We start from the raw sequence: 72,089 nt of genomic DNA, 5'->3' as shown, positions 1-72,089 counted from the left end.
GGTTTTTGGGTAAAGGGGTATTTTTAGAGTTCAGGGTTAGTATTTAGTTTTTTGGTAAAGGGGTATTTTTTTGGGTTCAGGGTCAGTTTTAAGTTTTTGGGTAAAGGGGTATTTTTAGAGTTTAGGGTCAGTTTTTAGTTTTTGGGTAAAGGGGTTAATTTTAGGTTTCTGTGTCAGTTTTTAGTTCTTGGGTAAAGGGTTATTTTTAGTGTTCAGGGTCAGTTTTCTGTTTTTGGCTAAAGGGGTATTTTTAGGGTTCAGGGTCAGTTTTTAGTTTTTGGGTAAAGGGGTATTTTTAGGGTTCAGTGTCAGTTTTCAGTTTTTGGGTAAAGGGGTATTTTTAGTGTTCAGGGTCAGTTTTCTGTTTTTGGCTAAAGGGGCATTGTTAGGGTTTGTAGTGTAGCTCCTATTTTCCCAATAGGCTCTGCGCATTGGAATAGTACCTACAGCAGTAAAGGCCTAGGCCAGACGTTAACTAGGTCTACTACTGTCGATACTAGACTTAATTTTTGGGTTTGCCAGCTAAGCTCAGAGTTCGCTAGAAACTTTCTCGAATGTTCAAGGAAGGATTAACTTCCCTGATTAGACAAGAAGGGATTTAGTTTCTGACAACCATAGAACATGACAACTTTGCTCTCCTCTAATCAAGAGTCAATCTCAAGAGTCGTGTGAGCACAAGGCAATTATTTTACTCAGTCAGTACGTGCATTCTTAGTCTCATCAGAATGTAGAGAAAAGGAAGAGACGGGCGTGTTCAATAAAAGATGTTATTTATTGATCAGTCTCTTTTCTCGTACAAGAGAAATGGATCGATATTATTGCAATACTTATAGTTAAGTAAAGTGCATACATTAGAAGCAATAGTATAAAATAATACTGTAAAAACATTGATATGGTTTCTGAGCCATATGATGTTTAAAATGATTAAAATATATTTACATACACATATACATTTGACTAAACGTACTCAACTGGTGTTTCTAAATACGCCTACCCCGTGTACCTGACCTAAGTCTAATGCGTGGGCGGGAATAGAAAGTTACAGTTTAAGTTAAGTTTGTTTTTGCCAAGTGAATAACTAAAGAATTCTCTGTGAGGGGTTATTCAGTTCTGTACCTGGAATTTAGGATGAATGAGGAATGGTATCTCTTTCTCTGCTCTCGATATTCCAGGCTGCCTGCGAGGGCTACCCGGAAGCGCCGGTGCTGGGTCTCTCGGCTTGAGATAGCAGCGCGTCTCTCAGCGCGTCAGGAAGGCGGGGCTGCTGCCAGCGGGGTCTGCTTCTGCTCTCGGCTTCGGCAAGTATGGCTGCTCCGTCTTGTCACCACGCGTGTGTTTGCATAGGGCAAGGTCGGCAATATTTATACCTTAAAGGTGCCGGGATTGACGTAAGGATGGACATAGGTACGTCAATAAAGATGTCATACGACTTGCTCGTTAGCACATTCTTTTGCAAAAGTTCTCTGTGAAATCAAAACAATGGCCGCACGGATTATCCAGGTTGTCATAGGTTTGATTTGTTATGAGAACGTCGTATGCCTTATCAGGGGCTGGAGGAATGTCGCTTGTCTAATTAGATCTCAAGCGTTATGACCTAATCAGATAACACGTTCCTGTGCCGTAGTGTGACTGCGTCAGATAACGGTATCTGCATCATGGGGGTTTTCTTGCCTCATGGGCTGACTGTTAGTTAACTAGCTAGGTAGTTTAACCAGAATAGGGTCAGGAATAGGGGGATCGATTCAGAACCTATAGAAATACACGACACCCACTCCATGCTAACTATGGTCATATCGACTAATCTATGCATAGTATAACATAGTACAACATACTATAGAGTATAGTGTATACCTTACCACCCCAAAATACATAAATGCATTTTGAAATTTTCAAATATACTGAAAAATTGCAGTCATATATATTGTATGCACTTAAGCTATGAATTAAATGCAAAATTAAACACGCATTGTTATGCATTATTGCTTTTTGGTATATGAGAAATACACATGAAATGGCTCTTAATATAGCTATACAGAAAGGAAGGTCGAGACCATTTCATCACATAATAAAATATTTGTGAACATACCAGCGGGCAGCTAAAGTCTATATAAAGTATCTAAAATAGAAATCTTAGTTCTCTAGGAATAGTTTCTTACTTTAAGCAGAAGATCAGTGTCCCGGGGAAAAAATATATAGAAAATTTTTTTAAGGGCTTGCTGAAAAAAGTTGCTGTCCGTGAACTGGATTGTAATTGTTCATGTGACTTTATTTTTAAGTTGAAGGCCGAATTCAGGGAACGCCGTGTGCGAGTTTACTCAAAAGTCTCTATTTCTGTTCCGGAGAGAACATCATATCATTCAGGCTTTCGAAAAAACTGTCAACAGCTTCATGGGAAAGTTCCACTAAGTCGGAAATAGGGGTAACCATGCATTTGTGTGCATGATTGTCTCCATTGACATTCTGATTTGCATTGCTGACAGAAGGTCGTACCTGTTCGATGCTGCTTTCATCTCGAACTTCACTACCCTTCAATCGTAGTGGTAAAGATTCCAGGAATGCCGTCATCAGAATTGGCAGCCTTTGAGGGCAGCACAGTGCGTGAACCTTGGTAGGAACCAACAGTGTATCTGCATCCACCGGCGCATCCGATTGTAGCGTCAGACAGGTGTCTAACACGCATTCTTCTCCGCATAGCAGACACCTTAGTACAGGTAAAACACACCTTTGCCACATTGGTCGAAATGATAGAAACCAAGTCATGTTTAGGTCTCTAAGCCGGGAGAGTCCCAGGATTTTTGATATCCGGTCCCGGTATCCAATGGCTAGGATCGTATCTTCCATTGTCGCGAGAGTTTGATCTGTGACATGGGTTGCCATAACGGAAAATAAGGACTAGGAATAGGATTCCTGCAATTAGTCCCAGGATCAGGGGAAGTCCGCCAAAAATCGAATGGACGAAATCTGGAAAAATACCCAGTATGGCTTTGAATGGTGTTAATGCCATCGAAAATACTGTCTTAAATACCTTTGAGACCCCAGTGGTATCAGAAATATTTAAGATTTCGCTCAGGATTTCCGCGAAATGTACGGGGGAATTAGTTGATAATAATGTATGTATCTCTGCAGTCGTCCTTGCGACTTGTAGATCATACGTTTCTTTAGATGACGTGAGCCTTGTAGGCGTCTGAAGAAGCACTGTTTTCATTCTGCTTAAAGTATCTATTCGAATAGAAGTAATTTTCAAACCGGGCCATGCCCTTGCCTCCCTGTCTGGAAAGGAGCTGGGGAACAAAGAACGTCCACAGCACTTGACCTTCGCCGTCGTAGTGACGAGATAAGGAGTCCCGGGCATAAGACTACAACATCTGCGGTCTACAATAAGAATGTAACTCCCATTATAGAGTCTTTGAAAGAATGGTTCTATTTCAGTTGCAGGTGCGCCTTGCTGGTGACATGAAAGGTTGTATGAATTCCCTTCACAGGCTCCGTGCAAACTAATACCGTTACACAGAAGCGTGCCGCTTAGTGACATAGCACAATTGTTGCCACTAAGAAACACTTTCTGTCCTTTGTTACTGACACATGCATGTGAATAGGGCAGGTTCCAAGTTGTTTTAAGGTACCCCTTTCCCAATTTCTCGTACATGCCAGCCTGTATATATTTTTGGCAGTATTGAAACCTGAAGGTTGAGATTGGAATATTTATGATTCCGTGGATTATCCATTCACTGACAGGTCGTTCTGACATTGTCATTGGTAATCTTTCTAGTTTTTCAATGCTCAAGATTGTATAATCAGCACCCTTCTGCGCCATACCGATTTGTCTATCAGTAAGGTTAAAGATTTGGAATAGTGACGTTGTGTTGATTAAACGCCAAGGCACATAGCCTGAACGCAGATTTTGTAACGTCCAGCCAAGCTGTACAATGGAACGCAATTGTGACTGTCCATGTTGTAATAACAGTAAGTCTTGCGATAATATATCGATTGCTGAAGACACAATGCTGTCCAATGAAAAAATTCTGGAGGACAGAGTCATTAACCCATTGTCCACTACAGAAAGTGATTTTTCCAAATTAATACGGTCAATTTCCCGTATTCTTTCTGCTGTTTCAATTTGAGTAACCTTCCAGGCCTCATAGTATGCTGCATATACAGAGGCTGCTATGAAACGCTTTTGACGCTGTTTGCGTGGTCCCAGTATGAAATCACGCAAGTCAGCACCATCAGTAAGTAAAGTTAGGTGTTGCTTAATTTCAGGCAGTGTGGAAGTTTGTAGCCATTGAAGGCATAATTTGCCCACACTGTAGGTTGTTATTATCCCTGGGTGATGTCTTTGGGGATATCTAGGGTCTGGCCTGGTCATTTTGAAACCCTGTGTTTTATTCAGGAATCTATCTTGACAGTGATTTGTATCTGTGGGCCAGATCAACCATTGTTTCCAATCAGGATGTGTTCTGTTTTGGTTAAGTATATGGTTTATGTCTATTTCTTCATCTGTTTCAGAGCTATTGCTAAACATTGTTGGCTTTGGAATAGACAGGTTATTTAAATCTTTGATTTTGGCTAAGCCAAGACAGGTGGTTTGTTGAACAGTGTCATTTAAAAATATCATTTGTTCTGGGATCATGCAGGCTCTAAACAAAGCTTCTAAACCCTGTACTTGCCATTCTTTTGTACCCCAAACACTTTTCAAATCAACATTTTTGTCCCAATAATCAAATCCAAAAGTATTCATTTTTTCAAAGAACGAATCAGAATAAATCAATTTTGTGTTGGTTATCATGGTTTTCATCCCTGTCTTGTTTGACAATTTATAATAAAATGTTTCAGCATTACTAGTGTTAAAACCTTGAAAGTATGAATATTTGTCATACACGGTTCTAGAGCTCCCTTTTGGAGGTGTAGCACAATGTTCCCATTGATTATAATTTAAAACATTTCTTGGTTGTGCAGATTTATGCAAAAAACTGTTACCATAATGGTTATAGCAATACATACTATCATAATTTGTAGAACCTTGCAAATAATCATGTTTTGTAAATTTAGCAGACATTACTAAGTCAGACATCATATTGTTTATACTTTCAAAGTCCCAATCATCAGCAAATGAGTTTGGTTTTGCAAAATCACTCAAGGAGATCTTGATTTGGTGTGGATATTTCAGGATCTCGACCGGACCATAAATTTCATAGTCAGTGTTGTCCCAGGCTACCCCACCAGGTATTGGAATTGCTGTGAAGTTGGCTGAAGAAAGTTCTGAAGAAAGTTCTCGTTTCTCGACGTGTGAAGATGTGTGTGGTTTGAGGACCAAGTTGATGTTCTGACTTGCTGTGTCCATTTTAGCATATTTTCCCTCAATGAAGCGTCCCAAGGTAAATACCATGATGAGCCAAAGTATGAGGATAAATGCACCAAAACCCACCCAAAATTCAATCCATGGAGTAACCAGATATGTTTCTTTCAGTTGTTTCAAAAGTTCCTTAGCTTTGTCTTTAAAGGATTTTGATGATGGCTGTGTCTTTTGTTCGCTGAAACCTTCAGAGGAATCATCGAAGTTGATGAAGTAACCAGATGCAGTTCTGTCAATTGTTCCAATTGGTTCAGGATTTTTGTTTCTTGCATTTTCACTTGGAACTTCATTGTAGATTGGTGTGTCTCTGCTAAATGTCTTTATTTGGGTTTTCAGAGGTCTGAGTTCTATTGCATTGTTGCATAGTCCTTGTTGTTCTTCTTTAGGCGTTTCGAATGTGATGAGCCTCTTTGTTAGGACCTCTGTACTGGTAGCAAACCTTGGTGTTCTGCTACTTATTGGGAGTCCACTTGGCCTACTGTTTGTTATCGGCCACATGTTGTGGTTTCACCAGGTCGATGGATACAACTCGGTTCTCCTTTTTTCCAGCAAGTGGCGGTAGTACAACTGATCTTGTCCCGTTGACAGACAAGACAGGAACTGCTTTTCTGTAAGAAGGCCCAAATTCCTTCTTTACCGCGATCTTCTCCCTGACTAGATCCCCGACTTTTGGAATCCAGACAGGTCTTGCTGGGACAGGTGGTGAATCTTCAGTGGTCGTTGGCTGTTGTTTCAACTGTATGTTGCTCAGGTCTTTTCTTGTTTTGTTTAAGTCCTGCAAAATAGCCAAACGGTCTTTGACATCAAAGGTTTTTTCTATTACCACTGAAGTCTGACTATCAAGGTCAGAGATCAACATCCTAGTTCCGAATAATAATTCGTACGGACTGAATCCCTTCAGAGAATTTCTTGGCAAGTTATTTAGACTACGTTGGACACTTATTAGATGTTTGACCCACCCAGCTCCCGAACCTAATATCCTTTCTATTATAGATTGCTTTCTGCCTTGGTTTTTTCTTTACACCGTCCCATACCCTCAGGAAGGAAGTGAGAAGATTCCCGCTGGGCTGTGCTCATTTGGCCATGTTTCCCCCCCAGGCTGGTTTGCCTGAGTGAAAGAAATGGTCGAACGTAGCATGCTCTTAGCGTATATGCCATTTAGACTCGCAAATCTTGTATAATAGTCCGGACGTCAGCCGAGTGCTGGTGATCTACATTATAAGTGGAAACTAGCCTGTATATGTTAATCGCAAGCCATTCTTTTTGCTGGTAATATTATCTGCCTTGATACGACGAGGTATTAAACTGCTTCTCTCCCCACTGCGATCTCTGTTGCAGTTTGGGCAGTTTTTTACAAACATGGTGTAGTGCAGGCTCATGCCTGGCCACCAGTACCGTGATTGTAATTCTTCCAGAGAATCTTTTAATTTAAGGTGTCTGTGACCCTCGCCCATGTGTGCGTCTGCGATTAACAAGTTTCTCCTGTCCATGTTTGGAATCACTCTATCCCCCACTCCAGGGATTCGAGCAAAAGGGACGGAGTTTGCATCGATTATGTATGTATAATTGAGTGGATAGTTGATCGGTAACGCTGAGCAGTCGCCTTTTGATGACGTTTTCACCGCCAGCAATGTTTCACCGTCAATGTATTTTAATGTACGCTTTTTTCGATCTACGGGAGCCGGTTTAGTGGCTGCCGCTGCGGCTGCTTCAGCCAATGAATTCCCTACAACGTGAACGCCATCACGTTGATGACTCAGTGAGTGAGTCACGTGAGTCTTTGGTAGTTCTTTTTTCAAAAGAGCTACTTGTTCCCAGAGCAGTCTCTGCTTTATTGGTGCATCTGTGTCATCTTTGTAACCGTTCTGAATCCATGTCTGCAAATCGCTGTTATATGATTTGACGCAGTAATATGAATCTGACACTATAAGTGTCGGGAATTCGCGATCCGCATTATCTAGCGCCATTTTCAAAGCTAATATTTCAGTTTGTTGTTCTGAATTGGTTTCTACTGAGTGTGTCTTTGTTAATAGAGGTCTTAGTTTACCTCCGCGCCACACTTCTTTTGTAATCTCACATGTGGGGTTGTATGCTTGTTCTCCCCAAACGGATGGTTGAGCATGTCCGTCTGTATAGATTACACAGGCGTAATGTCGTAGAGGCAGAATGTCGATTGGCAGAGGATACGTCTTTTCATATTTTAGATTTTTCAATTCTTCTAGTTCTGGATCAAAGTAGTAGTATACTTTGTCCGTTGTGATTGAATTCACCCATTGTATCCATTCCGGATTCAATGTTGTTGTTGGTAAATTACACGGTGTTGTTAGTGCCTCGAAGGCTGATTCAGCTGTTCTGACTGTGATATGTCTACCATCAGCTATGTCTTTTTCTCTAGCTATTGCGGTTTGAACTGCTTGAACCATTTTTCCTTTGTTGCTGAATCTCTGTTCAGCTTTTGTGTACAAATGTGATTTGAATGCAATTGGTACCTTTTCTCCCTCATTAGAGGTCAGGTATGTGAATCCGCATTTCCCTGGGATGACTCGGATCACAAGGTTGCGTGTATTATCACGGGTTTCTAATTTTGTTTTAATTAGCATGTCTGTTTGTAAGGATCTCAAAATTTCTGTGTGTGCTTGAGTCCAACTGGATCTTTTAAAGTCTGGTTTAATTAGATCATAAAGGGGTTTTACCCTTTCTGCGTAATTTGCAATATATGTTCTTCCGAAATTTAGGAAGCCTAGAATTGACTGTAGGTTTTTTAGTGTTTTAGGAGCTTGGATTACGGCACATTTCTCTAGGAAATTGTCTGCCAGGCTTTTACCTTCACTTGATAACTCATATCCTAAGAATAGGACCGTCAGATGGGCAATTCTGGACTTTTTGAAGTTGAATTTGTAACCCTCTGCAGCGAAACCAAGTATTATGGTGTTCACTCTTTTCAAGTGAGTCTCCAAGTCATCATCTGTTAAGTAAATGTCATCGACATAAGATAATGCTTCATCATCATATAGTTGTAGTAATTCTGTTACTCTCGCTGAGAATACCCCCGGGCTGTTCTTGTACCCCTGGGCTAACCGACAGAATTGTTTTTGAGTGCCATTTACTGAGAAAGCTGTTAAATATCTGCTCTCTGGTGCTATGTTTTGACAAAAGAATCCATTGGAGATGTCCAAGGTTGTTTTGTATTTTTTGCGCACTATGTTATTCATTAGTGCAGCACTGTGTGAGTTTTGCACTGCAAAGGTTTTGCAACATGTGTTAAGGTGTCGGTAATCCAAAACTAGACGATATGAGTTGTCTGGTTTGGCGACCGGAAACAAAGGATTGTTCATTTGTGAGGTGCAAGTTTCAATCACCCCCTGGTATTCTAGCTGATCTAGTATTTCATTTACTTGTTTTTTAGCTTCTTGCTTAATTGGGTACTGCCTTTGTGCAGTTGGTTGTGATTTTAACTGGACTTTGTGAGGAGGAGAATCCTCATCCCATCCTACATGATTTTTATATAAAGCAGGTGCTAAGGCCACTGCCCACTTTCTAGCAAGTGTATATTTTTTATGAATCGGTATTTGATTCGAGAAGGCAGGCATAATTACTTCTTCGCCATGAGGGCACTCCCTGACAAACTCTGGTGGCCAGTCTTTTTCAGCTAGAAGGATGTCATAGCCTTTGGAGAGGTTATCCCAAAATAGTCCCCTAATTTTCCTAGTCTTATCTCCCTCTATACGTAATGTTATCTCGTATATTTTGTGGGGCTTGCTAACTCTGGTATCTGCAGTTTCCACTTGAAGGTATTCATTCGTGTCCACTGTCTCCAGATGATTCATAAGGACTTTGCGAGCTATGCTCACCTCTGCTGCGCTGTCTAGCATTGTCTGAGCCCACTCTCCGTTTTTCAGTTGTGTCCTCAGTATTCTCGGCATTGTTAACTACCTTGATACTGGCTACCTTCTTTTTTGGAAATTGTGATTTCTTTTTCAGTTGAGCAGGTTCCTTGTCTTTGGACTTGGCGTGCTCTTCTGATCGTCCTCTTCTTTCCGATTTCTGCGAGGAATTCTGAAAAGATTGAGAGGGACGTGTATCAATGTCTTGATATCTATCAGGTTTTTTAATATTATCCCTATTTCTAAGGTTATATCTATTCCCAGAGGGGTCACTCTGGGGTGACCTTTGTCTCGGGTTTGGAGATTTCTCTCTTCGCCTAGGAGACCTTCCTCTGGACTGGAATTTCTTTTCTTTAGGATTGGATTGTTTATTTCCATCCCAGTTCTTTTTTGGTGAATTATTATTATTATTAAAAAACATTTTTTCTGGACTTGTAGTCAGTTGCGGTTTTACTGGTATTCCACCTAGACTATCTCTGCCTAGTTCTTCATAGGATTTTTCTATGATTCTGGCAATTTCAGCTGGTTGGTCTGCTATATCTGTCTCTTTTAACCTCTGGCGGATCGCCACGTTTGCTGCTTCACCTTTTATGTTGGCTAATAATATAGCTGAGACCTGCTTGAAGTCTTTCAGTAATTTCATACCAAGAGTTAAAGCAGGTTCTGGACCGTATTCATCTTGAATTTGTTTTAGCACATCTGGTATTACCGAAATGGATGGAACACCGTGCGTTTTTGTGTAGATGGAAGCAAAGACTGTACCCCAAGTGTCACAGTCCTCAATGTGTGGTGCGATTCCCATTGGGAGACATATAGTCAGAATCCTGTGTTTTTCCAGCGGGGTGGTGTCAGGAAACACCGCCTCTATTTGGGTAATTTTCTGTGCCAACCAGAATGGTATTTGTTCTCGTTTAGCTGGAACTTTACCTAGGCAGGATTGGATGTTCTGTGGTGTAATTTTATTTGTGTTCCCCTGGTGAGGGGTCAGCTGTGGAAGTTTAATCGCTGGCTGAATTGTTGAAGTCCGCATTACATACTGAACTAATTGTCTATGAATTTTTAGTAGTTGTTTTAGCTGTATTAATAGCTCTGCTGCAGGCATTCTTTCGATGTCTGGATGTGGTGTGTATCCGGCTAAGACCGGCCACGTTGCTCCTGGTCTTCCTAAAGGACCGAGCCTTGTAATGTGATTGTTATGTATTAGGGCGCCATCAAATAAGAGCAAATGCTCTTGGAATTTGAGTGGTACTTCCACCTCCTCGAAAGGAGTGTACGTTTCAGGAGGTTCCTCTACTTTGTAATAGTGGAAGTACTTTGTTACAGCATTTGCTGCTGGAAAATGTATCCATGTATAGTATACCTCTGTCTGCCGATATTCGTGTGCCTCAATTACGAATATGACTGTGCCACCTCTAGGTGTCAGTCCATTTTCTATAAGTTTTAAGGTTATAGATCTCCTTTTAATGACCGGAATGAGTATTATATCCGCGTCTGCTGCTTGCATGGTAGCATCAGCATCTGCTATTTCAGTAGCTAATCTAATTGCCTCTCTTTCTCCATCACTGTCTCCCATTTTACTGACAGGATGGTATTATTTTTATTTGCAGATCAGGTTTCTTATGGAAACAGAGATTAGATGCACAATATTCTGGAACTGTTTTATCCTTCAACGTTGACTAGACCAAAAACCATACATAGGAGTTCCCTCCTGCGAGGTTTTGGAGGATATAATAACCTTTCACCCACTCCAGACGTCTTTGGAGTATTTGGGAAAAGGGGTCTGAGTGAGAAAGCACGACTGAGTTACTCTAAATGTCTTACGTTAGTTTTATCGCCCTTTCCAAACGCGTTGGGCGCCATGTAGTGTAGCTCCTATTTTCCCAATAGGCTCTGCGCATTGGAATAGTACCTACAGCAGTAAAGGCCTAGGCCAGACGTTAACTAGGTCTACTACTGTCGATACTAGACTTAATTTTTGGGTTTGCCAGCTAAGCTCAGAGTTCGCTAGAAACTTTCTCGAATGTTCAAGGAAGGATTAACTTCCCTGATTAGACAAGAAGGGATTTAGTTTCTGACAACCATAGAACATGACAACTTTGCTCTCCCCTAATCAAGAGTCAATCTCAAGAGTCGTGTGAGCACAAGGCAATTATTTTACTCAGTCAGTACGTGCATTCTTAGTCTCATCAGAATGTAAAGAAAAGGAAGAGACGGGCGTGTTCAATAAAAGATGTTATTTATTGATCAGTCTCTTTTCTCGTACAAGAGAAATGGATCGATATTATTGCAATACTTATAGTTAAGTAAAGTGCATACATTAGAAGCAATAGTATAACATAATACTGTAAAAACATTGATATGGTTTCTGAGCCATATGATGTTTAAAATGATTAAAATATATTTACATACACATATACATTTGACTAAACGTACTCAACTGGTGTTTCTAAATACGCCTACCCCGTGTACCTGACCTAAGTCTAATGCGTGGGCGGGAATAGAAAGTTACAGTTTAAGTTAAGTTTGTTTTTGCCAAGTGAATAACTAAAGAATTCTCTGTGAGGGGTTATTCAGTTCTGTACCTGGAATTTAGGATGAATGAGGAATGGTATCTCTTTCTCTGCTCTCGATATTCCAGGCTGCCTGCGAGGGCTACCCGGAAGCGCCGGTGCTGGGTCTCTCGGCTTGAGATAGCAGCGCGTCTCTCAGCGCGTCAGGAAGGCGGGGCTGCTGCCAGCGGGGTCTGCTTCTGCTCTCGGCTTCGGCAAGTATGGCTGCTCCGTCTTGTCACCACGCGTGTGTTTGCATAGGGCAAGGTCGGCAATATTTATACCTTAAAGGTGCCGGGATTGACGTAAGGATGGACATAGGTACGTCAATAAAGATGTCATACGACTTGCTCGTTAGCACATTCTTTTGCAAAAGTTCTCTGTGAAATCAAAACAATGGCCGCACGGATTATCCAGGTTGTCATACGTTTGATTTGTTATGAGAACGTCGTATGCCTTATCAGGGGCTGGAGGAATGTCGCTTGTCTAATTAGATCTCAAGCGTTATGACCTAATCAGATAACACGTTCCTGTGCCGTAGTGTGACTGCGTCAGATAACGGTATCTGCATCATGGGGGTTTTCTTGCCTCATGGGCTGACTGTTAGTTAACTAGCTAGGTAGTTTAACCAGAATAGGGTCAGGAATAGGGGGATCGATTCAGAACCTATAGAAATACACGACAGGTTCAGGGTCAGTTTTCAGTTTTTGGGTAAAGGGATTTTTTTAGAGTTCAGGGTCAGTTTTCAGTTTTTGGGTAAAGGGGTATTTTTAGGGTTCAGGGTCAGTTTTTAGTTTTTGGGTAAAGGGGCATTGTTAGCGTTCAGGGTCAGTTTTCAGTTTTTGGGTTAAGGGATATTTTAAGGGTTCAGGGTCAGTTTTTAGTTTTTGGGTAAAGGGGTATATTGAGGGGTCAGGGTCAGTTTTCAGTTTTTGGGTAAAGGGATTTTTTTAGGGTTCAGTGTCAGTTTTCAGTTTTTGGGTTAAGGGGTATTTTTAGGGTTCAGGGTCAGTTTTTAGTTTTTGGGTAAAGGGGCATTGTTAGGGTTCAGGGTCAGTTTTCAGTTTTTGGGTAAAGGGATCTTTTAAGGGTTCAGGGTCAGTTTTTAGTTTTTGGCTAAAGGGGTATATTGAGGGGTCTGGGTGAGTTTTCAGTTTTTGGGTAAAGTGATATTTTTAGGGTTCTGGGTCAGTTTTCAGTTTTTGGATAAAGGGGTATATTGAGGGGTCAGGGTCAGTTTTCAGTTTTTGGGTAAAGTGATATTTTTAGGGTTCTGGGTCAGTTTTCAGTTTTTGGGTAAAGGGGTATTTATAGGGTTCAGGGTCAGTTTTTAGTTTTTGGGTTAAGGGGTATTTTAAGGGTTCAGGGTCAGTTTTGTGTTTTTGGCTAAAGTGGTATTTTTAGGGTTCAGGCCAGGTTAGTTTTGGGTTTTTGGGTTACGGGTACAGGGTAAAAATGACATTAAATTACATCTAAATTATATTAAATAATTTCTATTATATTTAATTACATTAAATTACATTAAATTATATTAATTTCAATTACATGCGTTGTAATGGTTTTTGCCTTTGAAATATTTTGTTGTAAAGGTATGCGTTGTAATAGTATGTGTTGTAACGTAATACATTGATTATAATTGGTCAGTGTCCAGCACCTTCCCTGATATTTGTCTGACTGGAGTTGGAATAGTAAATTATAATTGGTCAGTGTTCAACACCTTCCCTGATATTTGTCTGACTGGACTAGGAATAGTAAAATATAATTGGTCAGTGTTCAGCACCCTCACAGGAAAATGTACATGACTGGGTTAGAATCTTAGGAAAATAAGTACACATTGATGTTTTTAAAAGTTTTATTGTCAATGTGTTTTTATAACATGTACAGTACAATAGTCAAAACAATTAATATTCTATATAAGTATTTAGGTAAAAAGGATGTGTTCATTTACATTTATTGGCATTTATAAATTTACATTTTTTATACATATCTTTTGTACTGTATTTATACAAAACATAATAATTTGCAACATATTTACATTTGGGTGACAAATTTTAATATTGAAAACAAATTATAATCATTTTAATTCACAGACTGTTTATTATTTATTTAATAATGTTAATATATTATATATTAATATTATTAAATATACATTTTTGATATAGACATTATTATTAAAAAAAACATTTGTAATTATATGTTTTAAAGATATTATACAAAAACATTGAAAAATACTTTGATAGATATTACATAGAATGTTTTTAATAAAAAATAAACATTTTTTAATTCTTGTTATATATATACAAATATTTAGGAGAAAAACATTATTCCAAATACTACATGAAATATTAAAACAATGACTTAGTTGGATATAATGTTTAAAAATATATGTTTTTAATTTACATACATTGTTGGGATAATTAATAATAATAATTAATATATTATATTAATTATTAAAATTAATTTACAATTTAACAATAATTATAACATTTGTTACAAAAAAAATATATACATTCTGAAAATAGTACATCAATTTTAGAGTTGTCATAGTATTTATTTCCAATGATGTATTTAAATTATATTATTAATATAAATAAATAACAATAATTATTTATTTATACTATTAATTTACTAATGACATAAATAGCTACATTTACTTAAATATAGGAAAAAAAAAATTATTATAATTTTCATTTAACATTAAACATTTCAAAGATATGTATTATAAAGTTTCTATTTTTTAAGTAATATTAATATTAAATAATATTCTATAAATATTATTTTATATTAATTATAAACGGATATCTAAACTAAATAAATGGTCATTAGTGTTACACATTTTTATTAGAAATTATAAGTTGGTGTATGTATTTTATTTCTTATTAGAACATTGTATTTATTATTTTTACCTTTCTAATATACTTTAAGGGGACTACTTTTTGACCGCGTAAGGTTATTTTGCTTCATTCAGGACTGGAGAAGAGCGCGGTTGGAAGCTGCTTCGCGTTGAGAAAGGTAAGGGGAATTTTAACTAATATTTCATAGAGAGTAGTAGTGTGTGAGACTATATTCGAAGTTTTTAGAGTTATTGTATGTATGTAGTTGTCGTTTTGGTATGTTTTAGGTGAAACTTCGTATTTACCGAGGCGTCGTGTATGTTAGAGGCCTAGGGCCCCATTAGGATAGCGGGCGGAAAACCACCCCGCCCGCCATGGAGGCGGAAAACAACCGCCCGCCATGGAGGCGGTGCAACCGGCAGACAAATTAGGATCGACCGCCACTGGAGACCGACTGCGGCGGTAGCGGTGAAAATGAAACCGCCCGACGTGTGCGGTGATGACAAAACTCCGACCGCGGCGGTCGGAAAAGCTGCGGAAAATACAAAACCGCACACAGGGAAAGCGGAGACACCGCACAGGAAATTACGATATCCCCGAGGGTGGCACGTGCTGAACCGCAGGCACCGTCCGCCGCGGTCGAAGGCAGGATTGCATGGGATAAATGGCGGACAAGCACCAGCAAAGTTACCGCAGCGGACGACCATGAAATCCATGGCGGTCGATGTCAAAGCACCGCAGTAATGCCAAATACTGCATAAACAAAGTAGCCCAGCCTCAAATACATACAACACACACACACAGATACAGAAATGGCAAAGAAATATACAATACTACATAACCACACCCACAACACACCTGACAACCACCATCCAATTGGATACACCCACACAGCTGAGTACAAAGCCAGCCCCTCCACTCACCACAATCCTTTGCATCTTTCCAGAACAGAAGGCCACACACCACATCTGAGAGGAGAGGCAAAATCGCACACCACACCCACCCACCCACCACCACCATCAACACCACCATCACACCATCACAATCAAACCCCTAGCACATAACACACCTCATCACCACACCCCTGCACCCACACACCCCTGCACCCACAAACACCTCAACACCCCCACACCATGACATCACAAAAAATGCCAAAATTCACAGAGAGTGAGTTGACAGTCATGGTCAACGAGATTGTGAGAGTAGAACCACAACTATTTGGGAACCTAGTCCAACAGACACCATTAGCCACCAGGACACAAATGTGGGAAAGGATTGTCCAAAGGGTGAATGCAGTTGGGGCCACCCCAAGATCCAAGAAGGAGATCATGAAGCGGTGGCATGATCTCAAGAGGGTTGTCAAGGAGAAGAGGAGCAAGAACTGGAATCTGGCAAACGTGACTGGCAGTGGCCCTCCCATCCCACTGAAGACATTCACACCATGGGAGGAGAAGGTGCTTGCTATCCTGCTACCTGAGAGTTACACAGGAGTAGCCGGGGGAGCGGAGGCTGGTAAGTACAGACAAATGTTTAACACCACATTGACTATTACCACCTTGCAATACCCAACCACCAATACACTGTCCATCCCTAAGCAAGATGTAGCCAGCCATTCTGCTGAGGAGGCCTGTATGGGGCCGGAATGTCAGTACAACAACTCCCACCATAGCCCCTGTCCCACAGCCCAGCAGCATGGAGGCCACCCCCACCCAGGAGCAAGTGTCAGCCATTGCACTGTTTAACAAACAAACTTACAGGTTGGTAGACATCTTCACTTGGAGCCTGTTTGTGGGTGTGAGGGAGGGAGGCCTGTCTCACTACTCCCAGCATGCCCCCCTGTCCCACAGCCCAGCAGCATGGAGACCACCCCCACCCAGGAGAAAGTGTCAGCCATTGCACTGTTTAACAAACAAACTTACAGGTTGGTAGACATCTTCACTTGGAGGAAGTGTGATGGGAGGCCTGTCTCACTACTCCCAGCATGCCCTCCTGTCCCACAGCCCAGCAGCATGGAGGCCACCCCCACCCAGGAGCAAGTGTCAGTCATTGCACTGTTTAACAAACAAACTTACAGGTTGGTAGCCATCTTCACTTGGAGCCTGTTTGTGGGTGTGAGGGAGGGAGGCCTGTCTCACTGCTCCCAGCATGCCCCCCTTTCCCACAGCCCAGCAGCATGGAGGCCTCCCCCACCCAGGAGCAAGTGTCAGCCATTGCACTGTTTAACAAACAAACGTACAGGTTGGTAGACATCTTCACTTGGAGGAAGTGTGATGGGAGGCCTGTCTCACTACTCCCAGCATGCCCCCCTGTCCCACAGCCCAGCAGCATGGAGGCCACCCCCACCCAGGAGCAAGTGTCAGCCATTGCACTGTTTAACAAACAAACTTACAGGTTGGTAGACATCTTCACTTGGAGGAAGTGTGATGGGAGGCCTGTCTCAGTACTCCCAGCATGCCCCCCTGTCCCACAGCCCAGCAGCATGGAGGCCACCCCCACCCAGGAGCAAGTGTCAGCCATTGCACTGTTTAACAAACAAACTTACAGGTTGGTAGCCATCTTCACTTGGAGCCTGTTTGTGGGTGTGAGGGAGGGAGGCCTGTCTCACTACTCCCAGCATGCCCCCCTGTCCCACAGCCCAGCAACATGGAGGCCTCCCCCACCCAGGAGCAAGTGTCAGCCATTGTACCCTGCACGCTCACCTTACAGGTATGTAACTACCGTTTATCTTCATGAAGTGTGTGTGTGTATTAATCTATTTACTATTGTACAAAATGCATAGACAATCAACCTTTAGGACACCATGATGTAACTCTCCACTATGTAATGTAACACGGTGTTGCCATGATTTGTACAACTGATGACAGCAAAATGCACTAGTGTACAGACAGCTGATGATACACAGATGACACAAACACTGACCACTCCCCATCTACTCCACAGGTGATGAAGAACTCACTGCTGGGGACAACACCAGCGACCAGCAGAGCCAGTCTCCACCTCCGGCACATGGACTCACAGATGCAGACTCCCAGGACAGTTTGGACGATGAGCTCCAGGCCGGCCCATCCGGTGTTCCACACACCCAGAGGTCCCAGGCCCCCATCCTCCCCACCACCACCTCTGCTGCAACAACAACGCAGCAGACCCCTGCTGTCATGGCCTGTGCCTCCACCGCAACCACCACCGCAGCCACTGCCACCAACACCACCACTACCACCAGTACCACCTGCAGCACCCTCCCTGTCCCTAGGGATGACCAGCCCACACCAACAACTGTGGAGGGCAGGGAGCCAGTGCGTGGCGCACCAGTGGCGAGGGAAGAGGTCCGTGGCAGCAGAGCAGGTGGGAGGGCCAGGGCCAACACCAGACCTCGGGAGGAGTGGACACCATCCCTGGACCACTTCACCAGAGTTGTGGAGGCCTACCAAGAGGTCCAGGGACAAAGTGGCCGGTCGGATGAATTTTTAAGGGAGCTCATCCTGCTGATGAGGTCCATCGATAACCGCCTGGGACAGATGGTGGACCTCATGGGCCAGCAAGTGGCGTTGCAGAGGGACAGGCCTGTGTCCCAACCATCACCACCGTCCCCTCCTGTTGTGCAGCAGGATGACAGTCCACCATCCTCCCCTGCGCCAACAGAGAGGGGCGAGTCCTCTGACGCCGCTGGCCATTCAGCAGGCCCCCCACCGCCAAAAAGATCTAGGGGGCGTCCGAAGAAGAGCCTGGGTGTCTCTGGAAGCCAAGCACCTGCCACACGCCAGTCACGGAGCCAGCCTTGAAGACAACCCTCTCCCCAACTGCATTGACTTTTTGGACTATCTTTCCCCACATTGCCTTGGCAATGGCATCTGTCTGTTGGACTGGGTCACCACATTCATGTGGTGTCTACTCTTGCATCTCAGCGACCATGACTGTCAACTCACTGCTCATTCCCCACCTTCCTGTAAATATTCACGCACAATTCACATGTCCACCCCGTAAATAAAATACCTTACAATCCAGATTTTGTGTAGTGAATTCTTTAGTGCATTATTTACAATGATGATAATGTCCATGATATGTAAACATGATGTACAGTATGCAGGGCAGGAACACTCTGGAGCACCTAGGGAGACACAACAGAACTACAGTCACTGGTCTCATCGTGGCAACACACACAGATCACTGATCCACAAATATCCTAATTATCACAGGTACCCTACACAGTGTCTATCTGATATGCTTTAATACCGTCCATAATACATCTCCGGACATAACGTCCATTCCAACAATACCATACATAGGTGACAGAACATGTGGCTATTGGGAACATCTGCGCATATCCATTCACAACATAAGCTACCACACTAGACTATGTAGACGTTGTAACTCGTCACACACCTTCAAGTGAAGTAGCGTTGGATTAGCTGCTGCCGTTGGTCAACTCCTTCCTCCTCTCCACTCTCCTCATCACTATGTGGCATGATGCAGATTTGAAAAATGCGGAAGCGGCGCGCCGCCGCCGCGGAGGCGGTCATTGGATGCTTTTGAATGATGCACCATCGCGGTAGCGCACCCCGGACACCCGCGGTGCGTCACCGCCATGGTGCATTGCATACAGCCAATGGCATGGGTGTTCTATGTGGCATGATGCAGATTTGAAAAATGCGGAAGCGGTGCGCCGCCGCCGCGGAGGCGGTCATTGGATGCTTTTGAATAAGGCTGACCCAGACAACCAATTGTAGCACCTTATCAGCTTCCTAACGACCCCATGGGCCTATAAATCTGTGGGAGTGAGCCACACATTCCCACTGCTCACAGAGCCTGCTGCCTGGGACCCTCTCCTGCTGCTGCCTGAGACCCTCTCCTGCTGCTCACAGAGCCTGCTGCCTCGGACCCTCTCCTGCTGCTGCCTGGGACCCTCTCCTGCTGCTGCCTGGGACCCTCTCCTGCTGCTGCCTGAGACCCTCTCCTGCTGCTCAGAGAGCCTGCTGCTTGGGACCCTCTCCTGCTGCTGCCTGGGACCCTCTCCTGCTGCTGCCTGGGACCCTCTCCTGCTGCTGCCTGAGACCCTCTCCTGCTGCTCACAGAGCCTGCTGCCTGGGACCCTCTCCTGCTGCTGCCTGGGACCCTCTCCTGCTGCTGCCTGGGACCCTCTCCTGCTGCTGCCTGGGACACCTCAGAACTCACTTCCGCCACAGGTCTGCCATATCCACAGGGATGTCAAGAACAGATAAGATCCGTGCCAGTCCATTCACGAGTGAGGAGCTGGATGTCCTTGTGAACGAGGTGCTGGCACAGTACCCACGGCTGTTTGGTGGCCCCATTGTCGTGGTAAGTCACCATGTAGGGAGCAGTAGGGCAGGGTGGTGTCAGACGTGTATTCATGATGCTGCAGTATGTTATTTTGGATGTGGGGTGCAGACAAACACTGACAGACAAGATGTTTCCAGGTGGTGGGAGTGTGTGTTTAGCATTATGACTCTGTCCTAGGCCTATACTTGTATGTGTGAGTGGGATGTGCTACTTTTTGGGGCAGACATAACCAACGGTTGTTTGCCTTGTAGCTGGTTGGACAGTGTCCGCTTGTGATGTAATTTCAGGGTGCCCCTGTAGTCATAGTCAGTGTGCCCCACAGAGTAGGTTCAGTGGCTGCCCTTCCAAAGTTTGTCCATCAGCCAACTTACATGCTACAGTTGCTGCACACTGATTAGTGGATATGCCACATCAATGCCCTGTACAATTTCTGATTTACACAGTGCTGTCGATGCATTTGTGTTTAATCATCATTCTTCAGTGTGATAATCATGGAGACTACCAAGCTCAATGTGTGCATTCATTCACTAATGTTTATGCCATGCAGAGTGGCCTTGTGAGGGTACCCCCAGTTCTGGAGGGAGGTCGGTCACTGTGCGTCCAGATTCAGTGTCTGGCTGCTGTACTGATAGATGCTGACATATGACAATGTGTAAATGTTCATTTGTCCTTCTTTACTCTCATACCTGCAGCTCAAAGTACACCAACGTAAGGCTGTCTGGAGGGCCATAGCAGCAAAGGTGCGAGCCCTGGGGGTATCAAACAGACGACACACACACTGTCACAAGAGGTGGGACGACATCAGCCGGCAGGCTAAGCAAGTGGCAGAGATGAACTTGGGGATGGTACCACGCACAGGGCGTGTGGCACGGCGCACCATGACTCCGCTGATGGCACGCATACTGGCAGTGACCTATCCAGACCTGGATGCACGTCTGAAGGGGCTTCAGCAGCAAGACAGAGATGGTGAGTATCCGGGGAGTGAGAGTTTGTCTGGGAGTGGATGCATGTGTAGAGTGCCTGTGTCTGCGGTGACACATGTGATGTGCGTGTGCTGCCATGCTGTGATATGTGATGTGAGTGGCAACTGTGATGTGTGTCTGTATGAGGCATTGGCCCACCATGGCCTTACTCTGCAGCTCCTGGCTGCAGTTTTCAGTCCTTGACATATATTTTGTTGTCCACATGGTCACTCTTCTTTGTGATGGTGGGTGTAGTCCCTATTATGCTGTACAGCTGTGTCCACTTAATGAGTGTTACACCATGTCAGTCTACTTTGCATGCACCTGCATGGTAGTGGCCCACACATCTGACAACAATGTGAACCCACATTGGCACATGGTGATTGTAATGGCCTATTTGACAATGTGGCATGTGTAGACAAAACAGGTGTGTGTATTCCCCTCTGGATCCCTTTAGGCCCTGTAAGTGGTGATGTTAGTTGTGGCTACATCATGTCCATGGGGCAGGTCCATGTGGGCTGGGGGAACACCATCCATGGGCAGGGTGTAGTGCTGTGTGTCATCGACATTGGTCCACTCCTGCCTGTTTGTCCGCATGACAGGCACAGTTGTGGTCTAAATGGTGTGTAGCTGCACAATGATTTGAGGGTGTGGTGGTTACCATGTAGCTCTAGGCCTCTCATGTGCTGCATTGTTCTGATATCGTGTGACCAGACAATGACACTTATACAACCATGTTTCTGTCGCTAATGCAGATTCGCAAGACACCACGGCGGAACATGATCCTGAAAGTGGTGGTGAGACCAGCACGACAGCGGCAGCAGAGCAGGGTGAGACGGAGCAAAGTGACACTGACCACACCAGCGCTGATGAGGGTGACAGGAGTATGCATGAGGAATCTGTGGCTGAGACACAGAGTACCACTTCATCTGATGGCAGGGGAGATGAGTCCCTGTTAGCAGCCACAGGGGATGGGGACTATGCTGCTGCATCTGACTACCAACGGCCACTGCCCACCCTCCCATCCACTTCCTCTGGGGCTGGCCGTATCAGTGTCACTAAGAGGGGACGTGTGACATTCACACATGGCACCGCAGCACCTGCACCTGTCCCCCCTGCTGCCCTCAGTGCAGAGTGCGTAGAGCTCCTGCGGCAACTTTGCGTGGGCCAGACCGCCCTGCTGAATGCCTTCAGTGCACACGATAACAAATTAGGCCAGGTTCTGGCATTCATGGAGGGCATACACTCTGACGTGGGTGGCCTACATCGTACACTCCTGTCATTGTCAGGTACAGTGACGTCAGCCCTCCAACAAGCACATGCCCCCTTTGCAGCTCAGGTGCCTGTGACGTCCACCCAGTCAGTGGCCACATCAGATGACAGTGAGCACTTGGGACATACATCAAGTAAACGTTACAACACTAGGAGCACAGCTCAGACCCAAAGCAAACAATCCCGTCCACAGACTCCATCCCCAAAGAAGAGCAGGGACCCCCCAATATGCACAGACAAGGTGAAGTCACAGAAGAGCAAGGCCAGAAGAGCATTGTGTCAGACATCAGGCTCACATGCTGCTGAGCCATCACCAGAAATTGACTCTGCTATGCCCACAGAGGATGTGTGGGATGTCATGACTACACCTGGGGAGAACACAGGGACACACCCACCTACCACATCAACCCCAGAACAAAGTACATCGAGGCAGGTGGAGGGAAGCCCTGTTGTGACCAGCCCAGTCATTGTGGCAGTGGAGACCCCTGTCGTGACCAACCCAGTCATTGTGGCAAAGAAGGGCAGTGTAGTGGCCATCCCTGGCAAGAAGGGACAGGAGGGCAGTGTAGACACCACCCCTGGGGTAAGTGGGAAGGTGGTCACTGTGGGGGGTACACCTTCCAGAGAGGGTAAAGTGGTCCGGAGGCATAGCCAGCCCAAGCGTACTGCAGGATCAAGCACTTCTCCAGAGGGAGTGGCAGTGTCTGCCCCTGATGTGGAACAGTTGGGGGGTGTGCAGGTGGTGTCAACGCCACTTCCCATCAACCCCATGACAGGGAAGCAAATTCATATTCCAAAGAAGTGGAAGGGCACCCCTCCTACCTCTCCCACCCACACTGTGTCAAGGGCGTGCATGACTCCACCTCCACGTGCCACGGTGCCACCTGGTCCGCACAGCCCTTCACCTTGCAGGCCCTCTGTTATAGCCACATCACATGTCCCTCTGTCACACCAGTCAAGTGGACCTGCAGTCCCTGACACACAGCCAGGTCCCACTCCACATGACAGCCAGGAGTGAGTTGTCAACACCCTCAGACGCCTGTGCCACACATAGGTGTGCTACAGTAGACCATTGTTAGCGATGTGGGTGTGTTCCTGGGCCTGTTGCTCTGATGTGCTCTCCCCTGCCCTGCCAAGGACTCTGGGCCTGTTGCTCTGATGTGCTGTACCCTGCCAAGGACTCTGGGCCTGTTGCTCTGATGTGCTCTCCCCTGCCAAGGACTCTGGGCCTGTTGCTCTGATGTGCTCTCCCCTGCCCTGCCAAGGACTCTGGGCCTGTTGCTCTGATGTGCTCTCCCCTGACCTGCCAAGGACTCTGGGCCTGTTGCTCTGATGTGCTCTCCCGTGCCCTGCCATGGACTCTGGGCCTGTTGCTCTGATGTGCTGTACCCTGCCAAGGACTCTGGGCCTGTTGCTCTGATGTGCTCTCCCCTGCCCTGCCAAGGACTCTGGGCCTGTTGCTCTGATGTGCTGTACCCTGCCAAGGACTCTAGGCCTGTTGCTCTGATGTGCTCTCCCCTGCCAAGGACTCTGGGCCTGTTGCTCTGATGTGCTCTCCCCTGCCCTGCCAAGGACTCTGGGCCTGTTGCTCTGATGTGCTCTCCCCTGCCCTGCCAAGGACTCTGGCCTGTTGCTCTGATGTGCTCTCCCCTGCCCTGCCATGGACTCTGGGCCTGTTGCTCTGATGTGCTGTACCCTGCCAAGGACTCTGGGCCTGTTGCTCTGATGTGCTCTCCCCTGCCCTGCCAAGGACTTTGCACTTCCCGATTGTGATTCACCAGTGCATAGTCTATGGCATTTGAACATGATTTTGAGACTTGCTGGTGTCTAATAATGTTGTGTAGCTACATCTGTGCAATATGTGAATAAATACAGTACATTATGGTGTGTTTTCTCTGTCTCCTTATTGATTAAAGTCATTTTCTTGTTTGACTGAGTTCCATGGTCTATTTTGTACATCACCATTGCAAGGTTCTATGTGGCCATATGATTTTTAGACAGGGGGACAGGGTCTTCAGTCCATTGTGGCCCTGCTGATGTTGTACTCTGTGATGGTTATTTGGCAGGCCATGCAGTTTTCGTGTGGGTGAATTGCTATTGCTGCATACACTGTTCACAGGTCACCTTGGGGGACACTGGCAGCACAGGGTGTGCAGCTGTGCTGTGGTGTAGTCGATGTTTATGATGTGATGAGGTGTGTGTTTTCCTTTCTGTGTGCCCAGGCGTGTATGTGTATGGTCGTCTTGTGTTGGCCCTTGGTCCTGGTGGCATGGCTTACATGGCATGTGTGGTGTTGGGTGTGGCAGAGGTGTGCAGTGTGAAGGGCGTTAGTTTGTAGTGTATGTATGTGTGCCCCTGTATGGTGTGAGACACACATGTGTCAGGCAGGAGTTGTATGCCTGTTGTATGTTTTGTCTTGCCCTGTGTGGATGTTTGTATACAATTGTGTGGGCTGTGGGGAGTGCACTGTTGTTCTGTGTCCGTTGTCAGGCAATCCTGCTGTGCCTTTGTCCCTGGTTGTGTGTCGCAGTGTGTGTGTATTGTGCTTGTTGTTACAGTGCTTGTTGATGTGCATGGGGGTGCACGGGATAGGCACCTGGCCTGTGACTACTTCGGGTGGTGTGCAGTGTTGGTCGGGGTGGTGTGTCGCTGTGATGTTTGGAAACTGTCCATGCCTTGGTGTTGCTCTGCCTTCTGCATAGTGCGCATGTGTTGACCGCGGCGGTGACGTGTCCGTGACCGTGACGTTGCTGCAGGTTGGCCGACGTTGTGTGTTCCGGATGCCGTGGGGTGCCTTGTTGTGAGGTGGGTGATGTGTGGGTGCCCATGTGGATGTGTTGTGCCCCCCAGCAGGATGCCAGTGTGGTGCTTGGGCCCTGTGTCGGCATGTGTGTTGTGTGGTGTATATGTGTAGTGACGTACCTGCGGCGGCGTCCGCGGCGGCCCATCTGGCGATAGTGTTGCAGCAGGTACATGACCGGATGCATGTGGAGGGCTGGGTCCATGGGGTTCATGTCGGGTCTCGTCGTGCGTGCTCCGCTGTAGACTTTCCGCCTGCTAGAGCTGTGCGGTGTCTCCGCTGCAGTGCGTCTGCTTGTTTGGCTCATCTAATTTGTCGAGCGGGGCAGACGTCATCGGCCGCGGCGGAGGGTCTCGATTGGCTGCAGCCGCCGCGGTGGCGGGCGCACCTTGATGGCGGAGCGCGGCACTCCGCGGCGGACGGGAAATGACCTGTGTTTACATACCCTAATGTGGCGGACGTGAATTCCACTGCTTGCGGGCGGAAAAAGCTGTTTTTCCGCCCCGCCATCGTTGCGGTGGTGCCACCGCCCGACATCCTAATGGACCCCCTAGTGTTTTTCTATGCTTAGGATATGTGTTTGAACATGTTTTACATACATTTTAATGTGTATTTTGGAATCTTTGGGTGTTTGTGTGGGTGGGTTACTTAAAGTATGTTTTTTTACAGGTACCGGAACTTCGCAGTATTATTCCATGGAAGGATGCGGTTTTTTTTTGGAGATAAGATTGTATTACAAATTAATGTGATATTTTAACATCTATCTCCTTTTTTCGTGATTTCCTGGAGTGATTTTTAAACTTTTTCACGATTTTTCGGGTTTTTATGGTTGTTGATTTGGAATGGATTACGATAAGATAGGGCTTATTTTTTTTTACTAAGTGTGTGTATGTTCATTTTTTAAATGATTTTTACACACTTTGTTTAATCTACGTTTACTGGAGCGATTTTTTTAAACCTTTTACTACTTTTCGGGATATTTGTAGGGTGTCGCATTGCATTGGGAGAAGAATATGCGTAATTTAATTTTTACAAGGTGTGTGTATATCACTTTAAATAATAAAGTGTCCACACTTGTATTATCGGGATTTCCTGGAGCGTTTTTCACCAAATTTATATTATTATCGGGTTTTTGAGGGTTTCCGAAATTGATTTTGTACTGGATTGTAAGGTATGGTATGCATTATACGTGGCTGGATGACCTCTTCTTCTGCTACATAAATTGTAAGTTTTTTACATTTATTTAATTTGGGTGGGAAATGTCGATTTTAATGTCATTGCAATGTTTAATATTATAAATATTGCATATTTGTTAAATAAATATTTCTTATAATTTAACAAATTTATTTTAACAAATGTGTATTATTTATGATTAAATGAAATTTGTTATTCATTGCACAATTTCTGTAATTATCAGATGTTTTTGTTAGTTTTGGTATGATACATTATAGTAGGCTTTTAGCTATGAGTGATAGGTACTCTAAACCTCTGGTTTTAGGATATAGAGATACTTGACTTTGCAGGAGTCTGAACATTTGTTTTGTTTGTTTTGTTAGTTTAGGGCCAATTTGTGTAACAGATTGTTCTATCCTTAGTTCTTGGTAGCTTTGTTCTTTTTTTAAAGATTGTATTAGATTTAGGAAGGTGGGTTTGGCTCTGTTAGTGGTAGCTTGGAATGCATTGTGCCATCCTTCCACACTGTTATTCGTTTTTGCCTCTTGGTTTAATGTACTTAGATATACATTCCACCAAGGTATGTGGAATTTAGGTTGGCGTCGGTGCCCAGATCTATGTAACCTTCCCACCCAAGTATCCTCAAAATAGTCCAGTAGTGGGGCCAGTTTGTCTTCATACTTTTTGTAGTATGTGCAGTTAATAAGTAAGTCATAGTGTTCTGCTACATCAGTAACTGGAATATAGGCTAGTGCTATTAATTTTCTAACTTGATATGCAAAGTTGCTATCAGTTGAGTATTGAATGCTTAGCGTTGATTTTTGGAGATGTCTCCATATACTTTGGTTAAAGTGATAGTAGCAACCTTGGATAGCTGTGTGGGGAAATGTTTTCAAAATGCTATTGATCATAGCAATTTCGAAATCAATAATTATTTTTTGTGGAAAATAATTATTGATTTCATTTTTGATAACATTTAATATTTCTATATATGTATTTTGTTGTTTGTTAGGTAACAAACAGTAAATGAAAGGGATATTGTAGTGATGATATAATCCATGAATGGTATATAGTTGATAAAATGGTTTGGGACATGGTTTAAAAGTCCCATCCATCATCCATTGGTCGCATTGTTGTATTTTTCTTAAATTTGTTGCTGTTGCAAACATGATAATTCTGTTGGTGGGGCTTTCATTGTCAAAAAGTAAAAAATTATCATTACTGTGTGTTACGCTCATTTCTGGGGAAATTATTATTTCTTCAAAAGATGTAGGGTTAGGTTGAGTAGTAGTAGTTAATCTTTTAGTGCGTGCTATTGTGCGTTTAAGGGAGTCAATTGAGGGTAGCTGCCCTGAAGCATGGGCAGGAATTTTTAACAGTTCTTCTTTTAGGATTTGTGTGGTAGGTTTGTCACTCCCTGTGCTAGCTGTTTTTATAGTTTCTAAAGCATCCCTTATCTCTATCTCTGTGACATTGGGGGGTGATTATGTTCTCTGGTAGATAATACATTTGTGTCTTCAGTAGTAGCCCTACCATAGCATTTGTTTGAATAGTATTTGGTACATTTCCAGAATAATTTTCTTCCTGTTTGTCTTTCTTGATTATAAACATACCCCATATAACATAACAACAATTTATTTTTCTGTGACATAACAAATTCTGCACCTTCAGTCATTTTGTATTAATTGTTCTAGGAAAGATTAGAAAGAAACATGTTTAAATGTAAAATATTATTGGTAGTGTTTTACACATTTATATTTCACTGTTTATACTTACAGTTAGTAAATCTGGTATTGAAAAATTCTGAAACTGTTATGTTCAATTTATTTCTAGTATGTTCTTCTTGTTTTCCTGTTGGTAGGCAAAGTAAAAAATGATAAGCCATTTGTTAAAAATGTTTCGATTTTTTTTGCAGAAAGCAGTATTACATTTAGCTTTTTAGGCAATTTTAGGACATTCTTAGAGATACTTACTTTTTAAAATTGTTCACTGTTTGTCTTTGGTGGAGTAGATGAAGGATGTAATGTGATTATCTGTAGAGAAGATATAATACACAAGAAATGATTATTAGTACATAGATTTATAAACTTTAGGGACTTAGAGGAAGTTAATAAATATACTTACTTGTTTTAATTCTGTAGTGTTAGCTTAAGGTAGAGGAGATGTAGGATGTTTTCAGAATATCTGTAGAGAAGATAGAAGAAAAAACAAATGGTGTTTAGAATATAGCGTTAACTTTTTAGGGCCTTTGAGGAATTTTACACATATACTTACTTTTTTAAATTGTGTACTCTTTGCCTTTAGTCTAGTAGATGTAGGATGTGTTTAGAATATCTGTAAGGAAGATAGAATAAACAAGAAATTGTTTTTAGAAAATAGTTTTTGTATTTTTGTGCCTTTTAGAACTGTACACATATACTTACTTGTTTAAATTGTGTAGTCTTTACATTTCGTTGAGTAGAATGCGGATGTTATCAGAAATTCTGTTTAGAAGATAGAATAAATAAAGAAAGGATATTAGAAAATAGTTAATAAGAACAGCAGTTGGTGTATTAGACAACATTTACATATACTTACAAATAGTATTTAGTGGTAAATCACTAGGGGCATATATTTTGATGTGTTTAGGAGATGTCAATAAATCAAATGTTAAAAGAGAAAAATAAATGTAATTTAAACTGTTAGGAGAAATACATACAATTTTTGCCTAGTCCTTGTGTATTATAATAATTAATTTTCACTTACTTGATAAATTTTGTTGCAATCTTGAATAGTAATCTCGATTTATCAGGAACTAGTTGATCAAAGAGTTGCCTTCTGTTTTCTATAGCTTCTGCAGCAACAAATGGTAGTAGGCATGTACTCCTTTTATAGTGTGTATTTTTTGTGTTCTCTAATCTCATTGGATGTTTTAAGAAAGAGAGCATTTTATTGGTTCACACTTAATTGGTTTGTTTGTTGAAGTGGAAATGGTCGTTTGTGAAGAGTTTTGCATTAAAGCAGGTTAGTTAATTTAATCTTTTTAAATACATGTACTAATAATGTGATGATATATGTTGAAAAAATTCGACAAATGTATATATTATTTTCTAACTAGTCATGATATGTAGGAAAAATGTTTACACATTTAAATGTGTTTTAAAAATGTATTTTAATATATAATATATAATTAGCATTGTGTAATGTATTTTACAAGAAGATTTATGTATCATTTTATATATATAATGTGTATAATCACAAGTCGATAAATTAAAAAATACGATATTTTTGTAGTCTATATATTGGTAGTCGATATTTTTGTAGTGTTAGTGTTATTTAGCTTACAAACGATATATTTTTAGTCGATATATTGTTTGTCTATATTATTGAAGTCGATATTATATAGACTCGATATTATTTACTCGATATTTTTGTAGTTACTTAAATAAGTATATAAACTCGATATTTTTGTAGTCGATAATTAGTCAACTATATTTTGGCAACTCGATATTTTGGCCGTCGATAATATTTCAGTGATCCGTACCACTGAACCTGCACTACGTAGGCCAGATAGGCCACCAACTTATTCATGTGGCTGTGGGCCCTTCTCACCACTACCTCTGGCCTACACTATGGTCAGCAGGCCTCACAATTCAGATAGAGTCCTGATTATGCATGACGCAGCTCAGTAGGCAAGACACATTGCTCCCAGTGCGACCCATCCACAGCAAGCATCATCACAGGGTCATACAGTCTCAATGCTTCTGGTCCCACTAACCCTATTTAATACAAGCCGATCCCTCATGTGTAACTGTGTCATGAGTCCTGAATGAAAGTGACCCCAACTTTGTGGCATCGACCACAGCACCAGACTCCCTTCAGTTTTATTTGCTGTTGTTAACTTTAAATATGTTTTATATGTAAATCTATACATGACTAAGATTCTTCTTTGTCCAACCGCACACAGACACTTCCGGGCCCAAGAAGGTTGTTGGGGATATGTTGGTAATGTGGGAAAACAGTGAGTTACCTGCTGATGTGGTGACAGGCAGCATCGAAGGGGTATCTCTCACAGAAAGAACTCCGGTATGTTTTCACAAATGCCTCAGACAGATGCCAGCTGACGGACTGAATCACAAAATGATTTTTCAACACTTATGTAGAGTGAGCTTTGAACAGTTCGCGCCCAGGCTCGCAGAGGGACAGCTGCGGCCCGTCCGCTCGACTCACAGACGCATTACTACGAGCCGTCCGCGTCATTATCTCTGCCCTGTTCCATCGTATGCCACGCCACCAAATCAATGAAGAAATCTCATTGTATTTATATTGATTGGGAATAGTGGGTCAGGTGCTGGATCTTGACGGGATACACTGACTAGTTTGTTTATTGTTCTGCACACGAAAAAATCACATCGCAACTTTCACAACAACTGCAATGCGAAACAAATCCCGGTGATAAGCCGCGTTAGCCTCAGGGATTTTACACCTGCTCTCTGCAGGTGTTAAGCAGGAAGACTACCTGCAGCACGAAAGGGAAGACAGCCAAGAGCCACACCGGAACACCCAGAGTGGCCATACAGTCAATGAGCATAATAAAGGGATACCCATAAAGGCCACAAGACTCATCGCAACAACCCCAGGACCGCCAATGCCCCCAAACCCGCATCTGAGCAAGTGTGTCCCTGTGGTCATTGTGTTAGCATAATAGGCACGGGCCCTGCAACATCACAGTGTGCTGTCTTCACCGGACGTTACCATGTCACCTAAGCATTGGCAGTGACCCTGGACATGTAGCTATGCACGCATCCTCCTGCATGAACAAGCGGCGTGTGCTGCTCCGGCGTACACAGGTCAGCGCAGGGGTGTGCCTATCCGGCAAGGGGAACGGGGTGTCTCGGACATGTCCATTTGCAGGAAGTGTGGTAAGTGTGTCCCTGTGATCTGGTGTGCCTGCCACAAGGGATGCAGCAGTTGATGTTGTAAAGTGACATGCACCACTTCCAAACGGCATTTTTTTGATGTGGTTGGAATGCCGCAAGACATGCAGGAATAGGCATTACAACGGTGTGCCGTAGGAGTGCACGAGATACAACAGCGCACCATACAAAAGTGAGGGGGCTCGTGGGAGGGAGGAGCAGCTGTTTGGCAACGTAACACACAGTGAACCCACATGCTTGGCATCTCATCCATGATGACCAAGGTCGGAGACATCCCACAACACCCATGGCCGGCCTTTGTACACATCCTGTATGAATGCAGCTGGAGAAGTTACTGTAGGGATGAAAGGTTCTTTGTCAGAGCTATCTTGTGCTAGCACATCTGCTGCTCCGAGAAGTAACTTGAAAGTTGCCAGCCCACCTGACAGATACAATAATATTTGTATCCGTCTCCCACACTATGCACTGCCCGATTTGAGAACGAGTACACATCCCACACTCAAAAGTCCTTTGTCTTAGTTAGCATGAATGAAATGCTCTTCACACGTACTCCCACCACACCCCTGCCCTACACCCATTGCACAAACCCCTGGCTCATTGCACCAAGCAGTGCCATTTCATCCACAACACTGGCACACGGCAATCCAGTGCAGCTACAAGCCGAGCTACTGACTCAATGGCAGGACATCCCCAACACATGGTCAACTCCATTCACATCCACCTATACCTTTCTAGTCTGCTGCATGTCCTAGGTGCACTGCCTTTGGCAGTAGTGTGTATCACTTACCGGCAGAGCTTCTGCATTGCGGACGTCACCTGCGTTCAACCTGTATTGCAATGTCGCATGTGCCGATCCGAGTGGTGCATGGACGTGTGCCTCTCCAACGAGTGGGTAGCTGACATTGATTATGACCGTTTGTGTGCCCCCTCTTGGCCCACGACCCAGAGTGTCATGGTGATGCCCCTTTATGGCATGCATGGATGTTTGGCATGCATGTTGGGAACTGAGCCTGGGAGATTGCACGTGTCGTAGTATGCAGTAACCAAATTGACCCACTTCCTGATTCTGCTTTGGTACAGGGTTGGAGTCAGCACATCTGTCCCAGTCACCTGATGTATTACTTCAACGACATGTCAAATATTGTGGCCAACCATCACTCTTTAGAGATAGTGGCTTACGCAGCTGCACTCGCATTCATAGATGAGTGACAAGGTACCTACAACCACGACTCAATGTGCCACATTGCACATGTCCCGCCGCATCATTGCACGTTGTACATCTGGTCACATGTCCCAAAACAACAGTGGACATGGCTGCATTGGCGTCAAATTATGTCCTAGGTGCGGACAACCAACGCTGCTTGACATTGACATGTGTTGGTGATGGACTACCCCGAGGTGAACATGGAATTTTTTCCTACGTTCCTTATTCAGGTAAAGGCATGCGTGGTAGAGGAATATGTCTTGTATAAAAATGCATGGTAACGGTTATGCGTGGTAATGGCATTTGCATTGTAACGTCATGTCTTACAACAGAATGCGTGGTTACCTGACCACACAGTAAGGAAGCCTAATGAACAATTGAGGGAGGCTGTGGATACCTTGTTCTAGGCTGAGGTCGAATAAATGGTTTAAGTAAGACCTAACCAAACTGAGTAGTAAGTTTCGCCAATTAGAGTGGATATGGCAGGGAGGGTGGAATGGATGATTTTTTCAGTCTGTCATTCAAACCCTGTGGCACTGATCATGAAGGATATGCCAGTGGCATATGATACCGTTGGCCAAGAGGTGCTGCTACAGTGACTAGCTGGCAGGGTTACTGCTCCAAATTAGGATAAAAGCTGACTTCTTACCAGATAATTCAGGATGAACTTGGCCCACACCTGTCTGATTGGAGAACCCCAGCAGTCGATTCTCTCACCCAGGTTATGTTATGGTACTGCTGGCCAGATGTTTCAATCTTTCATCGTAACTGTTATTATATGTGTGTATGATTTGAATATTTTATTTGCTGTTACTGGCATTCTAACATAAAATCTGATACTTTCCGGGAATGCTCGTCAAATGTGCAATGATGGATGTCACGCAACAGACTAAAATTAAATGGAGGGAAAACTGAATTCCTCTGACTGGCAGATAGACACTGGCATGGAACCATGTCTTTTCATCTCCATCGACGGGAAAAAAAACTGTCCCCATTCACCGTGTAAGGACTCTAGGAGTATAAATTGAATTATGCCTTATAATGGAGGATGAAATAAATCATGTGGTGAAGACTTATTTTCTCAATTGATTGTACTGAAGAAAAATATTTATCTTTTCAATTTCCAACAGAATGCAGAACATAAATGAATTTGTGTTGGCTTGTTTGCACTGTTGGAATGCAGTCTAGTAAAGCTTGCCTTTAAAATCTTTACACAAATTGCACTTGGTCCAGAATGCAGACGCCAGATTTATATTAAAGGACAAGAACTTTGAATCCATCCCGCCAGCGATATTGACATTCTATTGATTGCCAGTGAAGCAAAGGATAAAATGTTAATTTCTTTGCCTGGTGCATAGAGCTCTGCATAATAGAAGACATCATCCTTTGACTAAGTGATTTTCTTTGTATGCACCGAGATGCAGTTTAAGATCAGAGTCAGCATGTCGACCAAATGTGCCGAAATGATCGTGAATCACTCTGTGTGGCAGAGCTCTTTTCGTAGCGCCATCGAAGCTTCGGGTTGACCTTCCGCCTCAGCTGCACACTGAGCTATCACCTCTAAAGTTCAAGAAGCGGTTAAAAACCTGGTTATTCTCTGTTAGCTAAATCAGAGTTGTTACTGTCGTCTATATATGATTGAACATTGCCAGATAGAATCGTGAAGTCATTTAAACACTCTAGCTCCCAGATATCTCCAGGTATTTGGTTGCGTTTAGCGAACGAAAATAAACAACAAATCATCTTTGCGGACATTTTTGCGTTAAATGAATTAGATAACGTTGACTGATTGACAGTTGTATATACGTTCTGCGTGCATACGACCTGGTTCTTTAGGCTTGTTAAGTAGGATGTGTTTCTGTATTTTGCATCTTCAAAAACTGCGAGCTGCACTTCTCACATGTTGTTACTCCAGCTGCACTTTGTTTCTGCCGATGCTGTGGCATATTTTCAAGTGGCTTGTAGTCAGTAAGGCAGGGTCTGTAAAAATCTGCTTCAGGTGTGCATATCTGCCTAACAACGTATGTGGGTCCTTAACATTCCTATTCAGAGATGCAAGCACTGGATTATGACTAACAAACAGTAAGGGGGAAACGTTGCTTCTACACTGTGATTTTTGTAAATTCACATCGTGAATACAGGACGCTGACTATTATCTATTCTATGGGATTTTTTGCTTCCTTCCATGTTTTTAGGGCTATTTGTTATCACAATTTTTTATTTTAGGTGAGATTTTGTGGGAACAGCTAATAGCTGTCAACGTTTTAAATGATTAGAAATTCCAAATTATGAAGCTCAGGCAAAAAGTACTTTTTTCACTGTGTGTTTTTCCGCCATTTGTTCAGGTTCAAGGTTCAAATAATCTTTATTCGGTCAGAAACATACCCATAAAAGCACATGTTAAATTAAATGCAAAAATATCACACAAGTGGAGTTCACAGATAAAAATTACAGATGTGCATCATCCTTGCCCTTCCATTTTGTCATAGCTATAACCATGCTGCATATTTTTTCCGTAGACTAATAAATAGCCTAAGTAATAAAAATGTGGCACTGCATAACAGATTATGGGGCACTCGAGATGTTGTAGAGTCAGTAAACCTTCTTGATGTTTTCAAAGACCTTTTCTTGATAAAATTGGACATAAAAAACACGAGTTCTAAAATCAGTCTTCAGACCAAAAAAACAGTGGCAACAAAAATCCCGTCAGTATACCTAACGAAAATCTAATAATCTCGATAGAAAATGGAGAGAGAGTGATCTGGAACAAGAATAAAGTTAAGCAGAGGTCATGGATACCAGAGACCCTAAATAGTCATAAACAGGGAAGGGAAATCCATCTCCCTTTTTAACAGAAGGCAGTTCATCCCATCCTGGAACATAGCAGGAAAAAATAAATAGAAACTGGCGCTAATACTGGAGGATTCCCCAGCGTTGGTCGCACTACAAGAAACTGGTCAATAAAGTCCTTTGATCAAAATGAGTATTTCGTATACGACAAATCAGCAGAACCAGTGAACCGGGGTCACACCAAAGGAGGACTAGCAATTTTGTTGCACAAGATTTACTTTTGGGAGCAGGAAGTCAACCCCATGCATCAAAAAAAATCCAATGTTTAAAGGGTCAAATACCGGCATCTTTCCATGGACACTTCAATTTACGTAATATTTTTCAATGCTTATATTCCACCAGGTCCCACAAACTATGTTCTTATGATTAAAGTATTTGAGGAAATAGAAAAGGTGGTGGAAGGAAGAGGATTCCCTCCTGTTTTTCTATTAGGAGACTTTAACGGGAAAGTCTCCAATGATCTCCTGGAAAAATGGAAATATGGAAAACAGGAGGAAGCTCTATCAATCCCTACCCCAATATTTCCCCAAGCGCCCAAAGCAGATAAACGAGGGAAAATCTTCCTATCCTCTCTCCCTATAATAAACGGGGTCAATCTAAATGGATGCACTGAAGGAGGCATACCTGCACCCTTCACAAGTAAAGGCAACTTCAGTTCTTCAATTTTAGACTATATGATCTACAGTCAAGATCTGTTTGGCAGAGATAAAAATTAAGTATCACATTTCAACAGGGAAGCCATAGCTGCCAAGGTTTCAGATTGCTATATGTGACATTTTATATTTCAATGAAATTATGAGTGACATTTCAACACCTATGAGTGACTTTTTCTTGCAAGCAAAATCAAGCAATTTAGACGAGGGAAACATATAAATATCAGAAATTACACTAATTGTGTCAGGGTCTACGATGTAGATAGAGGCAGAACACATGAGGCCTCATTCACAAAGGGTAAGAGTGCCGTCAAGGGAGTTTATTTGAGTGATATTTAGTAATTCAGGAAAATAACTTAGTAGGATTAATTAAAAAATCCCAAAATGAACTTAATTCATCAACATTAATTAAACCAACACAAAATATTAAACATAAAACATGAAGGACAAACACAAAGGTGTATTTAAGAAAGAATTTATCAAAATATTAAATGGTCAGTGCTTAGGTATACAGCTGAGATTCATTCAAAAATATTCAAGTTTGCAGGTACATAACAAATTAATAATGAAAAAACTCAACAAAACCTGAATACACCTATCTAAAATCAATATGAAGTAAAACAAGAAATAGATGAGGTGAAAGTCGACGTTTCGGTCTCCTAAACGATACTTTGTGAGACCATCTTCAGGACAGAAGTCATATGTATACTGTATAAAAGACCAGCGTAATCTGAAAATATAAATATTTACAATTACAATTCCATAATTAATATGTGCAAATTAATAACACCTTTGTGGACAAACAGTTAACACTAACTAAACACAAGTATAACAGACATAAACAGATTGTGGATGACGCCTTAGTATATTCAGATACTTCAATATACTTTCAACAATTGATTTATTTAAACGCGAATTCTCGCTTGGATACAATCTAATCTAGGGGTATGAAAATATGCAATATGTTAAATCTTAGACTATCATGCACAATGAGTTGTTTTGATGATAAATTATAACATCTAAGGCGTCATCCACAATCTGTTTATGTCTGTTATACTTGTGTTTAGTTAGTGTTAACTGTTTGTCCACAAAGGTGTTATTAATTTGCACATATTAATTATGGAATTGTAATTGTAAATATTTATATTTTCAGATTACGCTGGTCTTTTATACAGTATACATATGACTTCTGTCCTGAAGATGGTCTCACAAAGTATCGTTTAGGAGACCGAAACGTCGACTTTCACCTCATCTATTTCTTGTTTTACTTCATATTGATTTTAGATAGGTGTATTCAGGTTTTGTTGAGTTTTTTCATTATTAATTTGTTATGTACCTGCAAACTTGAATATTTTTGAATGAATCTCAGCTGTATACCTAAGCACTGACCATTTAATATTTTGATAAATTCTTTCTTAAATACACCTTTGTGTTTGTCCTTCATGTTTTATGTGTAATATTTTGTGTTGGTTTAATTAATGTTGATGAATTAAGTTCATTTTGGGATTTTTTAATTAATCCTACTAAGTTATTTTCTTGAATTACTAAATATCACTCAAATAAACTCCCTTGACGGCACTCTTACCCTTCTATTCAATCACCCAAGCCCTCAAGGGTTCATTGGGTTACTCACTGTTTTGTAATCATTCACAAAGGGCCTCCGAACTCGGAGTGTTGGCCCGCTGTTGTGGGGAGTTGTCATTGCGGATATTCTGCCCTGACTGCAGAAACTCCCCCACGACTGTGGGGCCACCACCACGAGTGGGAGGCCCTTTATGAATCAGGGCCTCAAGGCTCTGTGTCAGGAAATGGAACGTGAAAGCAAAAGAGGAAGCACCATTATGAAGCACAGTGGGGTCAGGGACACAAGGGTTGAGCAAGAAGTCTCATAACATCCAAGACAATGGTGTCAGGAAACACGCTGGAGGAAGAGTGGCACCAGGGAGCACAAGCAAAATGGCATTGATTAGTGCTAGTGCCACATAGTTAAAATGGTGTCAGGCAATACCATATAGAATTAGAGTGCAAGGTGTCGGGGATCGCAACATACAAGTTAAACAGCTATGGAGGCCAATATAGAAGCAAAATTGTGTCAGGGAACCCAGTGAGGAAATATATTAGCCTTAAAAAGCAACAGGGAGCACAAGAACTTTAGATTGGGACCAGGAAACAAAGAAGGAAGTAACATAGTGTAAGAACACAAAGTAGATGTAAAACCTACACATGAGACAATATAGAGACAAAACCTGCATAGGAACACAATCTGATTTTACAGCATTAGGAAAAGTGATGATTTCTAAGACCCCCTATTCACCGCTAGTTTCCAGATGTACTGAGATAGCTCTATCTGTGTGTCTTTCAATCTTGGCACCTCCTCTCACCTTTCTCATGCCCCCGAGTCCACATTCAGTCCATCACTTGTTGTTTTTGCAATTGCCGCCCTAAGTGCGCTGGGGATGCCCAGACGTGGGTCCCAGGCACTCCACACCACTTGGAGTCAAGCTAGCCGGGCTGTTACCTCGAAACCGGTCCGGTCCTCGGATGCTTGATTCCGTTCTGGGAAGGACATGGCTTTTGTAGTTCGGACTGGACTGTTCCCATGGGGCAACAGGGTCAGAGCTGATTTGCATATCGCCATTGTCTAACCCAGGGTGGTGTGGAGTGCAAAAAAACGATGGATTTGGGCCCAGATCTTTTGACTGGGGGAGTGTGTGACATTGATCCACATTCAGTCCATCACTTGTTGTTTTTGCAATTGCCGCCCTAAGTGCGCTGGGGATGCCCAGACGTGGGTCCCAGGCACTCCACACCACTTGGAGTCAAGCTAGCCGGGCTGAAGAGAGGTGTTACCTCGAAACCGGTCCGGTCCTCGGATGCTTGATTCCGTTCTGGGAAGGACATGGCTTTTGTAGTTCGGACTGGACTGTTCCCATGGGGCAACAGGGTCAGAGCTGATTTGCATATCGCCATTGTCTAACCCAGGGTGGTGTGGAGTGCAAAAAAACGATGGATTTGGGCCCAGATCTTTTGACTGGGGGAGTGTGTGACATTGATCCACATTCAGTCCATCACTTGTTGTTTTTGCAATTGCCGCCCTAAGTGCGCTGGGGATGCCCAGACGTGGGTCCCAGGCACTCCACACCACTTGGAGTGAAGCTAGCCGGGCTGAAGAGAGGTGTTACCTCGAAACCGGTCCGGTCCTCGGATGCTTGATTCCGTTCTGGGAAGGACATGGCTTTTGTAGTTCGGACTGGACTGTTCCCATGGGGCAACAGGGTCAGAGCTGATTTGCATATCGCCATTGTCTAACCCAGGGTGGTGTGGAGTGCAAAAAAACGATGGATTTGGGCCCAGATCTTTTGACTGGGGGAGTGTGTGACATTGATCCACATTCAGTCCATCACTTGTTGTTTTTGCAATTGCCGCCCTAAGTGCGCTGGGGATGCCCAGACGTGGGTCCCAGGCACTCCACACCACTTGGAGTCAAGCTAGCCGGGCTGAAGAGAGGTGTTACCTCGAAACCGGTCCGGTCCTCGGATGCTTGATTCCGTTCTGGGAAGGACATGGCTTTTGTAGTTCGGACTGGACTGTTCCCATGGGGCAACAGGGTCAGAGCTGATTTGCATATCGCCATTGTCTAACCCAGGGTGGTGTGGAGTGCAAAAAAACGATGGATTTGGGCCCAGATCTTTTGACTGGGGGAGTGTGTGACATTGATCCACATTCAGTCCATCACTTGTTGTTTTTGCAATTGCCGCCCGAAGTGCGCTGGGGATGCCCAGACGTGGGCCCCAGGCACTCCACACCACTTGGAGTCAAGCTAGCCGGGCTGAAGAGAGGTGTTACCTCGAAACCGGTCCGGTCCTCGGATGCTTGATTCCGTTCTGGGAAGGACATGGCTTTTGTAGTTCGGACTGGACTGTTCCCATGGGGCAACAGGGTCAGAGCTGATTTGCATATCGCCATTGTCTAACCCAGGGTGGTGTGGAGTGCAAAAAAACGATGGATTTGGGCCCAGATCTTTTGACTGGGGGAGTGTGTGACATTGATCCACATTCAGTCCATCACTTGTTGTTTTTGCAATTGCCGCCCTAAGTGCGCTGGGGATGCCCAGACGTGGGTCCCAGGCACTCCACACCACTTGGAGTCAAGCTAGCCGGGCTGAAGAGAGGTGTTACCTCGAAACCGGTCCGGTCCTCGGATGCTTGATTCCGTTCTGGGAAGGACATGGCTTTTGTAGTTCGGACTGGACTGTTCCCATGGGGCAACAGGGTCAGAGCTGATTTGCATATCGCCATTGTCTAACCCAGGGTGGTGTGGAGTGCAAAAAAACGATGGATTTGGGCCCAGATCTTTTGACTGGGGGAGTGTGTGACATTGATCCACATTCAGTCCATCACTTGTTGTTTTTGCCCGAGTCTATGCTTACAGCGGGTTAAATCCCTCCCCCCTCGGTGAGTATCTGAAGGCATAGCTGCCAAGGTTTCAGATTGCTAAATGTGACATTTTATAATTTCAGTGAAATTATGAGGGATATTTCAACTACTATGAGTGACATTTTCTCGCAAGCAAAATCAAGCAATTTAGATGAGGGAAACATATAAATATCAGAAACTACACTTATTGTGTCAGGGACTACGATGTAGATAGAGGTAGAACACATGAGGCCTCATTCACAAAGGGCCTCCGAACTCAGAGTGGTGGCCCCACTGTTGTGGGGGAGTTGTCATTGCGGAGATTCTGCCCCGACTGCAGAAACTCCCCCACGGCTGCGGGGCCACCACCACGAGTGGGAGGCAGTTATTAAATCAGGGATTCCAGGTTCCGTGTCGGAAAATGGAACCTGAAAGCAAAAGAGGAAGCAATATCATGAAGCACAGTGGGGTCAGGGACACAAGGGTTGAGCGAGATGTCTCATAACATCCAAGACAATGGAGTCAAGGAACACGGTGGAGGAAGACTGGCATCAGGGAGCACAAGCAAAATGGCATTGATTAGTGCTAGTGCCAAATAGGTAAAATGGTGTCAGGCAATACAATATAGAATTAGAGTGCAAGTTGTCGGGGAACGCAACATGAAAGTGAAACAGTTACGGAGGCCAACATAGAAGCAAGATTGTGTCAGGGAACCCAGTGAGGAAATATAATGGCCTTGAAAAGCAACAGGGAGCACAAGAACTTTAGATTGGGACCAGGAAACAAAGAAGGAAGTAACACAGTTTAAGAACATAAAGTAGATGTAAAACCTACAGATGAGACAACATAGAGACAAAATCTGCATAGGAACACAATCTGATTTTACAGTAAGTGATGATTTCTAAGAGCCCCTATTCACTGTTGGTTTCCAGATATACTGAGGTAGCTCTATCTATGTGTCTTACAATCTTGGCACCACCTCTCACCTTTCTCATGCCCCAGAGTCTATGCTTACAGCGGGTTACATCCCTGCCCCCTTGGTGTGTATCTGAAGGCAGATTGGTGACTTTACTGTTGGGCTTCACAGCTTGGTTCAACTAGATCACCCTCTCCCTTTCACCGAACTGATCTCCCCACACACTTTTTAATCTAAATGGCCGCATTACTACTGATCAATGCACCATCCGTCAGCCAGCGCCCCTCCACATGGGGTTTCGTCCATATGCATACAGTGGGTCTTGTGCCACTCTCTGCCATCCCTGCTCCTTTCACACTCTAATCTCAAAGGCCTTCCTACTACTGATCTTAGCACCAACCCGTCAGAAAAGGTCTCCCCCATATTAGCCTCCCTCCCAGCCGGTTCACTTACGGTTCGGGTGGTATTGCCGAAGCTGCTTGGAGCAGGGCACAGCAGGTGAGGAGACCCAGGCCCCAAATTGTGGGCTGGGAATGAGTCAGGCAAGGCTGACTGAAGCAAACCCACACAGCCAGCCCAGGCGCAAGCTCGTATTATTTCAAAAGTGTCACTGACACGTTACCGGCCAGTGCTGGCGACGCAGGACTCACTGGTCTGCGTCACAGCTGTCCTGGCTGACCCTGAGTAACTGTCTGTCAGCAGGTGAAGTCGATCATGATGTGCTGGCATCCCGCCATTCCAACCACATGGCCGGGCCGGGTTATAATATAAATTAGTGCCCCTCCTGCTCAGGCAGCAGCGCACTCGACTCAGACAGTCTAAGAAGTAAGACTGACAGAGGGACACAGCCAGCGGGGACCGGACGGCACAGCTGCAACTCCTCCAGTCGAGTCCCCGGCCCCGCCGCTTCTGATGGTCACCAACCTCACTTCCTGTTCCAGGAGGACGTGAGGCCAGAATTTCAGGCAGCTGAGAAGATTGTTAGGAACATTGTAACAAGCACTGAGTCTGTGACTCTGTGGGAGGCAGAGCAGATCTTTAACTGTTGAGCTGCTGCTGCCGCCAGTGAGTGAAGTCTGCTGCGGCCAGGGGCGCAACCACTACTGTCAGCGCCGGTGCGCACTAGCACCTGGTGTTAAGTGGGCAGCCATGCGGTCAGTGGCAAAAATGTGTGACAACGCATTTCAGTGCGGTGATGCGGGAACACCACACTGAAATGCGTTAGCATCAAGCCTGATGCATGATACTTGGCAGGCCTGGGAAGCGATCATGCAATATTAAGACCCAAAACTGAAGTAACACTGCAACTCACCTCTCCTGGGCCCTTTAATCACTTACAAGTACTGTACTTATGAACCAGGTCCAAGGGTGTTTAATTTGGGCATCCACCATTTTGAATAAAATCAAATACGAAATCGGCAACGCACAAGCATTATAAATCACTTATTCTTTGGATCCAATAGTAAATTTTGAATTAGCGCTCAATAAAATAAAGCAAGTATTACAGGCCTCTTTAAAACAGCAGGTCTCCATAGCAAAAATTCACACAAGAAAGAAGCCAGATAAAAGAGCTATTGCACTAAACAAATACATTTGTTTTCAATTTTTACATTATTCAGAGACAAAAGATCAAGAAAGTAAACATCTGAAAAAATGCTGGCGGAGGAAAAAAGGAAAAATTCGAAAAATTAAACAGGATAAAATTAGGTCGAAATTCAAACTGCAGCAGAACCAAATAATCTTCAGGCATATTGGAGTTTAATAGCTAAACAAATAGGTACTAAGAAATCTCTGCAAGCGTCACCAGTTCCCCCAGTTGAATGGTAAATCTATCCACGTAATTTATATAAACTTAATGTAAATCATGAAAAATGGAGTCAAGCACCAAGTATTCACAGAGAAAATATTCAAAATAATTCTCATCCTGCAGCTCGCCTAACAGAGCATTATATAAAGAAAGCAAGATCGTCTGCTGCAAAGGGCCCGAACCAAATCCGGCTGAAGGTACTTCAAAGTAATCCTGAGGAACGGAGTAAGTTTCTAGCACCACTTTGCTCCAATTGCTACTTTACAGGGAAAATCCTAAAATCATGGAAGGGAAGTATTGTGTTCCCAATCTAAAAGAAGGAATCTCGGTTGCATCCAGGTAACTATTGACAGATCGCATTGCTGGACGCAATAAGGAAGATCTTTTCAGCAAGTGTACTGGACCACCTTAAAGACTTTTTACAGTGATCCCTTTTAATCAGGCCGGGTTCTGACAGAAACACTCTGTAACGGATAACATAGGAGTGTTACAGGCAATTATCGATAAATACGTGGTTTGAAAATCGCAGGTCGTTTATGCCGTCTTTGTTGATTTCACGACAGCGTTCGATAGAGTGGACAGACCTACACTCTGGAACAAGCTCAGAAGTCAGGGAATTCCGGAAACTCTTCTATGCTTAATTATTTCATTACATTCAGAAACTAGGTGCCAAGTACAAATGGGAAAAGAAAAGGGAATTACTCATCCAATAACCACACCAAATGGTCTCAGCCAAGGTTGTCTGCTGGCTCCCCTCCTCTTCTCATTATGCCGATGATGTGGTATACTCGATCTCACCCCCTTTTGGATTACAAAGGAACTTAGATGTGCTTACAAGTTATACAAAAACCTTTTTTGGTTCTAAATACAACAAAAATAAAAGTAGCACAGTTCAGAGGAAAGAATCGTTACACTAAATTCATTTGGACATTGGGAGGAGAACCGCTAGAAGGGATAAAAGAATATACTTATTTGGGGAGAATATTCACTCAATCTTTACAAAACTCCCCTCACCTGCAGCACTGGAGTCGTAAAGTAGATGTTCATGTTGGGGCTCTGCAACGCTTATATTTCTCTTCCGGGCAAAGACACTTCTTTTCCTTATTAAAGGTCTACAGCTCTAAGATTCCCCCAATCTTATCGTATGCCCTGGATTACATTCCAGTTAGCTAGTGGTACCGAATCACTGACAGAATATTGAGGACCAAAATATCGACCTGGCAAAATATCGATGTTAAAATATAGAATTCCAGAATATCGACTTCCTATCTACAAACAGGTAAGTACAAAAATATTGAATACAAAATATCGTTGTAAATAATATAGTTTGTAAAAATTTTGAATTTTTTAAATGTCTTAAAAGTAATGTAAAATAACAAAATAATTAATATAATTAAGTAAAACATACTTAAAACTACTTAAATAACCTTAAAATTAATAAATATTTAATGTAATTTAAAAAAGAGACACACATTTTTATTTTTTAATACATATATATATTAACTTAATATTTGAAAATATTCAATATTTTTAGCTTTGGATAGTGGGAGGGTAAAAATTACTATTCCCACTCCAGTGAGTGCAACAGGAGGGAAAGTGTTGGATAGCGTAGGGGCAAAAGTTACTTTTCCCACTCCAGTGAGTGCAACAGTAGGGAAAGCGTTCGATAGCGCAGGGGTAAAAAGTACTATACCCACTCCAGTCAGTGCAACAGTAGGGAAAGCGTTGGATGGCGTAGGGGTAAAAACTACTAATCCCTCTCCAGTCAGTGCAACAGTTGGGAAAGCGTTGGATAGTCGGACGGTAAAAATTACTATTCACACTCCAGTGAGTGCAACAGTAGGGAAAGCATTGGATAGCGGGAGGGTAACAATACTATTCCCACTCCAGTGAGTGCAACAGTAGGGAAAGCGTTGGATAGCGTAGGAGTAAAAATTACTATTCCCACTCCAGTGAGTGCAACAGAAGGGTAAGCGTTGGATAGCGTAGGAGTAAAAATTACTTTTCCCACTCCAGTGACTGCAACAGTAGGGAAAGCGTTGGATATTATGAAAATCAATATTTCTTACCTGAATTTCGATATTCTGCACCATTATATTTTTGCAATTCGATATTCTGTCCATTCTATATGAAAAACTCGATATTCTGTCCAGTCAATATTTTTGTTTCGATATTGTGTGTAGTCTCCAGTGGTACCAAATTCAAACTAAGGAAGGGAAAAGTCTTCGTAAATTGATTAAGGTCCAACAAGCTGTCGCTGCACGAGCACTGCGTTTGGAATTTTCTCTAGTCAGCCCCTTTGCCAGAGCATCAACAATATTTTAAGATGGGCCTATAATCTTTTACATGCAGAACAAGGCACCTTAAGATCTTTACTGAAAATTGAGACATTTGAGCCCAAATCCACAAAGTTCCTTTTTAGCCAAATCTTGATTATTGCGTTTAAAGTATCAAACTGCACAAGTGCACTTTTGAAATCATGGACTCTTGCTCAACTGAAGCTTTTAAAAAAAAATCTAACACAGAGGATTAGTTTTGAATTGGACATTATGCACTGTCCTAAATTGCATCATTGTGAATGCTATGCAGAATCAATTCAATACAAACAGGTTCAACATTATATTTGTTTTTCTTTACGGCATGGAATCCGGCGACGTATAATTTTATTGTGGCTTGGGATACTCCCATTTAAATCATTGACTTTTACATGGACTCATAAAGAAAATGCTACCAGTATATGCGATCTCTACAATGGAGGAGTGCAAGATCTGAAGCATGTTCTGTTGGTATGCCCGAACTCGATATTGTTTGATACCAGAAGGCGCTACTTAAAAATAATCCAAATTAGATATAACTGTGCATCCATGCAGAGTTTGATCTCGCTTTTAAAATTTCCCCCAGATGAATTTGTGTGTTATAACCTGTTTACATTTTTAGAAACTTTTCTAAACTTGTAGTGAATGTTTTTATGTATATTTTTATAACAAATGTTTCAATTGAAATTTGTTGTTCTCAATAGAGAACTAAATCAAATAAATTAAACTTGAGTTCTAAAATCAGAATAAAAAAGAAAACAGCGCAAAATAAGATTTTGGGGCATATTATCAAGAACAGCGTTTAAATTATCGCTGGTTTAGCAGCAGAAAACTGCCGCTAGAGCGGCGATAATGGGCTTGTCAATATGCCCTGGAGAATTCTAATAGAAGCCCATGTTCACACCAGAACATGGACTTCCATTGGAATTCTCCAGGGCATTATATCAAGCCCATTATTGCTGTTTTAGCAACAGTTTTCTGCAGTTAAACCAGCGATCCTTTTTAACGCCCTTCTTGATAATATACCTCAAAGTGCTTAGTGGACTGTGTGGACATACCATCACACGGAAAACAGGGTATAAAATCAAACCAAGTCCCATTAAGGGTACAGGCCACTAAAACTGAAACGTGCTTACTCGGAGAGCAGTTAAATGGACTCTGTGAGCTGGAGCCTTTATCAAAGATAGATAGTCCTCTGTGCCTTGACAGGTTGACATTAGAGTTTGTGAATAAACTGCAACCATTTCTAAAACTTTCTCAGGTCTCATCTTATCTCTGTGGGTTTAATATCTTTCTTTAGCAAGGTCTTCATGAGTGGGGTTATCTCGCTGGTATTCTCATAGAGACTGGATAATCCTAATTCTTGATGAGTATTTTTTAAGTACTTGATCCCTGGGATAGCTAGCAATTTAGTCTATTTCAGGCAATCCTCCACTATTTCCCAAGTAAAACTTAACTCTGGGGTTGGCCAAGTTGGATCCCACAGCAAGATGGGTGCCAAGACCACCCCGTTTTCAAAAAAGTCTGGACCAATTTCGTTTTGAGTAATAAAACTTGTTATAGATCTGGGGAGTCCTAAAAGCCTGGTTAAAAATGTGTATTTTCTGGTGCCTGAAGGGTCTTTGGAGGCATATGCCCCTACACTCCAGCACTGTATGCACCCACAAACAAACATTAACTTTTATATAACATGGACACTTCTTTGGGAGGTTTATGTCTAACTGTTTCGCAAATCTAAATAGAAATTCACATAACACCTTCATCGAGTGTGATTTTTGAGTAATTAAACTGTCCCATCTCAGGTTGGCACTAAATACAATACTCAAACAGCTAAAATTCATTATTTTCATAATAAGTATCTTTCCACTAAAGAATTTCTTTGAGGGGGTAGTCTTTGGTTCACACATTAAGATGTAAGATTTGGCATTATTAACCTTAAGGTTCAGCCCTGCATAAAATCATAAAACACATCTAAAAGTGCTTGCAGGCCATTTGCAGTGTGAGCCAAAAGTAAAGCATTGTCCCCATATAGTAAAAACAGGAACTTAATGTGAACCAATTTTTGGGACATCAGGAGTGCAATTCGTTAAAAAGAAATCAACTGCATTAATATAAAAAAGAAAAAAAGGCACCAAACTGCAGCATTGTCTCACCCCATGTGTGACTTGAATAGGAGATGTTTGTGCACCCGTCGAGGAGTAATGAACTCTCATGTTTGTGTCTTGGTGGAGACTTTTAACACACTCGATAAAAGTACATCTACTCCTGCATGTCCCATAATGTCCCACTGTTTATTTCAGTTCACCAAGTCAAAGGTGCAGCAGAGGTCCATGAAAGCCATGTGTATGACACCTCTCCAGGCCTTGACAAATTTACCCAAGATTAGGGAAATATTTAGAGCTTGCTCGGTGGTGCCAACTCCTCGGTGGAACCCATATCGCACTTTGGTGAAAAAAGGACTTTTCACTCGCCCATACTCCAGCTTCTCCAAAATGACCCTGCCAAAGAGTTTCCCAGACGAATCAAACAGTGCAAAAAGTCGATAATTTTGGGGGACATTCTTGTCTCTTTTTTTTGTATATGGGGACCTGGACTGACTGCCTCCATGACTCCTTCAGCCCCCCAATTATTATGGACCTAAAAACATTTATGAGCAACGGGGCCCAGAAATCTAAATTATGGTTAAAAAATTCAGCTTGCACCCGATCTGATCCAGCTGCCTTGCCTGTTGCTGAATGGAGTATGCCCAAACATACTTTGCCCCACTGAGATGGTCTTACTATGTTTATGGGATTTGTAAAGCGCATGACTACCCTTGGGAATCTCAGCGCTGAGGTGATACAGGATGGAAGCTGTTAGCACTTATGATTAGGGGAAAAGCCATGTCTGGAGTTTTTTCTTGAAGGATACTTCATTTTCAGTCAGTCGGAGCTCTGGGTCCAGACTGTTCCAGAGTGTTGGTACCAGATGGGCGAAGGACCTTCCACCCCATCTGGCTCTCTTGAATGTGGTAGCTTTCATCAAGAATTTTGAGCTTGACATGAGTTGTCAACGAGGAGAATAATGAGAGACCAACTGTTGGATGAGGACGGGGCCCCTCCCATATATGGCTAGGTGAGCCAGGCTTAAGGACTTGAATTTAATTCTGGCTTGAACCGGGAGCCAATGCAGCTCTCTCTGTGCAGGTCTAACTGAGTGGTGTCTAGGTAAGTTCAACAGTAGTTGGGCAGCTGCATTCTGTACGACCTATAGTCTGTTTGTGACATATTTAGGAGAGCCAAGAAAGAGACAGTTGCCGTAGTCCAGTCTTGATACCACTAAGGCCTGGACAACCGTCTTCCTAGAATCCTCTGGAAGTAGAGATATTATTTTTCTGATCAGGCATAATATCCCAAAGCAGATGCCTGATAATTTTTTAGCCTGGACCTCCATCGTTACATTCAGGTCTAGCCACATACTTTCGTTTTTATAGACATTTTTTGGGGAGGAGAAGGTCCCCGATTGGTGGGCCAAGAGATCTCTGCGCGAGGGTTAACGTTGTTGCCCAGGATCATCAATTCTGTTTTATCCCCATTCAGCTACAGTCCGACATCCACGATCCAAATTTTTCCAGGCAAGGGACGAGTTGTCTGTGGTCTGCGTTGGAGGAGTCTGAGATTGAGAACTCTAGTTGCGTGTCATGGGCATATGACACGATGGCGAAGCCAAATTCCTGTGTTATATGAGCCAAGTTGCTGAGATAAATGTTAAAATGTGTTGGACTCAGGGAGGTTCCCTGAGTCCAACACATTTAAAGTGCGTAGAGGGAGTCTGACTTAAAACTCTCCTCCATACATTGGAAGGTTCTGTCACTCAGGAGTGACGCAACCCATTGGTTAGCTGTTCGTCTGATTCCGACATTCTCCAGTCTTTGAATTGACCACTGTGTGGTCTACCGTATCAAAGGCTGTGCTCAAATCCAGATGTAACACAGCCGCTGTTCTCCCTTGATCAAGGATAGATTTTAGTTTTTCAGTGACCACCAGCAGCGCCGACTCCGTGCTATCTTTTGGTCTGAACCCCATCTGAGTCTGGTGTATGATGTTGTGATTTTCATGGAAAGTGGAGATCGTGCTGTTAACGTGTTTTTCTGCCATCTTGCCTAAAATAGGCAATAATGATATTGGGTGGTAATTGGCTAGATCAGAAGGGCACACTTGTGTTTTTTTAGCAAGGGTTTAATGATGGCATGTTTCCATTCTATGGGTACCTGGCCATTTTCAAGAGAGAGATTAATTAAATTACATAGTTGATTAAGTAGTTGCCGAGTAATGTTTGGTGTTGCAAGTTTTCTGGTAACAGCTGTACGGAATAAGGTTAAGAGATCAGTTACTTGTAATCCGCCTGAATGAATTTGCTTTTTAAATCATCTACAAATTGTTTTAATATCTTTTTATCTTTTTATTGGTGAACATTTTTAACTGCTTTTTAAATCTGCATATGTGATGCATGTACAGGAACAAATAGATTGTCACTCATTTGCTTTTATGATTTTAAATAATCGAATAAAGTATTTTTGACTGACTGACTGATTGAGGACGACTTTCCCACCTTGGGCAAGAATATGGGGTGGGCAGGATCTAGCGGGAATCCTGACTTAATTTTCTGTAATAAGGAGGATACCTGATCTACCTTCATCGTTGTGTGGTAAATAAATAAATAATACCCTATTTTTGAATGCATAAATGAATAACAGATAGCTCAATAAATAAGAGTCAAAATTCGAGGTAGTAGGAGTTTTGCAGGTTTATTACAGCATAAAGGACAGGAACAGGACAACCTGCATAGGAATAGGATGGCAGGGCCCAGCAGCGCTGCTGGTGTCAGGATCGGGACAAGGAAAAAGGATGACTTTTTTAATAACAGTGCATGAGCATATATACATAACGCAAACACATAGCATTACATTGCAATAGGCGTAGCAGTGGGTGGAGCAAAAGGCGTGACGCGTAGCAGTCGCGAAAGATAAGGGTGAAAAAGAGGTGTAACGGGGCGTATACATAGACATGTGATGCAAACGTAACAGAATATGTCATGAATGGGGCGGAAACCATGGAGGGGGCTACCTGAGGAGCCGGGACCTCTAACCTGATGGTGCGCGCAAACTGGCAATGACGTATCACTAGGAGAAGCTGGGGGCTATGAACTCTGTGCTAGGAGCAGAGACTGAAGTCTGGAGAGTCAGGGCGACATGTACCTAAACAGTATCTAGTATCTGATGTTTAGAGAACATGTTGATATAAACTAGAAGTCAGGAGAGGAAAGGCTAACTTGATTCTAAGACTGGACCATGCATTATTCTACATGTAGTGCGTGATGAAGAATATTGAATGACCGTTAATACAGTATTTCTCTAACGTGGAGACGTGAAGGCTAGACAATGACGGAAACTATCGATGCGATTCAGTAGCTTTAGGAATGCAGAGAAGGAGGACTGAACTGATAACTGGAACTATAACATACTTTTGGCAGACTCAGAGGCAGAGCCAGGCTGGACCGGGCACTGCAAGGCAGGAAGTAAGTGAAGGGTCGAGGATACAGGTGGGGGCTGGATGGCTCCTCAGCGAGGCTTCAGGAGACAGGAGCTGAATCTGGTGTCCAGGCCCTTTTGAGGCCTAGAAACGGGGACTTTATAATGGAATAACGTGCACACTGAGAAACGTGGCAACGTAGCTTTACATAGGCCTGATATTCGTAGTATTCACGAGAACTGGAAACTGGCATACTAGAGGTGGACACAACTGTAATTGCGTCATTAATCGGACATGGGGAATGCATATGCATATTTAATCATGCACACATAACATATGATGGATGACACGTAGGGACACAGAACATGGCAAAATTTACTTTTCCACATTCCCTCCTTGTCACTACGTTTCCATCAGGAAACATCAATATTCATGATACCATCTATCATTTCATACAGTATCATTTGCTCGTCTCGAATTATCCTGGAACGGGATTTAGAACGGGGCTTGGGACTAGGAATACAAGAGGTAGCACAGATGCCGCAAATCGCAGGGCCACATTGTATACAGAGGCAGCAGCTGAATATGATCGCTACTGTAATACCTAGAAAGGACAAGACTTTCCATCCCCAGGCGGAAATTATATTCCAGAACCAACCGGACCATGTCCAGGTGCCTGGATCTTGGTGTATCAGATGGGCAATTTTATGGAGTCTGGTTATAGCTGAATAAACAGACGGCGCGTTATTTGGAATGAAAATGCAGCAACTAGATCCGATGACTCTACAGGCCCCGCCCCTATCGGCCAGTATGACGTCAAGGACGAGACGATTCTGTAAAACGACAAATCTCATAGCAGATTGCTCTTCTGTTAAGTTACCTAGAGCAGAGGCAGTCTCATTTACCACAGCTTCAACAGTTCTTGTTAACCTACGGATTAGCTTACTATTCTGGATAGGTCCTATAAAGAAAAAGAAACCTCTGTTGAAATCTGTATACTGTTCTAGAGCAGTTTCAGTACAATCGACAATTGGGGACTCCCTTCTATGTCTAACGTGTACTAGATGTGTGTTTCTATGATAATCAGGTGGGGCTAGGAAAACTGGTGGCAGTAGGAAGGCAATGTAACAGGTTCCCTCCCAACCGAGGGGCAGACGAACATATGCAGTTTGACCACAAATAAAATAAGAATGACGTGAAGCTTTGAAAATAGATTTCCCACTGTCACTATACTTGACAATAGTAGTACAATCACTATGTCCTACATGTACGGAACCATTATTTCGGACACATAATTCACCTTTGACTGGCAGTACTGAAATAGCAGGTAAGTCTGGAGTAGTATCAGACTGATCATTCAGGACCATGAAATTCGAAGAGTAATTACCTAAATTATACACTTCATTTTCTAGATCTAACCCGGTTCTGTGGGGGAGACCTTGCTTGTCTGGAAAACATGTACTGTTAAGAAAAGACATATCTGTTGAGGATGACGTTAACGTGGACCATGCTCCACACGAACCATTATGTGAGAATGGATAAGGAAAAAGTGGCAGAACTCCCTTCGGTGTCTGGAAAGGGGGGAGTCGACCACACACCCAACAATTAGTGGCATTGCTGGACTGGTGTGAGTAATGTAACATGCGGATGAATGAGTTATTTCGCATAGCGAGGCGGTAAGAGAGTTCATGAGGAGGCAGATCACTAAACGTGTGCTCTACTGTAGCATTAGCAGACTTATTTACATGAAGAACTGGGAGATACAAGAAAAATGCATAACTGGTGCAGGAAATCATAATGCTGAGAAACAATATGAAACATAGAAAAACGATACATCGGATTGAGTTTTGACTAACTCTCTCACTATGGGGGTCTATTTTATACATGTCAGAAACAGTCTAACCGTTTCACCTAGGGGAGGACTTAGACAATCAAACTGACTGACTTATTTTACTAGACCGGAGTTTTAGTTTATACTCCTGTTGCGGAGTTTTCTCTAACAGGGGAGGGTTTGTAGCAATGTCTTTTGCGGGACAGTCCTTGAGAACAATGCTTTGGCAATCCTTCAAATCCTGGGAAATGTTCTTTAAGACGGGTTTCAGTCCATTAAACTGTTTTACATGAGAAAGGTGCACCCAGCCTTTGCGACCTTCCAACTTCACGGCTGTACGGGTGGTGAGGAGGACCTGTCGGGGCTCTTTCCAGCGAGGCTCCAGCGGACTTGATCTGTCAAAATTCCTCACCATCACCATGGATCCTGGAACGATTTCATGCGGTGCCACCTCGGTATTGTCTGGAAATGCGGCGGCAACCTGTGAACGACATGAGTTGAGGGCAGACATCAAGGAAGCTAGGTAATCTGTCAGCATATTACTTGAAACATCGGTAATACTTCGGGGTCTAGGAGTACCCCACATGTTAGGGGGGCGGCCGAAAACGACCTCATACGGGGACAGACCTGATCTGGAATGTGCGACCATGCGCATATAAAATAAAGCGACTGGCAGAGCTACTAGCCAGTCCACACCTTTCTCTTTACACACTTTTGCAATACGGATTTTCAGAGTCTGGTTATGTCTCTCTACGAGACCGGCTGCTTCAGGATGGCGTACACAATGAAACTTCCACTGGTACCCTAACAAAAGGGAAACATGCTTCATGAGTTCAGATGAGAATGGCTGGCCGTTATCAGAATATACGACTCTAGGGAGTCCATAACGAGGGAAGAACTCACGAACCAACTGCTTGGCAGTGGTCGCGGCTGTGTAATCTGGGACTGGATATGCTTCTGTCCACCTGGACAAAGCGCATACAACTACAAGGACATACTTGAAACCTCGACATCGCTCCATCTGAATATAATCCATCTGGAGGACTTCAAAAGGGTGGTCAGGGGGCTGGAATCCACCTTGTTCCACCGGGACACTTTTACCTGGATTAAACTGACAACATATCATACAGGTACGGACTTTCTGCTTGGCTGCAGCTCGTAAATGCTTGTTGAACCAGATGTTCTGGATACTGTCTAACATAGCTTTTTCTCCTAAATGTGCTGGACTATGTGCGGTATTAATAATGACTTGAACCATAGAGTCGGGGAGAAACCATGTGGCTCTACCCTTCGTTAACCATCCTTGATCTGTCTGGACCCCTCCTTGTTCGGACCATTTCTTGATTTCTTCGGGAGTAGCATGTAACTGGATATCTATGACATCTTGTGTAGGGTCCTTAACTGTCATACATGTAATCGGATCTGGAGTGTGTGTCATGTTAACTGGAATGTCTAGAGTCTGTGCTGTAAGCTTGGCTGTGCGATCTGCTAGATCGTTACCTTGAGAAATGGTGTCAGTAACTTTCGTATGTGCTTTGCACTTCATGATAGCGATAGATGTCGGTAAGTGTATGGCATCTAACAGAGCTTGAATTAGGAGACCATGCTGAATCTTGGTTCCATGAGAAGTCATGAAACCTCTCTCCTGCCAGAGCACTCCGAAGTCGTGTACAACTCCAAATGCGTAGCGTGAATCTGTGTAAACATTAACTTTCAAGTTCTTGGCGTGTATGCAGGCTTGTGTCAGAGCAACTAGCTCTGCTGCTTGAGCGGACAGGGTGTCAATACGGTGTGTTTCAATAACTTCGGTGTCAGTAGTCACTGCATACGCGGCGACTAGTTCTCCTGTACTTGTTCTCATACATGAACCGTCCACATAAAGTGTCAGGTCGGGGTCTGGTAACGGAGTGTCCGTCAGATCTTGTCTTGGCTTTGTCGTAATGTTAACTACTTCCACACAGTCATGTGTGGCAGAATTCGAAGTAACTGATGGTAATAATGTAGCAGGATTCAGGATGTTGCAGCGTCTGATTTCTATGTGTGGCTGGAACAGTGTCAATTCATAACCTGTTAAACGTGCAATTGTCAAGTGCTGAGTTTGTGTTCGGTTTAAAAGAACTTCCACGGAATGTGGAACTTGTACTGTCAAGGAGTGTCCTAAGACTATGGAATCACTTTGTCTGATAGCTAGGGCTGCGGCTGCAACTGACTTGAGGCACGCAGGCAGAGCCTGGGCTACAGGATCTAATGTACTCGAAAAATAAGCACATGGCTTGTATTGTCCTGCTTGATCTTGTGTGAGAACAGATAATGCTGTACCTTCGCGTTCTGTGACAAAAAGTGTAAAAGGCTTACTGTAGTTCGGTGTAGCTAGAACTGGAGCTTGGCATAAAGCTTTCTTTAACTCATTGAAACTAAGTGTATGTTCAGATGTCCAAGGGAGGACAGTCGATACGGCTGCCTCCTGTGTCGTTAACTGTATCAGTGGCTTGGCTAGAAATGCATACTGGGGAATCCCTTGTCTGCAGTAAGAAGTGAGGCCGATAAAAGCACGTACCTCCTTCTGGGTCTTGGGCTGAGGAAGACTCGCTATTAACTGGATACGGTCTGGTGTCAACTGCCTACCCCTCTTGGACAGCAAGTGTCCTAAGTAGACCACTTGCTGGACACAGAATTGAAGCTTAGAAGGGGACACCTTGTGCCCCATCTCGGCTAGGAAATACAAGACTGTAAGGGATGCTTGCTCGCAAGCACGTTCAGAACGGGCTGTGATCAGTAGATCATCGACATACTGGAGCAGGGCAGTGTCAGTTGGCATGTGAATGTTGTCTAGTTGTCTCTTGAGTGCTTGACTGTAAATACTAGGACTTTCTGTGAAACCTTGAGGAGCTCGTGTAAACATATAGCTCCTTCCATTTAAACAAAATCCGAAAAGGAACTGGCTGTCTGGATGAATAGGAACACTGAAAAATGCGTTCTTGAGGTCTATGACAGTGAAGAACGTGGCTTCGGAATCAATGGCCGTTAATAGGGAAGAGATGTCTGGGACAACTGGGTACTGCGGAATAATACACTTATTAAGCTCTCGTAGGTCAATCACTAATCGATATACTGGGGGTGCATTTGGATCAGTACGTTTCATGACTGGAATGATCGGAGAATTACATACATTGGAGTCAGTTTCTACAACCACTCCTTGAGCAATAAGCTCGTCAATAATTTTGGATAAGGCTGCTACAGCCTCAGGTGGCAATCTGTACTGTCTGATTCGTGGTAACACTACACCTGGCTTGAGAGTCACACGATAGGGTGTGATTTGCATGTAACCTACATCAGTTGGACCTTGCGCCCATAAGTGCTGCGGAACATTAGACAGTCTTGAATCAAAATCTCGTAATACATAGTGACCCTTGAAGTCACGTAGGAACAATCGTATTCCCTCTGGGGAACAGCATATAACTGCACCTAACTCTTTCAGTGTTTTAATGCCTAATAGATTTTCTGGACATGACTTAGTAAGTAACAGATCAGTAGTACGGGACAATGGACCTACTTCTAGAGTAACTGGCTTTGAAATCTCATTTATGATAGGCTTTCCTGAAAATCCAAGGGAAACATTTCTTGAGCCTGAGAGCGGAGCCCCTGGAACTTCGGCGTGACTGATTGTGGTCCTACTTGCCCCTGTATCAATCAAAAACTTTCTGTCTTTCCCTAATACTTGACTATGAACATAGGGACCTTCTTGATCTACAGGTATCTCGATGAGAGGCAAGCCTACCTCCCTCTCTAGGCCGTTTCATGAATACTGCTGGTACTCTGGATACTCAGACTGTGCATACTGGTACATCTGCTGTGTGACGTGCTGTGTTGCAGCAATAGGCTGCGGTGCTGTAACTGTCTGTGGTGCATTCTGTGGCTGAGGAATCTGTGAAACTTGTTCTTGTCTAGGCGGACGTGGTCTTTCTTTAGTCTTACCAGTAGCTATGTTGTGTTTCAGAACTGCACACTCATTTATAAAATGACCTGGCTGTTTACAATAATTGCAATTCCCTTTAACGGGAGCTGCAGGATGACTGGCTTGATTCGGACCCCTCTTCTGACTGTCTTGAGGAACAGATTGTGCAACTAGTACTTTCATTTTCGTGTCTTTCATACGTTTTCTCTCGTGTTCTTGTTCTTCCCTGATTCTATTCTGGTGGTATTGAAGCATCTGCAACATCTGGGACGGGGTATTAGCTTGCCAGGTACTTTCGACTTTCAAAACTCGATTTTTAATTTGTGGGCTTGAATTCTCGACTAATTTAGTAACAAAAAGGTGAGGGTATGACTCACTACTTGTCTTGAGGCCACTGTTGATGCTAAAACATTTTTCAAATCTAGAATAAAAATCACTAATATCTTCGTCTTGTTTCTGTTTACAGGCTGAGATTGCATCCCAGTCTTCTTTTCTAGTTGTCAATAATCTGGGTAAAACTTGTATTAATAATTCCGGTAATTCTTTACATTTATCTCCAAGACCGGTACCTGGTACTCGTGCCTTATCTTCAGCTTCTAGAACTGCCCAATCGATCTTTTTCTCTCCCACCTCCCATTCTTTTTCCTTGAGCTTTTCATACACCCCTGCGGGCAGCAGAACCTTTAACATTTTAATTATATCTGGATACGTGTATTCTCCCATACGGAGTATGTCTTTTAATTCTCTATGGAACCCTGCTGGATCTTTGTCATGACAGGGAATTAATTTCTTCATCTCGAGGAGTTCCATCTTTGTAATCGGAGTGTAAACAAACACTCGTTCTAGTTCGCCACCCGTTCCTCTAACTGGGTGGACTTCTCGTAACGGATTCTGTCTCTCCATGTAAAGTGGTTTACCTTCTGAGGGTGAGGCATGAACAAAATGCGGGTTCAGAAACGTTCTATATTTGTGACGCTGTTCTAGAATGACACTAATTAAGTCGGTACCTAAACCTTTCCATCTATACTGGAGTAACTCGTTCAGGACATCATGTAACGGACCTGGATCAGAGTGTTGACCCTCATACAAAGTAATGAGGTGCTGAATCATATACATACCCACCAGTCGTTGTTCGGCTGGGGGCATTTTCAGAAACATTTGTGCCACTATTTCGTCTGGAAAAGTGGTAGAATCAGTAATCCATCGGACTGCTGATCGGGCTAGTTCTTGTTCATGCATGGTACTTAACTCACTGTAACCGATTCGTGATTTCAGAATGTGATCGGTAGCTTGAAACACTTGTTCTAGTGAACCTTGTTCTGGTGCTGGAGAATGAAAAATAGACTTGTGTTCTAGGCGTAAATGGCGATCTGGAAATCTAGATTTTCCTACATACGCTATTCTGGCGGGATTCTCGTCGTCTATCTCTTCAGTATCAGAATTACTTTCTTTCTCGCTTACTTGTGCTGCTTTACGTTGTTCGTGTATCTTTATTATTTCTCTACGGATTTTCTTGTACATACTCTCCATAGCACCGACGGTCTTGTGCTTACCCTCGGCTATATTATCACTCCACCTTGTCAGGGTTCTCATTTCGGCTTGATCTTTAGACGGGTAATCTTGTTCTCTTATTAGACAATTGATCAGAAACTTTAATATCATGAGCTGGATCTCGGCTTTCCTTTGAGACATGGCCTCGCTAATGCTTTCTGGGTCATCCCCTGTACGGATGAAACGATATATTCTGTCTAGATCTTCTTTCATATTCGGTAAGGTGACTAGATACTCGGCCACCTTTCTTACGCGGAATGAATATAAAACCATATTATCCTCGCCTGGGACTGGATCATAGCCGCATTCGGCAAGGGATTTTCTTATTTCTGCTACAGTCTGATGTCTGGGCGTACGCTGTGACGCTTGTGCATGTAATTCGGCTGTCGTTAAACGCTTGTGTGGCGGCGGGGTTTGAGGAGTACCTCCCCCTGCGGCCCCTAAACTAGAGTCGTCTACTGAGGCTCTTCGTCCTGGCAGAGTGGGAAATGGAAATGTAGGCTGGACTTGTATGGCGGGCTGGACCGGGGGTACCGTAACAGGTACTCCGGTGTCTGGAGGAGCGGGAAGTGCCTGATTTACAGGGACTGGCGGAGCGCGAACAGGATTTGCATATTCTGGGACTGTGTCGTCCAAATAGGACGAAATAAAAATATCAGCTGCGGTCTGTTTGTGACGTAGTTTGGTCGGAACTAAAGGTGGCGGGAAATTACTGGATGCCTCTGGGGTCGCTTTTGGCAAGCCCTCGGCAAAGAGAGGATACATACCCCTAATAAGGGCATGCCTCTGTCTGTCTGACTGTTCGGCTTTGACTTGTTCACCTATCTCGATTAGTTCTTTTTCTTGTGCTCGTTCTAAGGATTCTCTACTTAATTCTGACTTTCTGATTTCCTTTTCAGTTCTTTTATGAGCTTCTTTGCGCCATAACTCGATGGCATCTTTCTGTGACTGTCTGGCTTTCTTTTTCCATAATGCCTCTTCTTCTCGCATGATGCACTCGGCATCCCATGTACCCGATACGGGCCATCTATACTTTTCTTCTAACTGTTTGGTATACTCTACCCATAAATCTAGATACAATATGGCGCTTATGCCATGCTTCTGATACATAAAATGACCTGGACTGTCCCTAGGCGGAACTGGAACTGCTGATTCCAGCAGACCCTTTCTGGTTTTTAACTGACGTAATTTCGAAAAGAGCGGCATGACTGAACTATAATCTAGACACAATACAATACACAATAAACACGATACTTATTCCCCATTCATACCACGACATTAAAATACATGAAGAACATTTTAAAAATAACAGTTCGAACAGAATACTACCTGGAATACGGAACACAGAATACATGAATTTTCTCGAGAACAGAACTGACTAGAACAGGAACTAGATGCACTGCTGAAACAGTACGAAACTTACCGGTCTCATAAAGAGACACGTCAGGACCCGCATCCACCGAAGTGGACACTTCGTTTGTGGGTCTGTGTACCACCAACCCACAGACCAGAGTCAATTAAATTGACCCTGTCTAGATACTACCCCAGTAACGGTACTCACCGGGCAGCAAGAACGGAAGGCCTCGGACTGGACTGGACTGCTACGACGACGGACGACGAACTTCGGACTTCAGTTACGGGTGGGCCTCCGGATACCTCGGACCTTGGACTCTCGGCTTGGGCTCTGGTCGGGACTCGCCGCGTTCCTCCACCGTCTCGTTTGGATGCTGGACCGCCTCCTCCGTCTCCTCCGTGGGCCTGAGGGATACTTGAAGCAGAAATATCTGCCGGTGCGCAGAAGAGTTCCGTCACGACTGCAGAGGGTCAGGGGGTCGGCGTGGCTTCACCGACGCGTGGGGAAAGGGCAAGTCCCTGTTCGGGCGCCATTATGTGGTAAATAAATAAATAATACCCTATTTTTGAATGCATAAATGAATAACAGATAGCTCAATAAATAAGAGTCAAAATTCGAGGTAGTAGGAGTTTTGCAGGTTTATTACAGCATAAAGGACAGGAACAGGACAACCTGCATAGGAATAGGATGGCAGGGCCCAGCAGCGCTGCTGGTGTCAGGATCGGGACAAGGAAAAAGGATGACTTTTTTAATAACAGTGCATGAGCATATATACATAACGCAAACACATAGCATTACATTGCAATAGGCGTAGCAGTGGGTGGAGCAAAAGGCGTGACGCGTAGCAGTCGCGAAAGATAAGGGTGAAAAAGAGGTGTAACGGGGCGTATACATAGACATGTGATGCAAACGTAACAGAATATGTCATGAATGGGGCGGAAACCATGGAGGGGGCTACCTGAGGAGCCGGGACCTCTAACCTGATGGTGCGCGCAAACTGGCAATGACGTATCACTAGGAGAAGCTGGGGGCTATGAACTCTGTGCTAGGAGCAGAGACTGAAGTCTGGAGAGTCAGGGCGACATGTACCTAAACAGTATCTAGTATCTGATGTTTAGAGAACATGTTGATATAAACTAGAAGTCAGGAGAGGAAAGGCTAACTTGATTCTAAGACTGGACCATGCATTATTCTACATGTAGTGCGTGATGAAGAATATTGAATGACCGTTAATACAGTATTTCTCTAACGTGGAGACGTGAAGGCTAGACAATGACGGAAACTATCGATGCGATTCAGTAGCTTTAGGAATGCAGAGAAGGAGGACTGAACTGATAACTGGAACTATAACATACTTTTGGCAGACTCAGAGGCAGAGCCAGGCTGGACCGGGCACTGCAAGGCAGGAAGTAAGTGAAGGGTCGAGGATAAAGGTGGGGGCTGGATGGCTCCTCAGCGAGGCTTCAGGAGACAGGAGCTGAATCTGGTGTCCAGGCCCTTTTGAGGCCTAGAAACGGGGACTTTATAATGGAATAACGTGCACACTGAGAAACGTGGCAACGTAGCTTTACATAGGCCTGATATTCGTAGTATTCACGAGAACTGGAAACTGGCATACTAGAGGTGGACACAACTGTAATTGCGTCATTAATCGGACATGGGGAATGCATATGCATATTTAATCATGCACACATAACATATGATGGATGACACGTAGGGACACAGAACATGGCAAAATTTACTTTTCCACAGTTGGGATGGTAAGGAGGACCGGTGGGTGGGCTGGAATGATCCTGTGTGTTCAGTCCTTCTGGGGGCCTTTAGAGCACTATGGGGGCCTTGTGGGGCACCTAAAGTCGTAATAGAGTTAGGGTGGAGGGAATAGTAGATGTTTTCCACTTTGCTCTTAAAAAAGTAGCCAACCCATTATGTCTTTCTTTGGAATATTGGGGGTTGTTTATTCGTTGGTCTACTGTGGCAAGTGATTTGACGATTTTAAAAAGCTCCTTAGAGGAGTTAGAAGATTTAACTTTTTTTCCTTTGAAAAAGGCAACCTGTGCCTTCCTAATGCTCTTATGATAGAGCTGTATGGTTTGCTTGTGAGCTCCTTTGAGCTCTGGATCATAGGACTTTCTCCAATTACGTTCAAGTCTTTTGCAGCTCTTTTGTTGTGCGATCAACGTAGGACAGAACCAGGATGACCTGTTGTTTTTTTTTGCGTTAGTGGGCCTGGCTTCCTAAAATTCTGGTCAATAGAGCTATTGATCCAGGTTAGCCAGTTGCCAGTGCCTCTTCCACGTCTAAGGTGTCTGATGCTGTGGAAGACTCCAGATCGTTAATCCAGGCCTCAGGGAAAGTCCCATTAGGTCATTTGCTTCTCACTATTTTAGTTTTTTTTTTGTTCACCTATAAAGGGTTTATGGAGGCACAGTGGAGTCATGGCGTGGTCTGTCCACGGCATTCGCTTGGGTGCTAGTACCTCCAGCCTTTTTCATGAGTGGCGGACGGTACCAGTTGTGAAAGCTGTAGGGCTCCCATGTCAGCAAGGCATCTCCTAGCTGACGGATCATTGGGATCATCCAGATGGATTTCGAAGTCACCTAGCACTGTAAGAGCACTTTTCCCTACTAGCATGCTCGCCAACATGTCAGGGGCAGATTCTAAAAACTGAGCACAAGCTCCTGGGGGTCTGTATATCAATCCGCCTGAGAAAGAGCATGAAGGCGAAGGCATCGGATTTAGCAATATTGAGAGGAGTGATGGTACACACTAGCTGAACTTTACACATTATTGCAATACCCCCTCCTATGGCTCCAGCTCTGTCAAGGTGGAAAATTTCATAGCCCGGAGGTAGGGCCTCTAGGTTTTTATGGGCTGAACTTTCTCCAATTCCTCTTCCTCTGTTAAAAGTTTAATTACCACAGTGTGCTAAATTCAACTAAGGCCAAAGAGGTTATAGTAGAGTCAGCTGAGGGTATTATCAGGCAATTCAGGGTTAAATATTTTTTCAAAATGAGAAACCTGTTAGTGCTCAATTATATGGCAATGCAGCCCCTATTATGTTTGTTTGGTAAAGAAGGGACTATTCACTATTTCCCAGAGGGCTCTATTGTCTTTCAGACCCACTACTTGTTCCAGATCATACCACGCCTTCACTCTTATTTCGGCCTTACTTTTTCTATAGCAACTTTGTAATTCCTTCTTGCAGCTCTCACCACAACTGCATCCTGGGGATTTTATGAGTTACACTTTTTAAAACTTTAAAAGTATTTGTGCATTCTGGGTTGAACCATGAGCAGACGAGTTGTACCAACCACGCATTATTAATCAGTGAAAGTTCAGAAATAGATTAAAAAATCTTAAGAAAGATTTCGCATATGATTGCGGGCTCACAATTTTCCCCCAAACAGGCTAGGACTGTCATATAATTGCTGCTCACAATTTCTGTGAATTTTTTACTTGGGTCAACAAGTTGCCATTTTCTGCATACCCCCCTGTTTTTAGTATAAGTCATGGGCTGGGATTTACCAGACTTAGGGGGAACTGTTAGTGCGCAAGCTAGATTGACATTGACAGGGTGATGATCACTAAAAGGGGAGAGGCAGACCTTACAGTTTTTCAACAACATAACCAGGTCATCTGACACAAGGTGTGGTTGATGGTACTTCATTTGCCATGCCCCACAAAGGTTGAGATAGCAACAGGATTTTCAAATATTAAATCCATAGCAAAGGACAAATTATTGACTAATATTACTCTTATTAGTGCTACCCCATATACCAATGCATGAAGTGACCAGCGGAATTGCCCAACCCTTTGTTAAGTCCTCAGACATGGCTCCCACTTAAGGTGCATTTGGTTATGTTAAAATCACCTGCCCATAGGAGAGAAACTCCATTCGGTTCTTTATCTATTTGGTACCAGTGTATGAGTTCTATGTTCTCAACAATCCCCACCAGCTGTAGCCCAAAATAATTATAGTAAAAAAAATTTAAAATTGTATTAAACTCTTTAGGATAAGATATCTTCACTAATTAGAAACAAGAGTTAAAAGAGTTCCTTTACTTGGACGTTTCCAACCGCAGTTGATACGAGGACAAAAAACCGACCCTTCCCACTTCCAACAGGTGAAGGGACTGCAGGTGAACAGAAAGACCTTAACCCATTTAATGAAATGTGGTCATAGGTCCTGTCTCCTGGCAGCATATGACGCCAGAAGCCTCAATAAAACTTAAGCATTCACTATTGGAAATCTTTTGTCGGATTCCGGAACATTCCAGGAAAGGAACCAAAGGCACTTTATACATTGTGTGAGAGAGGTGTCTTCGGTTAGTACAGATTCCTTCTGGATCTGGTTCAGTGGGAGTTCAAACGCAGTGATCATGTTTACCAGTGGCTCTTTCATATTGCTAATACCTGGCAAACCATCCTCTAAAAACCTAGTTCTGTCCTAAGTTGGGTAATCGATGGACCTATTAGGGGACAGGACCATGTTTGACTCCGATCTAAATGAACCCTCTTTCTAGAAACCTTGCCTCTTTAAGTAGGTAGTGTGTAAATGAAGTAAATCATTTACATCCAGCTCCAAGAGCAACTGGAATCTGTTGTGAGTCGGGATCCTGCAGGCTCTCCATGATTCTTCATGAGGACGGGGCAGAGAAACAATCCTTTTACCAGGGCCACCTGATGCAAAGAAGCGATAGAAATACCCCAGTGAAACAAGAGAAAGAAAATAAGGAAGGCCTTCAGCCCCACTCCTACTGCCAGATTTAATCAGGTGATGCACCAGCTCCAGAAATCTGCAGCTGCCCACAATACAGTCCCCTTCCAGTGCCCTTCGGGAGGGCCCAATCTGCTCAACTCTCCTAACCCTAAGGATATCATCATACTCCCAGTTAGTCAGGGCAGAATCTCTCACGGGCCAGTTACAACTTTACATTGTTGGGCAGTGTAATTTTCATCTGTGTGCGATGGGACAGGGGGGTACCCCCACCAGCACTGCCAAATAGAGCAGCAATCTGGTGGAACATGTAAAACTTGGTGTGGATATAGACAGCTGGGCTGGGAGGGATGGTTGGTAATAGCTGGCTGGCCTGTGGCCCCTTTGCTTCTGAATTCAGTCTGTGCCTGGGGGCCCGTCCATGTTATATCATGCGGCTTCACTGTAGCAGGAGCAGTGGTTTTCAGAAAGGTAGTGGGGACCGTTTTAGTGCACAAACTCTGTGGCTGGTTGCCGGCCCTCCTATGGGTGTTCAGGGCACTACATTTGTTTATTGATTCATGTGAGGACATAGGGACATGGGGGGCTGGAGTAGTCACCCTAAGAGACTAAATACTTAACACCCCTTCCAGGGCATTTAGTCTGTCCAATAATGGTGTAATATCAGAACTAAGAAGCCCCTTACATTTATCCACTATCTTTTCCCCAATAAATCTAACTCCACATGGCCAATGACTTATATCACCACTAGAGGAGAGACTGGATGGTTTGGGGATCCGAATTTTGAGAGTTTTGTGGGATTTGCTGAGGAGGTCTAGTTTTTGGACCTGGTTTTACAACAATAGCTGGAAATGGACCTGGTTTTATTTTACTTTTCCTTTTCACCACAGGTTCACATGAGTTATGGTAGAGACCAGGACCATGGCCAGACCCGGGATCAGATGTGGCTGTTGATGGACTAGATGGACTGGATGAGACAGATACTGGTTCTCTGTCTGTCTTCCCCCCGGCCCAAGCACGACTGCCATGTGGGGCAATGTATTTCCTAGAACTACCTTGGCAGTGGCAGATTTTGCAGGTTGTGAGAGACTCAGCCAAAAGATGGCAGGGCTTGGTCCATCTCCCAGCCCAAGGGACAACCATCTCTCCACCATTTCAATCTCTTTGGATACCACGATGACAGCCGGCACCAGGAATGAATCGAAAGGTAGTGCCCGTTTTAGGGCTGGTTGTAACAATATCCCTCCCGTTTGTCAGCTTACATTTGCCCATGGATTGTGTAAGTAAAGGTCAAAAGTCACTCTGACAATATCAGCCCAAAAAAGAATCAAGAAAGGATCAAATTGGCTTGCTGGGACAGATGCCAATCACTTACCTCCACCCCTAGTTGCAGGGACCTGCTGCCTTTTCCACCACACACACCCCAAGTTTTGAATATCTGAAGGTGTACCAACTTAGGGCCTTCAGACAGTCTCTGTACTCTGAGCCGAGTCTGAGAAACTTTAGCAAGCCATTTCTCCATCCGTTGTCATCTGATGGGAATTCCCTGGTATCCGAGCCAGCCCATGTCAGCCGCCCAAACAGTACCAGTGAGGGCTAGCGATGTGGGCGGTGCAAGCAGGATACTGGCTAAGCTGACAGGCAGGCGAGCGAGATTGGCTGAAGGATCCCATGCAGCCCCAGTCTTCTTGGGCAAATGACTCAAACCGACTCAAAATGTGACAAAAGTGAATAGCCCCCCCCCCCCTCCTCCCCCTCGGGGAGAAGTTTCTGCTTTCATTGCCTCGCCCTCCTCCAGAGGGGCCCTGGAAGACTAGGCAGCCGGCATGAACACAAGCATAGCAGCCTCGGTGACGGCGGCCATCATGGTGACGGCTTTCCTGCCTCTCCCCGCTCTTTTGGCGTGTGACACATGGATGTGTGGGTGGGCTCGAGCACATCAAAGGGGTAGGTAATGCCCTTACGCCAACTCTGAATCATGTAATGTAATACGCTACGGTACTCAGTCACCATGTTCTCTCCCACTATTTGTTCTTACACCAGGTCTTGTCCCACCATGTGGTCTCCCTTCGTTTACTCTCCAATATGTGTTCATCTACATGTAAGCTCTATGCCTTCCCACTCTCATGGGTTTTCCCACCATGTGACTTCCCACCATTACTGTCCCACAGTGAGCTCTCCTTCTATGTGCTCTACATTTGTGAGAGGAATGCTACAATTACACATACATGCAGACTAGAGCTTTTCATGAATGTTACAATGCAATAAAATCAAGGGAAACACTTATGTAAGTCAAAAATCTTTTTACAGAGGAGTGAGTCTTTCTTTGTTATCCACCATTGCCTTTGAGTCAGGCCCATAATTGCGATGTAGGCAATTTATAGCGGTCAGCATCCACAGCAGTGTGTGCTAAAGGATTTACAACCTTTAGGGCTGGGAAGTAGTGCCTAATAGGAACACTATAGAGCTACTGATTTATGCAGCAGTGGAACACAAATTATGCAGCAGGGTTGACTAAATTATGCAACAACAAAAGGCAACTAAGGCAACACAGTTTTGATACTATTGCTTCATTATTTTGTAATTTTTGCACATGGTAGTACTGCCTGAGCAAAGATTTCACCTCAATTGAACTAGCTTAACAACCAAACAGAGAAAAAAGTAATAGAAAAATGTCCATTTAAACTTTGCAAAGGGCCTTTCATTGTGCATGCAAACCTACATCGCGATGTTTTTAGTAACTTCCTAACTGTTTTCACTAGAAACTATTTTTTTTGTTAAAATCTGCAGATTATGTGGGAGATGATGGATTATGTGAGCAAAAGCAGCAACCCCTTAATCATGCAAAAAGCCATGGCCACAGAATCACTTAATTCCATTGGCCATGACTATAAAATAGGGAGCCCCACTGAAGATGATCGAGTGCAGAGCGACAAAAATTGCCATTTTAGTCCTACTGATCCAAAATGCCATTGCCTGTTTTCGTGATTCGAGAGAGAACTCATTACCGGGTCCCAGGGGACTCTAATTCCCAGACTCCTCACGGCCCGTGAGCAGCCAACGCATCAGTCTATCCGCACCTGAAAGCACAGAAAAAGCAGCAGAGCCTTCAGCAGCGTGGGAGAGAGAACTCATTAACGTGACTCGGGGTACTCTAATTCCCGGCACTCCTCGCGGCCCGTGAGCCGCCAACGCGTCAATGCATCAAAAAGCCACAGAGCCTCCAGACCAAGGGCAGGCCCATCTGCACCCGCCAGACCCCGAAGGGGACTGGGCTGTGCTGGGCCACCCCTCTGATGTCTGCGTGTGGAGTCCTTTTGATCTGACCCTTAGTCATTGCTGGACCTACGGTTAGTGACTCTGCTTGCTGGAAACGCTCATATCACTGTTGTGCCTACTCCGTCCATATTTTGTTGTCCTTTTCTTTTAAATTTGGCCCCTGTTGACTCTTTCTGGTCCGGACAATTTTTTGGCTGCCTCAGACAATTTTTTGGCTGCCTCTTACACCTGCAGTCAGTGGAAGGGTAGATTGAGAACAGTAAATGCTAAGCAAACTTGATCCACCCCCATATGGCATATAATACAATTATGGGGAAGCGTACTTGTGTTGGGAAGAAACAAATGCCATCACCACAAACCACAACAACATTCTAACCAACCTCGCTTGACAGGATGCTTCTGAGGGCTAACTGAAAGGCGTTTATTGATAATCCCGGACATAGATTTCCCTTTGAGTGATCTTGATGCCTCGCATACCTCACCAACCTTGGCCACTAACTCTCCTAAGTCCCACTCAAGGGCCCGGGCAAAGATTGTGAAACATCTAGTATTGACCCGCACCTGGAGGTTGTTCCTCCTGGCCCTGTCAAGAAAGGGAATCCCAAAGCTGCTGTGAAGTCGGGGGCAAAACGCAAGAAGGGTGCAGAAGAGTCAACAGCCATAGGAGATATTGGGGAGGGAGGGGAGGGAGGTTGTTCAACTATAGCTATAGAGCACCCAGCACGGGTAACCAACCTGGTGATGGATTTACATGTTCAAGTTAGGGCCATTGTAAAGGATGAGGTCAGTATTCTGTTTGCACAGCGGGGATAAGCTTGCATCCTTGATTGAGGCCCGGGTAAGCAAGGCAGTAGGTACAACAAGAGGGGCCGAGTCAGCCAATCACCAGGTTATGCAAGCTACTGCCCCAGCTCCAGGCTGGATCCTCCACCTGGAAACATAATGTTTTCCTTTACTACCCCAGAACAGATCAATCTGGGGGTTGTTAACATAATCAGGGCCAACCCTACAATGCCGATAGTGTATGATAACACACATTGTCTGGGGAATAGTCAGGGGATGGAGGATGTTAACAAATGTAGGGCCAATCCAACATTTCCAAAAGTACATGACAATATGCTTCGCCAGGGACCTAGTCATGGGGGGAGGGGGTTGACTTGTTACACGTGCAGAAATCAATGAAGAGAAGACAGTCTTGCCATGTATCAATCTTCCACCTGCCTCAACCCCTTATGTCATTGTTTTAACTGGAGTACCAGAGCTCAAAAGTGGGCAAAGGGATTCACATGTCGAACTGAAGAATAAATGTTTGTTTTGGCTGGCCAAGCAGAAGCAATTTTCCTATAAAAATGCAGGCGCAATTCTTTTGACACAAAGGGTTGGCTGGGTGGGTTGTATTGTAGGCCTAAAGATATTCAAGGGGACTACATTGTGATTAACTTCAGAAATCCACTGGTGGCACAAGTTCTCTTTGACTGGAACCACCACAGGCAGGTTGGGGGTATTAGGTCTTTGCCTCTGGGCTATTTTTATCCCCCAAGGCAAATTCCACAAACCAGTAAGTAGAATGGTCATGAGATAGGGATGTAGAATCAAGTTTCAAGTTTAAGTTTATTTGATTTCGTTCTCGACTGAGAGCAACACATTTTTAAAACATAAAATTTACATTTAAAATTGACCTATAAAATAATAAAATATCATTCTAGTACAAAGTGTAAAAAGATGTTAGTAATTTGAACATATTGTAACATACAAATTCATTAGGCGGTACCTTACAAAGAGAAATCAGGTTCAGAACAAAGTTGATTTTACATTTTGTACAAATTGGGTATATAAACCTCTTTCTAGCTTCTACAACTGTCAAATTTGGACAAGAGAATAACACATGTTCCAAGTCTTGCACCCCACCATTACTTAGATCACAGGAGCTACTGGCTTTTTCTTTTGGGAACCACTTAAAGGTAAATGCCTTTAGAAGAAGTATGCTTCGTCTGACTCCATGCTTTAAGTTAAAATGAATATACTGCTGCTTTTTCTTATATACAATAGTTTCAGCAAAAGTTTTAACAGTGACAATTTGGAACAGTATTGGATGTCAAGATCAAAGCTTAACCTTGGTGTTAAATGTTTTAAAAAGAGCTTCAAATGAGCTGGAATCCAAGATTGCAGCAGATCAATATTAACATTTGATATTTTAAAAGCAATAGATACATTCTTAAAAAATATATATTTCGGAGATCCTTGTTCAAATGTCTATATTTTTAATAGGGAACATACGGTTCCTTGTTCCACATGATTGAGATTATATTCCCATCTTATAATATTAGTGATTCCTCTGGCGTAAGAACTGACTAATGAGAGTTCAAGGCAAAGAGCTTGAACCGGGATGTGGAATCAGAATAATCATCCTGCTAACTTTAGTCAGGATCAACCCAGTTCGTTATTATTTATCCTACCCATATCAAATAGATTTGGGACTTTTGAACTGGTGGACTGACTCACTCCTGCATGGTACTCGACTGAGAATTTCCATAATCAGAAGGAGCCCCGGGGGAAGAACTAACCATCCTGGGTAGTCCCTTCAACAGAGTGTGCCACCTAGGTGGTAAATGGGTCAGGGGAAGAGGAGTGTCATCGAAGATGGAGGTGTTGAAAGGGACAACTAGCTTAGGACCACAACAAACCGACCCTCGTCTGACCTACCGTAAGAGCCTAAGCAGGCTCTTAATCCTTTAATATGGGGGGCCTCTAAATCTCCATCCCCATAGTCGATACATTTGTTGCCAGCACTGGTTCAAGGGCAATGGGTGTTGGGAGGACCAGCTCCCCCAACATGTACATGGCCCATTAACGTCTTCCGACAAATCTTTCAAGTCGGATAACTGTTTGTACTCACTCAGGCTGTGGGTTTTATCATGGAACATTGCTGGACTCATCACCAAACTAGATAATCCAGAGTGGGGGGCGCTTATAGATCAACATGAGATCTGTTTGTTCCAGGAAACCTGGGCTAGGGTGGACACAAACAGATTAGGCTATGCGTCGTTTAGTGCGCCCGCCACTTTTGTAGGCAAGGGAAGGCTCTCACGGGGGCTATGTACTTGGGTTGGGGTACACTTGGGTTGTGTATCCAAACAGATGGAGACATCCTCAAGTGATATCCTTAGTATTTTCCTGATCTTTCCCTCAAAGGCTAGAATCGCCCTAGTTAATGTTTATGCCCGACCTGTTGGATATAGTCAAGAGTCAGCAACTCTTGATCAGCCGCCTGCCTTTCTATCCACCATCCCTGCTAACTTCTCAGTGATTTTGGGTGGAGATTTGAATTGTCAGTATGTGCCCTTGGATGGCCTGAACGGAGGTAATCCGAGTGATAAGGATCTACACTGGGTAATTCCAGAACCTAACATTTTGCCTATTAGGGCCTAGACTCCATTGGTGCTCCTGATGAATACCCTCACATTGAACCATTCATTAAGAGCATGCAATTGTCGCACAAATTCTGATACACCGGAGAACCATACCTTTAATAGAACAGGTCATCTCTCTATTCTAGATTACATCTTGATAGACACAAAATCTTGGCATAGAGTGATAGATTTTAAGATTGTTCCCCGCCATGACAGTGACCATAATGCTCTTATCCTGGAGTTAGTCTCAACATGCGCTGAGAGCGCATCTGAACTGAAATTGCCTCCTAACTCCAGACTAACACTCACCAATTGCAGGTAGAGAGTTCGATGGGGGGATATTTCCCAATCTCATGAAAAATTGTCCTCTTTATACCAAACCATTATTCCATTTCTTACGGTCGCAAATCAATCTATTCTGTCCAGATGCTTTTCTTGATGAACTTTCTGACAAAGTAGGTAAAGAATTAAATATATGTTGAGACCCGATAAAGTACGGAGGGAATGTTACTATTGCCTTTGAAATAATTTGGCAACAAGTGGCCCGGGAACATAAGGCACAAAAAGTATATGGGTGGTTTAATAAGGAGTGTACGAAAGCCCACAAATATCTAATGGAGGCACTAAAAAGGGTACCACGAGATAACCAAGTAGTAGCTATGCTAAGGAAAAAATATAAAATAACGGTAGAGACCCGTAAGAAAGAAATAAAGACTAATGCATGGGAGTCCCTTTTTGAAAGATCAACCTTGAGGGATAGTGCTAAATTTTGGTCGATTGTTAATACGCCTCTTTTTAATGGTAAAGTTAATGACATTTGTGAGCTTAATATCACAGAACAGCAATGGTTGGACCATTTTGAGAAAATCTATGGTAGTAATATCACTGTAGAGCCTTATACACCCATAATACCTGAGCACTCAGAGCCCTCCCTGAGTTTTTCGGTTAAGGAAGTGCAGAAGGCTATAGATAAGGCGCCGGGCCCAGATGGGGTGCCGGCAGATATGTATAAAGCTAATCCCTATATTTGGTCCCTTGTCCTAACAAATGTTTTTAATGCAGCCTGCACAGATAACACTAGTGTGCCTACATCCTGGTCCCGGTCTATTATAATCCCTGTTTTTAAGAAGGGCCAAAGGGGGGACCCAAGGTGTTATAGGCCGATATCCTTAATTGATTCATCTTTTAAAATATTAGGGAAAGTTATACTGGCAAAAATCTCCACATGGGCTAATAACAACGACATCTTGTGCAATGCGCAGTATGGATTCAGAACTGGGA

Source organism: Lissotriton helveticus, chromosome 3_1 (genome assembly GCF_964261635.1).
Source record: "Lissotriton helveticus chromosome 3_1, aLisHel1.1, whole genome shotgun sequence".
Lineage (NCBI taxonomy): Eukaryota > Metazoa > Chordata > Amphibia > Caudata > Salamandridae > Lissotriton > Lissotriton helveticus.
The sequence above is the reverse complement of the archived record's forward strand: the minus strand, read 5'-3'. Positions refer to the sequence as shown.